Source organism: Leuresthes tenuis, unplaced genomic scaffold (assembly GCF_036924035.1).
Source record: "Leuresthes tenuis unplaced genomic scaffold, fLeuTen1.0.hap1 SCAF_16, whole genome shotgun sequence".
NCBI lineage: Eukaryota > Metazoa > Chordata > Actinopteri > Atheriniformes > Atherinopsidae > Leuresthes > Leuresthes tenuis.
The window spans coordinates 25,636,713-25,697,660 of record NW_027325370.1 but is presented as its reverse complement, the minus strand read 5'-3'; the positions used below and the strand labels follow the sequence as shown (position 1 = coordinate 25,697,660).

Sequence of the window (60,948 nt, the reverse complement as noted above, 5' to 3'; positions counted from 1 at the left end):
AATCCAGGATGAAACTTTCACAAGTGCATTGTGATAACTTAAAGTCACAAGAGGACATACACTCATTGACTTTTTAAAGTATATTACAGGACATTTTATTTAAGCTTTCAAAAATGAAAACTAGAGCATTTTTATTTATTTGGACATGACTTTTTAGGATTCCAAGAGCTTCAAAAGTGTGACTTTTTCTGTTTTTGAATGGTGAGTAAAAGTTCACCTTCAAACTACTGAAAGAAGTCTTGTAACATATGCCGGGAAGCAATCTTCAATCACAAACCTGTCAAACCAATTTAATTAGAATTCACGCTGGTGTAACCAACAGCAACATGAATCTGACTTTTTCAATTTGCGTTCAATCAAAGTAGCTCCCCAAATAGCAAAATGAGCCTTTGCATCTGCTGCCGGTTGCCAATTTAAATGTTTAATGGTGGCATCAGAGCTGCCTTTGAATACCAATCAGTTTGTCACTTTTAGAAAAAGCATGGTTTCTTGGTTGTTATTTTGCAACATTTTGCTTTTTTTATATGCCAGATGCAGCCCCTCACAAAGAAAGGAAAGTGTAGGATTTAACACGAAACTGCTGTCCTCCTGTCAGTGTTGCTTCCCTCTGTTTAAACACAACTGTGCCATGTAGTGTCATCATATGGCAAAGGTGAAGTCATTGCCCCAAGTAGAAGCCATAAGCAGTTCAAGGCACAGCAAATTACCCCACACCATGTCCTCAGCTGTTGTATGAAGGCTGGAGGAAAATATTACATACTGTTTTATGTATTTCACAAGAAAGACTGCGTACCCTAGCATATTTATTAAAACATTCACAAGGTAAAGTGCACAACAACACATTGTGTTCAACACGCTCAGAACAAGTGACCCTTGACCCTTTAAAAAGGAGAGACACTCCTTTTTATTTTCTACAGCACCACACAAACAGTGTTTCCAACTTAAAGATTTTGAGAGGCTTTAAACTTCCCAGTGTTTTTTCTTTTTGCTTTGCTTGCTGATAGAACATCAAACTAACTTATAAGGAGCCTATTAGTTAACTCCCACTGAGCTCAAACAGGCATTTCAAACCTTTATTATATAGGTAATCAAACAACACGGCAAACCTTCAACATGCATATTTAACACTGTTTTACCAGCTAGTGGTTAGTTTCTCTCTCTGCGAGACGTAACTTAAAGCTTTAAGGTGATCTTTGCTGTCAAACTTAGACACATCAAATGAAATCCAAGCGAAACTGTGGCACAAATTACTGCTCGAAAGGAAGTTTTGCATAATCAACATTTGCATGCATCTTTAAACAAAAAAAACAAAAAACAAAACAAGGTAAACAATACACCCCTGAAAGAACTTGTCACATTTGAGGAAACACGTCTGACCGCGTCGTCACTGCGGGTTGGACACGCAAAGAAGAATTCAGCTCATCAGTTTTTCCATTTCTTCAAGATTGCTCGTGTCAAGTTTAGTGATTCTCCTGTCTGTGGGAGCAAATAAAAACATATCAGGATCTGAGCTGACAGAGTCTTTACCACGATCAAACGGATAGTAAACAGACATACTGAAGTGCATCTCGATTTGGCTGATAATATCCATGCTGCGTTTGCTGTCCACCATGTTCACTGCAAATCCTCGTCTGCCAAAGCGTCCTGTGCGGCCAATCCGATGCAGGTATGTCTCATTGTCAGCATTGCCGTCCATGTCCACGGGGAGGTCGAAGTTAACCACCAGGGATACCTGCTCCACATCGATACCTGCAATTCGCAGGAGCACAAATAAACTGATGGGCTCCTCATACTCGCCAACACGTTTTCATGTTTGGTCTTCTTACCTCTGGAACACACATTTGTGGTGACCAGCACCTTCTCCTTGCCATTCCTGAAGCGTTCGATGACAGCTGCTCTCTGTTCAACTGTCATTTCTCCGCTCAGTAGTGCCACCTGGTGGCCATCTTTGATCAGGTGTGTAGCCAGCCATGAAGCCATTTTCCGAGTCTAACAAAAAAAAAAGATTCAGCTAACTGTATAGCTCTCAATTCATCCCAACATTCCCTTCAGTCAAATCCATGAGAAAAAAAATTAAATAGTCTGTTGTGGTCTAATGGTAACAAGCATTTCTATCAGTAAGTTGACCAAAGTCCATGACCTCATTCAGACCATGTCTATTTATTTTTATCTTGTTTTTTTTATTTGTATTATTTAATTAATTAATTTATTTTTTAAGCAGAGGCTGGAACAGGGGAAGGCTCGCAGATAGCTTAACTTGCAAATAGAACAATAGCTTAAAACCAACCATCCAGGTTTAATGTAGCATTGTGTTAAAATTCTATAAAAAAATAAAAATAACTGTATTTTAAGCAGATCAATCAGTGAAAAAGTGAGGACAAACTGTCATTGTATGTTCAATATAAAAGTTATTTAAGGGGTGGAGAGTGTAGAAAAAAAATCTAAAGGGAACACAAAAAAATGAATGAATAAAGGGAAAAGATAAAAGTGGAAAAGAACTGCTTCAATTAATAAAATTTAATTACAAAATTAAACGAATGCAGCTGAAACTCCGTATTTTCTTTTCCACACTTTGTACAACATCTAGTCTATAAGTTATCTTTTTTATCTTAGTTTTATTGCCATACAATTTTATTCATTGAGACATTTTCTCATACACGCACGCACTTCTGAAAATGGCAGTTTCAGTCTGAGAAATAATTCTTAATTCTTGCCATAACTTGTTTGAGACTTCCCATTTTACCTATAGTACAATGTTAAAGGAAATCATCTCAACAGAGATGGAAGGGACTAACTTCTGTAATAAGAAGCTGGGAAAATGAAGAAAAGAAAAACTTTTCTTGACATGGGGATAGTCTATCATTTAGCCGAACGCTCATTATGGAGGCAGCACTTGTTATGGAAGTCACACAGCCACGTTCACACAAACACCAAAGATTTAAGTCGTAACGCTGCCTGCGGTTTCAGGTTCACACGTGCAGCATTGAGCACAAGACGCTTAGTATGAGCAGGCACATTCTCACAACTGGAAAAACTGCACAGTGGTGACTGGGTGGAGCCCAGGAGGCAGGGCATGATGGAGAAAGAGGAATGAGGAAAGATGTGTTTTGTCTACAGCATGTCCAGCAAGGCGAATGAAGCTCCCTACACATCTTCTACTTATTTGAGTTCTTAATACCAAAGTGCCACTCTCGAACTAATGCTTGGTTCTTCCCTTCTAGGATACTATGGTAACATGACAACGAAAACATAGTTATGAAGATTATGCTGCATTTCGGCCACCAGATGGCCCTAAATAATATACACACCGTAGCTTTATGTCATTAATTGTTGAATTAACTGCTCTACCAGACATATGGTGAAAGATAATTGGAATTTTTTAAAAAGTTTGTACAAGGCAGAGTTAAATCTGTAGACTTACGTGGCAGAAAATCATGGCCTGTGCGATGGTAAGGCTGCCATACAGATTGCAGAGAGCTGTGAACTTGTCCTCCTTCTCCTTGCAGAGCACGTAGAACTGTTTGATGGTGTCCAGCGTCTCCTCTTCACGTTTCAGCCTGATGATATTGGGGTCAGGGACCACTTGCTCTGCAAACCTCCACACAGAGTCCTCAAAGGTGGCAGAGAAAAGCAGCATCTGGCAGTCTTTGGTCAGCTGTCTAAAAGCATGTGACAACAATTCATATGATCTGACATGACAAAAACCGTTATTGTTATCATCATAAACATTCACAGGTTTCTCTGAAAAGAGCCCACCTGTGGATACGAATGCTCTGGTCCCGATGGCCCTGAGTGGCGATCATCACATCAGCCTCGTCCAGCACAAACAGAGTAATCTTCTTGGGGTCAATGTGCTTGTACTTGGTGCACCAGTCGAGGACTGTGCCAGGTGTTCCAATGACAATCTGCTCTTGCAACTTGATGCCTCGCTCCACTGAACACACAGTTAGTCATGCAGTAATACAAGTGACACGACTACCTGATGACTGAAAACAACAATCTCCATCAGAGGCAGTTACAAACTCTTACTTCTGTTCCCACGAACAGCGTAGGCCAGTTTCACATCCGGACAAAATTTCCCCATCTGCTCGATTACTTTACCAATCTGCAGCGCGAGTTCGTATGTTGGTGCGATGCAAAGGCACTAAGAGATACAAGGAGGACATTTTAGGGTCTGATCTGAGGACACCAACTGGCTCAGGAGATTAAAGAACCTGCAAGGCTCTGAAGATATTCTGCTCACCTGAGTCCACTTATTGGCAGGGTCAACATGGCTGAGCATGGCCAGAGAGAAAGCAGCAGTTTTACCCGTGCCAGACTGTGACTGTGCAATCAGATTCTGAGGTCTGAGAGCAGAGGGAGTACACACATAAAGTGAAGGTTAGAGGGGATGTTACACTTGTTTCACTCACATTTCTATTTTGTATCTGTCGCTGTCAGAAGCTTTTGGGCATCAAACAGAAGAAGAGCAGTCAATTTCAGAACCTGGATGATTGGTTACTGAATTGTTCAAGGAATTTTTCCAGAACGATGTGCAACATTTCTTATTCCATAAACTGAGAATGTGCTGCTTCTCTGGGTTTTAAATAACAGTAAGCTGAATATTTACTGGTTCTAAGTCAATTGCTTTGGCATTTATTTATCTCACATTACACACTCTTACCTCTGTTGCCAGGGCAATGACAAAAAGCAATACTTTCAAGATTAGCGCATTTAATTCATGTCACACTTGGTTGTTCTCACTTTGTGAACTCAAACATGCAGATATTTTGTGTTTTTTTTGCCCACGTTTCCTTGATGAAGGCTTTTGATAGCTTAATATCCTTCAATTAGCCTGTTACACTTATCAGGTTACTCCTTTGGCTCTTCTTCAAAAGCGTGAAGGTGAACTCACGGCTGTGCCATCATCATAGGCAGAGCGTTTTCCTGGATCCTGGATGGTCTGTTGAAACCCATGTTGTACACACCTTTCAGCAGCTCAGGTTTCCTAATAAGCATGACAGAGTAATACTTTGAGAAAGGACAAACAAATTAACGTTTGCTCATCCTAATGAAGAAGCAAATCAGTCAAGGCCGCTTTCTTCCTGAACTTACAGTCTTAGCTCCTCAAAAGTCTTCACGGAGTACAAAGGGGAGGTGGGGTCCGCCTGTTGGACCTCCACCTGGTTTCTATTCCTCACTAGAGAGCGTCGGATCAGTTTGTTCAGCAGGGATTGTTCAGCCAGGTCCACTTTGTCCCCGCCTGCTGCTTTCCAGCCTCCATTTTCAGGCTTCTCAGGCACTATGTTGCCTGTAGGTTGTAACACCACGACAGAGCACGTCAGCAAACGCCATTGATACAGTTAGTTTGTTGGGATTAAACATCAAGAAATACAAATAATTAAGTTACCATTTATGTCTCCTTTCATATTCAGCCTATCATGAAGTCGACCGACTTTCTGTGATAAGTCAAACTGTCCAGAGAAAACACAGTTACTCAGGTTATTTAGTTCAAATGTCAGTTAGCGTGTCAGTCAGGCAGACAGCAACGACAAGGCTAACACATTAAGCTAGCCAGCTAACGAGTGATGAGCAAGTGCCAATAGTTGAGGTAACTTTCGGAGCTGCTGGGTCACCTTTAAAACTTACCTGAAAGGATGGAGATGTAGTCTCCTGAACGTCAGCAGCAAGCGCCCATGAGTCTTCAGACATTTTCGAGTATCAATAATAATACGTCTATCCAAGCAAACGCAACTTTTTGCAAAAGTTGCTCGGAGTGAACGAGGTGCGTGGACGTATCGCAACCACGACCTGAACCAACCGCAACCCTCTGGACCACCGGTGCTGCCTTCAGAAGTATAGGAATTATCGGATTACAAAGTTAGATCGAGAGAAAATAACAAAATCGAGAAAATAAATAGGAAAGTGTCAGAATTTTCAATGCGTGCTAATGTTAGCCATAACACTAAACTCCAATTTAAAAGGTAACTTTATAATATAAATTATATTGTATTTAATTTTAGTATTGTAAAACATTTATTTCAGTTTTAGACTTATATTTAAATATAGCCTGTTCCACAAAGCGTTGTATGTCAAATGAAGTATTGGGTTTTCCTTTGTTTAAATCAACACTGCTCTTTTTCATAGTGGGACTGTTACAGCTATGATTATAATAACAAATATTTGAAATCTTAATTTATGTATTTGTCAATTCAGATACAAAAACATTGCAATTGAGTAATCTATGAATCTATATTCATCGAGTGAATCATTATTTTAACTCATATTCACAGCAGCTAAATTGAGTGCATCACATTTGATAACATCCTTTCGGTGGTATGAAAAGCATAAAAAATTCATGAGAACTTCAGCAGTTCATAACTCGCTAATTACTTTGTGTGTCGGACGCTCACTCAATGTTGGTCAACTATTATGAATAAATAATTGAAGGATTTTCATACAAGATCTACTAAAAACGTCTTCTTTCCACTCTCTAGTGAAGATTTGGCAACTTTTCTGAGTTTTGTGAGATCATAAACTATTTAACTGCATTTAACCAGATGGACAAAACATGCTTTGCGTTGTCGTCTTTAAAGCTTATGGCATCGTACCCCGACACTTAATATGAACTTAAGCATCGACAAACAATGAAAGAAAACCCATCAGATTTCAGTGGGCTTTGCTTTTATTTGCTCATTTGGTTCTCTTGAAAGAAGGAGGAGTGCGTGTAAGAGAGGGAGGCTGAGAGACAGAATGAGAAAGAAGGAGGGAGGCAGCAAGGGCATTGTTGGCTGCAGGTTAATTCAATTTAGAGGCGGATGTTGAGTTTCAGCCAGCCTACCCACCCACACACGCGCGCGCACTCGCACTCTCGCGCACAGACAGCAGTCCACATCTTCACAACGCCACCAAAATGATTGTTCAATAGACATTAATTGTCATGGAAACCTCGCACGGAAAAACAGACGGATGGAATCAAGTGATCACAAAATACAGAATCAGCCAAACGCTAGTTTAAAGAACATTCAAAGAAGATTAAGAACATTTAGGTGTTACCAGTCTCAACACAACCAGGCAAAGAGACAGATGGCAGGTGATAAGAGGAGGACGTGCACCGCAACCTGTCCCACCCTTCTGCCGCTGGTGTTACAGAATATAACATGCTCACTGATCTCCCGCTGTTACATAGGATACCTGAATGGTTGTGTTGTCAGCGAGGGCTGGAGTGAGTGGGTGGAGGTGATGATGCTTTTGAATGAGGATGGGGAAAGGGGTGTTTGGTTTGGACCCTCTCTTAGCCTTCTCTTCCTCCCTCAAACTCCAGCATCCACGCAGGGAGGAGGGGGGAGAGGATAAAGGAAACAGTTCTTGTAACCACATGTTGCTGCACTGGATTGAATCACTGCAGCAGCCACCTTCTCTTGTCTTTGCACTGCGCGTCCAACTAACGATGAGGCTGCTGCGTGTGTAGTTCCTGCCACCTGTGGCAGCACTTCTGTTCCCCTATACGCTGCAGGGAGCGAAACAAAAAAAAAAAAGAAAAGAAAAGAAAAGCAAAAAAGCAGAGCCGAGAGAGGTCTTGGAGGAGGGGGGTATCGTTAATGACAAGTGGACTTCTGACACAGAGATATCCTCGCTGCAGTTGACACAAATAAAAGGTAAGAGGATGGTAGTGAAAGTGTGGCCATATCAGATATGAACGCCGCCTCATGACTGTCTGGCGATGCATATTTGAAACATCCCTATAATTGTTTTTAAACGAAGAAAAGGACAGGCAGAGAGATGGTGATTAAAACTGTCAGTGATGTAAATCGGGAGACAGTTCGGCCACAGGTGGCTACACAGCGTCTGCTGTCTGTTCTGACAGAGACGAGTGCAGGGGAGTATGGCAGTGATGATGGAAATTGTTCAGAGTTGATGGTTTGATGGTCTTTTGGCAAACCCTGAGGGAGGCAGAGTGATTCGTGTGACTGAGCCAGACGGGGGAGAAGCAGCTTGGGACTGCCACTTTTAATTCTAATTACTATAAATTCACAAACCGTAAAGAGAAATCTCCCTGTCACGTACCTTAATAAAGACAAACTTTTGCAGCCTTTTTAGTTGAGATAGATCCTTTCGTTTTTTTCTTATTTTTTTATTTTTATTTGTTATTTTGGAAGCCCTACGCTGAGTGTAGTTTGATGTTTTGCAGTTCAGCTGAGCCCAATATTTTTTTCCTCCTCTAAGTCTTCTCCACCTGTAAGAGGAGATTGTTTTCAGAGGGACAAATCAATATATTTCCGTTTGTTTCTCGGTTAGTGGTTGACTGGACACATGGTGGCACTGTTGAGATGGACAACAAAACAGCCTCTGGTTGCATCTATATGACCTTTTTCTCACCATGAAAAATAAAGACATGTGGCGCCTAAAATTCCACTCCGATTTTTTTTTATTTTTATAACCGCTGCTCAGATCTGTTACTGACAACTTACATATTCAATGCATGTGGAAATTTTCCCTATAGATATATATGTATCTTTTTTTTTTTTACATGTGTGATAATATTTAGCCGTTTGTGCGTGTGTGCGCGTGTGTGTGTGTGATATAAATCACCATAAAAAATAGAAATAATGGTCATCAGAAATTAAGTAGAAATCAATTGGGATCAGTCTCACCATCACAATTACACACGTTCAAGATGTTACTGGTCAGTATGGAGACAAGCAGGTAAGCAGGCAGAGCTGTCTCTATGGATATTGCTTTCGTCATAACCCTTCCCATCAAGCCTGTGCTGGAGCTCTTGGTCATGCAGAACCTTGACAGCACATTACCAAGATTGCTGGTGCAGGAGATAGCATTAACAACAAAGCACAGCCATAAAACAACAAATAATTGAGGTTATTACACATATGAATTACTTAGATAATTGGTGTTTCTGTAATCATCCCTTTTTTCCCCCTTCACAATTCCCTGAAATCCCTATGTTTTTCTCTATATGCCTACATTGTTGCTGTGTTTCTAATGACAATGCTGCTTTAAATTTGTTTTATCAGGATATCTCAAATCCTCAAAACACTGGTTTTACATCACATAAAGGAGGATTTTTAAGCCTGGAGTATGTTTAAAGTATGCTGCACTGAACTGGCGTAGATGTTTCTGCTCTATTCTTAAAAATAATCTGTAAGGCCATGCTGCGTATTTGATCTTGTTGGTGAAGAGTAATAAAAAGTACTAAAAAATATAGAAAATTGCTTATTTTTTTCTCCATTTAACCTTGTATGAAGCTCAATGTTGAATATATATGGATGAAATTTAAAAATGTATGAATAATTCTTTGCATCATATGAATAAATCAATAACATTTGGGCTAAAGTAATAAATTCTTTACAATCCTCTTACTTTCTCCCCTCCTCTGCCTTCCCCTCCAAAAAGAGGAGGGGGTCCTCTTTTTGTCGAAAATACGACAAGGACAATGTGGCAGATGTTGAAACTGAGAACATTTCTCTGTCTGTCTATCTATCTATCTATCTGTCTAGCTATATATATATATATATATATATATATATATATGCTGGTGACAACAGCATTTGTCTCTGGCATATAGTATTAATATTAATCTCCTTTTCAAACCAGAATCCTAAAGTCAGCAATATGCCTGGACTTATTAACAAGGAGAACTGGTGTGCTCTGCCGCTCAGTGTGTCTGACATCACTTCCTGTGTTAGGGGTTACACCCTGGCTCTAACGGCCTCTATGACCTATGAAAACATTGAGGATCATGCAATTGAGGGTAAGTGAGACTGCGTCAAATTGTAACCACTTACATTCGGTTTCAGCCCATGTGTTCTGAAAGTTGTTTTTAAATGAGTTTTTATCGACTGCATGTTGGTGATTGCTTGTTTGCTCTTTTGAGTTCATCCTCTGTTTGTGTATTGCCTCTCACTCTACCTTTTAGGCATCTTCATATATCCATTGGAGGAAAATTCCATCGTTGTCGGGTTTGAGGCTATGATATCCAGTCAAATTATCACACTGCAAATAAAAGACAAGGCAAAAATTGATGACTGTTATCTGGAAAGCTGCAATACGATCAATGGAGCTCCGCAGAGTGGTAGTGGTAAGGCTGATCAATGTTGTTATGTAAGCAAACGTTCAAAGGAACTCCTATATGTGTATGTTAAATGACTTTGTTGTGATGACTGCAGTCATGTAAAATGATGAATGGACTGTACTTCTAAAGCACTTTTCTTTGGGTTGGCGGGACTGCTCGGAGGGCCACGTTTCTAGTTCTACAAGGTTGCCTGCCCCTCAATTTTAACTGCCCACTATTAGACATGGGGGAGGGGGTTGCAGCTGCTTAACAGCACGTGTGCACGTGCCTGGCCCTCTCGGGTATTGGGCGGGGCCTCTGCCGGGGGGTTTGGTGGCGTTTGGGCTCGTGTCTGGGTGGTGGGGACCTGGCAGGCCGGTGAGCTGTCCCGGGAGGCCTCTGTCCTATGGTGGGGGCTCTGTCCCAGGGCTTCCTCTGCAGTCTACTGGGTGGATGCATGGTCGTACCTGCGGTGGGCTTCCTGGGTTCTGTGCTCCGTGGGGGCTGCTGGTGCCCTGAGTCTTGGGGTCCTCTCTGTCTGCTTCTGATTGCTGTGGGGGGTGGGCGGTGGGTGGGCTATCTTGTTTAGTAAATTATTCTTGTTCTTAGTCATAGTTTATTTATTCAATACGATAAGTTTTCATAGCCTTGTTTGTTCGTCCGTTTTCAAGGAGAGATTTTTTTTGTTGCAACCTTTCTTAGTCGCCTTAGTTAATCGTTAAAGTTTCATAGTGCTTCTGTTTTGTTAAGAGTGCGTCTTTTGTTAAATCCGCCTCATTAGGAGAGCGTGAGAGTTTGTTTGTTACTGTTCATAGCTTTTCTGTTTTCCTCCCAGTTTGGAGAGATTTATGTTGGTTAACTTTCATAGCTGCGCTCATCCTCCGACATAGTTACTGAGGAGAGCGCTTAGGTTTCCACAGCCCGTTATTTTGCTCTGCCTGGAGATCGCCCTGCCTTGCTGTGCTCTGTGTGATATTATAATAAGCGTCTCTTTGAATCCGAAAAGACCCTGCATCTGTGTCCTGAGTCCTCGAGGTACCTGACACATCCTGTTGTTTCGGACCATCCATATTCACGGTTGTGTTGTATGTAGCAGCTGCTGGTGTTGTTGCTGCTTTTTTTTTTTTTTCTGTTTGTCTGCTTACAGGTGCTCCTAGTGGTTCTCCGCCTGGATGCCCCACAGAGGTCGTGGGATGTATTCTGTTTGGTTTCTACAGGTGTAACAGCTGGTTGTCTTCATTTATCATTGTTTTCTCCGATTGTTTCTATTTCCCGTTTCTTTTTCTTTATTCTGCCTCTTTCCCTGTCAGGTTGGCCAGTATTACATGCAAAGTATTTTGACAAAAATAAATAAGCAGTACTTGGGAAACAAGGGGAGCTTGACATTCATAAAGCCTCATTTGGCAAAGCAAATGTGTTTGGCATAAAACGGTATTCAGATTACAATTCTGCTACTATAATGCTGCACAGCACGAGGGACACACACAAAAAAAGCGCTTTTAAACTACCTGCCACATTCACCCATTGACACATACACCCATACAGCACAAGCTAGTCTATCCAGGGCTTTTTTTTACTCTATCACACACATTCATACACTGATGGATGCGTCGATAGGCAATGTGGGGTTCAGTGTTCTGCCCAAGGGATAAGGGGTGCTAATGTATCAACCAAATCTAGAGATCCTTGCTGACTCAGTGTTGTGGGATCTTTTTGCTTCATTGTTTGTTTTTATCTTGTTCACCAAACAGTTCCTACTGATAAATCTACCACGGGCTATGTGCTGAATGCCAAATAACAGGGTTTCTGGGGCATGGGCATTTATCAGACAGAGACATAAGGCATTACATTATGGAAAACATAAAATCCAGATTTCAGAAGTTGTCTTAGTCAGATTACGCAAAAAAAGTTTCAAGGACTTGGATGATACAAGAGCCCAGTGGTTAAACTATATTTCAGTGTAATGTCTCAGCAAGAGTTAGCATAACACTATGAATGTGCAGTAACCACTTTTAATTGGAGTGCTTTATCAACTTGGTCCAGTTTAGAGCTGGACTTGCAAAGAAACTGTACAAAAAATCAGTTCCAACTTTTAGTGCCTGAACTTCAGATGAGGGAAATGTAAGTATCTGAGAAATCATTCCTCAGGGTTTATTTACTTTAATGCTTTATTTAAATGCTAACAGATTAGGTAATGAAGATGATGTATACCAATTTAAAGGGAGTTGTTACTATTAGTCTTTTAGTTTAATGCTTTGAAGGGGAACATTTATATTCTGTAATGTGGGTACCTGTGTAGATAAAGTTTTTGGCGCAACACTCCTCCTCTCCTCAGTCTTGCTGCTACATCAAATGTTCTTGATATGTTAACGTTACATTATCGCATCCATCCATTTTCTATACCTGCTTTTCTATACCTTCACGTCGGTCGGGTCGCAGGGGGGCTGGAGCCTATCCCAGCAGTCATCGAGCGAGAGGCAGGGTACACCCTGGACAGGTCGCCAGTCCATCACAGGGCCACACAGAGACAAATGAGACAAACAACCATGCACGCTCACACTTACTCTAAGGACAATTTTAGAGTCACCAGTTAACCTAAATGTATGTTTTTGGACGGTGGGAGGAAGCCAGAGTACCCAAAGAGAACCCACGGGGAGAACATGCAAACTCCACACAGAAAACCCCCCTCTCGTTGTGAGGCGACGGTGCTAACCACAACACCACCGTGCAGCCCCCTTACATTATCGGCATCTAAGTACATCCATCCATCCATCCATCCATTTCCTATACCGTCAATCCGTCAGTCGGGTAGCGGGTGGGCTGGAGCCTATCCCAGCAGTCATTGGGCGAAAGGCGGGGTACACCCTGGACAGGTCGCCAGTCCATCACAGGGCCACACAGAGACAAACGAGACAAACAACCATGCACGCTCACACTCACTCTAAGGACAATTTTAGAGTCACCAGTTAACCTAAATGTATGTTTTTGGACGGTGGAAGGAAGTCAGAGTACCCAGAGAGAACCCACGGGGAGAACATGCAAACTCCACACAGAAAAACCCCCACTCATTGTGAGGCGACGGTGCTTACCACGACACCACTGTGCAGCCCCCTTACATTATCGTTCAACAATTAATTATCTTGATTGTTGAACCTCCAGAGACCCCTGGGAACTCCTCCTTGTTCAGGGTCTGATTTCGGGCCAAACTGATATAGCTGCTTGGTTCTGTCAAAGACAGTCAGTTTCTGTTCGAAATGTTGTTGCTAACTTTTTGCTCCTAAAAGCAGCCTGGTATGAGTGGTTGTGTTTCAGTTGGGGTGAGAGAAGGGCTAAAAAGCTTAAACCAACATTTAAATAAGATCTCAGAAAATTGTATGTCCTAAAAGCCCCACACTTGACAGAAGATGTTGCTCTCAGGTTGGTTTTGACACAGAGTCATAATCACTGTGATAGTTGCTTACATTTTGAATTTTTCTTGTCTAATCTGGTATAACAGGACACATAGTGATGGATGAAGATTTTGAGAAGACAGTGTTAGTGGTTAACCTAGGGATCATCCCTCCAATGGAGACAGTCCATATCCTGGTCAGTACCTCCTCAGAGCTTACCACATTGCCCAGTGGTGGCATCAGGGTCTCATCGCCACCTGTATGCACACCTCGGGTGCAGAGGACCATCAACGAGGAGCAGGGACTATCCCCAAACTTCTCCAGAACGTAAGAAAACAAGACAGTCATAAAACAGTAAAAAGAAATGATCCTCTTGTTGTATTAAACCATTATACATCCTGTTTATATATCTGATTGATTTCTAAGTCAGACCTCACACTATAAATTTCAGATGTCTGGGTTACATACAGTATTTCTAGTACTATTGACTCTACTAACGATTCTTATGTGAATTCAGAGTGGCTTCTTTCCAAGGTAGTTGTACTTTACCACTTTTAGGCGTGACAGACACACCTGGGCCTCAAGTCCTCATGATCAAAATCCAAGCTCCCCTCAGCTGTGTTTGGCTTCCCTGCTGGAGGAGGAGGCAATCAACTCCATGGACTACGAGTTTAACTTCCAGCTGGAGATACGGGCTCCCTATCTTCTTGCAGGTAAGAGAATTTAACTTTACTACCTGTGCAAATCCACAATTATTGTAATTCTTGGTACTCTTACTTCTGTAATACAAATAGACTGCCCCAAATAGAGTCCCATGAGACATTTGTTCATGTAGGTCAAAATGACCTATAAATGCATTAGAGGAATATGTGACCTTTTGTAGTCATCAGAGGAACTGAATGTGGATAGTGAAAATGGCATCCATTAAGGTAAGGGATACGTTGTAAAAACAATCCATTTTAGCCATAACCATGATGAAAAAATTATGCCCATGCGGGCAATGGTTGTGTTGTAAAATGACTGAATTTTATTCCTAACCATGATGGTTTTTTAACCATAACTAATTAGTTTTAATTTCTAATTCTAATCAAGTAATGTCAATGCCTAAACCCAAGCTGGAAGTGACAAAAATGCTTTTGTAAAGTGGTGTCATATTACTAACTGAATGTAACTCAGATGTGAACATACTATTCAGGTTAACCCCAACAATTTATTTTCTTTGCTGCTTGTTCAGACATTATTTCACAGGAAGTCAGTATGTGTATTAAGGGCATGGACAAAAGGCCTACATGGTCACTGTGATGATAGGAGTTGTTGAATACAAAGCTAGAATGATGACATACTCTGCAGTGAGGTGAAGAAAGGTGTGTTAGCACTGAAGCATGTGTTTTTTTTCTATTTGAGAAAATAATTTTGATTAAACTTAATTCTAATATTTTTACTCACTGCCTATTTACATTTGGATTTCAGCAGTATTAGTCCAGAACACTTAACTTATTGAAATAACATTTTCACATTCATTTGAATGAGAAAATCAGTATCTGGTCTAGTCAGTCAGAAACAGAGCACTTGGTTAGCTTAGCTTAGCTTAGCATCAACTCTGGAACGAAAGTTGATACTAAGCGAGTTGAGAATTTGAGAGTTGAGTTGAGAATGTACTAGCACCTCTAAAATGAACAAATTAACACAATACATCTTGTTTGATACAAAAATGACAAATTTAATTTTTTGTGGAATTTCGTTGCCTGAATTCAATTCAATTCAATTCAATTTTATTTATATAGCGCCAGATTACAACAATTGTCATCTCAAGGCACTTAAGTAATATAGTCCAATTCAAGCCAATTGGAATTCAATTCATTGTAATCATAATCCAATTAATTAATTCATATAGAGCCAATTAAAAAAATTAATATCCTAGCTAAGGAAACCAACAGATTGCACCGAAAGTGGTCTTCAGTCCAATCTCCCGTCCTGAGCGTGCCTGAGGCAACTGTGGAAAGGAACGACTCCCTTTTAACAGGAAGAAACCTCTGGCAGAACCAGACTCAGGAAGGGTGGCCATCCGCCTCGACCAGCTGGGATTTGAGAAGACAGAAAAGAGGGAAAAGAAGGGGGAAAAACACCATAACGCCATTCAAAGGATATCTGTTGGAACAGGGAAACATACGTTAATAACCACAATAATGTCACATGTACATAAAATCAATTGTGAAATTAAACAGGGGGAAAAAAGAGAGCAAAGTGAGGAAAGGTGTGACAGATGAGGTCCCCCAGCAGTCTAAGCCTATAGCAGCTTAACTATGGGATGTTTCAGGATTATCTGAGCCATCCCTAACTATAAGCTTTATCGAAAAGGAAAGTTTTAAGCCTAATCTTAAAAGTGGAAAGGGTGTCTGCTTCCCGGACATTTACTGGCAGCTTATTCCACAAGAGAGGGGCCTGATAACTGAAGGCTCTACCTCCCATTCTACTTTTAGAAACTCTGGGAACAACAAGTAAACCTGCAGTTTGGGAGCGAAGTGCTCTGTTAGGAAAATACCATACAATTAAATCTTTAAGATATGATGGAGCTCGGTCATTAAGAACTTTATATGTGAGAAGAAGAATCTTAAATTCTATTCTGAATTTAACAGGGAGCCAATGAAGAGAAGCTAAAACTGGAGAAACATGATGTCTCCTGTTAGTTCTCATCATAACTCTGGCTGCAGCATTTTGGATCAGCTGGAGGCTTTTCAGAGAATATGTGGGACAGCCCAATAATAAGGAATTACAGTAGTCCAATCTTGAAGTAACAAATGCATGAACTAGTTTCTCTGCATCACCCTGAGACAGGATGTTCCTGATTTTAGCAATATTACGAAGGTGAAAGAAGGCAGTCCTAGAAACCAGTTTTATATGTGCGTCAAATGATAAATTCTGGTCAAAAATAACTCCAAGGTTCTTCACTGTAGAACTAGAAGCCAGGGAAATACCATCTAGAGTAACTATATAACTAGACAATTTCTCCCTGAAGCGCTCAGGTCCAAAGAGAACAACTTCAGTTTTGTCTGAATTTAAAAGCAGACAGTTCTGAGTCATCCAGGTCTTTATGTCTTTAAGACAGGCTTGTAGTCTGACCAACCTGTTGGTTTCATCTGGTTTCATAGATAAGTACAGCTGAGTATCATCAGCATAACAATGGAAATTTATGCCATGCTGTCTGATAATGTTACCTAATGGAAGCATGTATAAAGTAAAAAGAATCGGTCCAAGCACAGAACCCTGAGGAACTCCATGACATACGCCAAAATGTGAGGAAGATTCTTCATTTACAAGAACAAACTGGAATCTATCAGATAAATATGACTTAAACCAGCCTAATGCAGTTCCTTTAATCCCAATAACATGTTCAAGTCTCTGTAACAGAATGCTGTGATCGATCGTATCAAATGCAGCATTGAGATCCAACAGGACAAGCACAGAAACAAGTCCGCTATCAGAGGCTAAGAGGAGATCATTGGTAACTTTCACCAGTGCTGTTTCTGTGCTATGATGCACTCTGAATCCTGACTGAAACTCTTCAAACAGATTATTTCTATGTAAATGATCACAAAGTTGAACTGCAACTATTTTTTCAAGAACTTTAGACAAAAAAGGGAGATTGGATATAGGTCGATAATTAGCCAACACTTCTGAATCAAGAGTAGGTTTTTTAAGTCAAGGTTTAATTACAGCAACCTTAAAAGTCTGAGGTACATATCCTATCAACAAAGACCGATTGATCAAATCCAATATGGAAGTGTCAATTAAGGGGAAAACCTCCTTGAACAGTCTGGTTGGGATTGGGTCTAACATACAAGTTGATGGTTTAGAAGAGACTATTGCTGTTGTTAGCTCAGAAAGATCAACGGGACAGAAGCTGTCTAAATACAATTCAGGTTCGAAAGATACTTCTAAAGCTGCTCTACTTGATGATACATCAGTGATAATAATGGGAAGGATTCCATTAATCTTCTCTCTGATAGAAACAATTTTATTGATGAAGAATCTCATGAAATCATCACTGCTGAGAGTTAAAGGAATACATGGCTCAACAGAGCTCGGACTCTTTGTCAGCCTGGCAACAGTGCTGAAAAGAAACCTGGGATTATTCTTATTCTCTTCTATCAATAATGAATAATAAGCAGTTCTAGCTTTACGAAGTGCTTTCTTATACGTTATTAAACTATCTTTCCAGACTAATTGAGACTCTTCTAAATTAGAGGAACGCCACTGTCTCTCCAGCTTTCTTGCATTCTGCTTTAACGCACGCAGTTGTGAATTATACCAAGGAGCCAACCTCTTCTGACTGATTACCTTCCTTTTCAGAGGGGCAACATTGTCCAGTGTTGTACGCATTGAAGCTATAGTGCTGTCAACAAGAGAGTCAAGTTCTACTGGAGTAAAATGTAGGTAGCCGTCCTCTGTCATATCAGCACATGGCAGTGAAGAAAAGGATGATGAAATCAACTCTTTAAATCTGGTTACAGCATTCTCTGACAGACACCTTCTATATGTAGAATTCTTCTCAGAAACCGTGTAGTCAAGTAATGTAAATTCAAAAGTTATTAAAAAATGGTCAGATAAGACAGGGTTATGAGGGAACACTGTTAACTGTTCAGTCTCAATGCCATAAGTCAGCACAAGGTCAAGGGTATGATTAAAGCAGTGAGTAGGTCTGTGAACACTTTGAGAAAATCCAATAGAGTCTAATATAGAATTAAAGTTAATATTTAGGCTGTCATTTTCAACATCTACATGAATATTAAAGTCACCCACTACAATGACTTTATCTGTACTCAGCACTAACTGTGATTAAAAACTCTGAGAATTCAGACAGAAACTCAGAATAAGGGCCAGGTGGATGATACACAACAACAAGTAGAAGAGGTTTTTGTGATTTCCACTTTGGGTGGGAAAAACTGAAAATCAGAGATTCAAAAGAGCTAAAACTAATCTTGGGTCTAGGACTGATTAGTAACCCTGATCTGAAGATAGCTGCCACTCCTCCTCCTCTATCTGTGGTTCGAGGAACGTGAACATTTAAATAGTCAGAGGGAGTTGATTCATTTATGCTAACATTATCCTCCTGCTGCAGCCAGGTTTCTGTAAAACAAAATATATCAATATGATGATCACAAATCAAATCATTCACTAACAGAGACTTCGAAGGGAGAGATCTAATATTCAGCAAACCACATTTAATAGTTTGATGTTTTTGTTCAGTTAAAGTTTTTGTTTTAAATTTTTTTTTTTGCACAAGAGGATTTGCTCCTTTTGTGTTTTTTGATTGGGGGGGGGGGGGGGGGGGCAGCATCAGGTGGGAAGCCGCAGAGAAGTGTGTAAGACTACAACTCTGCAGTGTTTTTGGATGACTAATAAATTCGTCCATATTTCTAGAAATGAGAAGAGCTCCTTCCAAAGTGGGATGGATGCAGTCTCTCCTCATCAGACCAGGTTTTCTCCAGAAAGATTGCCAATTATCTATGTAGCCCACGTTGTTTGCTGGACACCATCTAGACAACCAGCGATTGAATGAGGACATGCGGCTAAACATGTAATCACTGGTCAGATTTGGCAGGGGACCAGAGAAAACTACAGAGTCCGACATTGTTTTGGCAAAATTACACACCGATGCAACATTAATTTTAGTGACCTCCGATTGGCGTAACCGGGTGTCATTACCGCCGACGTGAATCACTATTTTACCGTATTTACGTTTATCCTTAGCCAGCAGTTTTAAATAGGATTCTATGTCGCCCGCTCTGGCCCCTGGAATGCATTTGACTATGGTCGCTGGTGTCGCTAATGCCATGTTTCTGACTATAGAGCTGCCAATTACCAGGGTTTTCTCCTCAGCGGGTGTGTCGCTGAGTGGGGAAAATCTATTTGAAACGTGGACAGGTTGATGGTGAACCACGGGCTTGACTTTAGGACTATGACTCCTCTTCCTGACAGTCACCCAGCCACTCTTAAGTCCCGGCTGCTCGGGATCTGCTCGGGGACGACTAACAGAGCTAGCTACGCTAGGTGGCTCCTCACTGACTAAAGGGGCCTGGCTCGCTATCGGGTGGTTTTCAACAGTGCAGAGCCGAGCTTCCAATTCAGATAACCTTGCCTCCAAAACTACAAAAAGACTACATTTGTTACATGTACCATTACCACTAAAGGAGGCAGAGGAGTAACTAAACATCTGACACACGGAGCAGGTGAAAGCAGGAGATAGAGGAAGATAAGTGGTAGCCATGCTAAGCTAGAGAACCCGACACACTGCTAAAAAGTGAAAAATAAAAAATAAAGATCTGTAAGAGTGAGTGTTAGAATATAACAAGTATGGGATATAGTTAACTATGCAAGATGCGAAAATTATAGGGAGAAATAACAGATTATTAGTAGTTCAAGAGGAGCGAGAACTGTCACAGTGCACACACAAAGCAACAGGAAGTGATGCAATACGTCTTACCGCAAAGCAGTATCACGGCCTCAGGAGACAGCAGAATGCCTGTGTCCTAAAATGAATAATGGACACATTGTTGAATATTTCTGGGAAACCAACAAATACTACAAAGGAGCTATTTCTCCAAACAAGCTTTATCTCATGTGTTAATTGGTTGGTTTAATGCCCTTGTGCTAAGCTAATCTCTGGGGCTTCTGTTCGGCCTCATGTTTTTCCTGCAGAAGTGACAGGGGTATAGATTTAATTTCATGTACCTCATGCAACAAGGAAAATTATTGTCTGCCTCTAAAGTGAAACTATTTTAAATGAACAATTTGAGGACTTCAGTTGTTTGATGGTGACTCTGCATGACTGCTTGAATACATCAGTGTAAAAATTGTCTTGAAATTTAAAATCTTTTGGACATGCGAGTCTCATTTACAGTCTTGAGTAATAATTTCTGTTATTAGTGGAGTTGGAGCCACTTGTTACTTGATCTGATGTGGTTACTGCTCTGTGTAGGTGTAGAGAGCCCTTCTCATGCCATCCGAGCTGATGCAGACCCTCTAGCCCGCTCTGCCACCAACGTTGTCATCACTCTGGCTGACAAGTACACTTACGACTACCCGGTCGAAATCCTCATCTACCCCAGCGGTAGGTCTATAACTTCAAAACTCACAGTGGTGTACATCCCTGTAAAATATTTTGAAACGGTTTCTTGGCTCTTTTCATTACACAGTATTTGGCTTGTACTTTGTGCGTGTGAGTGTCTCGTAAAGAAAAAAGGCCCCTGATTATTAATATGTGACATGCCAGAAGTCAGACTCCATTGTGTGGGTATGAATTAGCAAGGTTTTCTTCTCTGGTGCTCTTTTTTTGTCCCTTACTGCCGTCTTGACCTACAGAATGTGTGGGCTGGTTTCTCGCAGAGCCCAGAATGAGCCCTGGTCGCACTGATGCGACAGGCCTTTGATCACAAGCAGACCTGTGGCCAGAGCAGGGCAAGTTAATTCAGCTTAGACTGGTGCTGCACTTTGAGTCACAACATGGATGTTCAGCTTGTGCAGAGAGATGGAGAAGACTGCGGAGACTTGCATTGCACATAATTTTATATTGGCAGCATAATTATTATTTTTTTTTTTAAATGGCCACTACTTAGAGTTTCTGATAGATTCCCTTAAGTTTTAAAGGTACTTTAATAATACACATAATGAAATATATAGATATTTGATATATGCTGCATAAAGTATGACAAGATTTGATAAGATTAAGATCAGATTTATTGTCATGTAGATACAGGAAATACACAAAATTACTCCACGTTTAACCCATCCAGGTTGGCACCTGTAGAACACAAACATGCACAGGGTCACACACTCATGGAGACAGATGACATATACACTGGAGCGGTGGGCAGCCATTCACAGCACCCAGGAAGCGTGGTACAGTGCCTTGCTCAAGGGCACCTCAGCCATGGCAAGGAGGTGGACTGCCTCCAGCTGTCAGTTCACCAATCTTTGAGTGGTGAGAGTGGGAATCGAACCACCAACTGTTATTGGACAACCCACTCTAACCACTGAGTCAGTAGATGAAAGGATGGATGTCAGAGCAAGGTACAAAAAAAAAATAAAAAATAAAAAATTTTAAAGTCAGAGGTCAATAATCGTACACATTAGTACTCTGCCAAAACCACATACAAAAATACTATGATTTGATTAAGACTTATTTCCTGTAGCAGGCTAGACAAATATTTGGGATCTTTGTTAATGAAAACAGCTCACATGTTGCGATACTGCATTTATATACGTGGTCAGCTTATAGTTCTACAGCCACTGACATTATTCACGGTGATGTCTTTGTTCTGAATAATTGTGCCACTTCAGAACCTCATCAACCACATGTGCTCATTGAGAATGGCGACATGACGCAGGAGGAGTACGATGAGTATCTTCACAGCCGGAGCGATTTCATCAAAGCTACCAAGAAGGACTCCAGCAATGAGAGAAAAGTGAGTGTCGCCAACATCAGCTCCTATGTACCTGAACTGATGAGAACAATAATATATCCATTTAATTTTTCCATGGTGAGATACAAAAGCAAAGCGCTGCAACAAAGACTATTTCTGTAAGGCTACATTGTGATATTTCATGTTGCAGTATAATGCAATCTACAACAAAGTCACAGCCTAAATTAGTTTCAAAATGACTACAGAGTGGAATTTAGTATTTTTCTGTTTGTTTCAGTTATTATTTGTGTATGACACTCATCTTGATATCTTTAGTGTTTTGAAAAGTAAAGAAAGTGTAAATTATTCTTTTACGTCTGGAAGTGGTAAAAAGTAGATTTTACATCATTAAGACAAAAGACTACATAAATCCAGAAATGAAGAAATCCATAATGAAATACAGATGTGGCAGGACCAGTATGGTGATGAATGTGGATTGGTGAGATAGGACAAAAGGGTGACTATAGATCAAAGCTGTTACCACAATCCCAAACTGGGTTTACACTTTAGGCACACAAATTCACCACAGAGGAGGCTCGAGACAAGCTCATCCAATTGACATGTTTATTCATCAATGTTAAAATAAAAGGCTCATAATTAAAAACCAAACAGATACTTTCACAGATAGACAAAGAAAGGGGGGCATAGTTTCTTCGGCTCAACTCCCAGAGTACAAAGACAGGCAGAGCAGTAATCTAAAAAGCACAACACAACATGCACAACAAAAATTAAATATATCGCAAACCAACAGAAGACCACCACCCTGGAAATACACCACCACCAGTCGGCCGTGTCCTGTGCCAAAGACAAATGAAAAGTTAAAAGAGCAAAAATAACGAATAAATGTTCAGTTACCTGAACGTACATACATCTAAATCAAAAATAATAATGGTAAAACAGAGATGCAGTCATTCCAGTCCAGGTTACGACATATTGCCAAGTCGCAGTAGGCTTGTGAACGCAACAACAGCTGTCCTGGCGCTGAGACAAGCAGCTGGGCCGCACCAGAAGAGGCCAAACGAAGTAGCACTAGCATGCAGAGTGCAAATGGAGTTAACGGGCAGCCGTCTAACGCAGGACAAGCCCGAGCCCATGATGCAGGACCACAGTCAGGCAATCAGATAAGGACTAACAGCAGCTTCACTTTGAGCCCATGATGCAGCTCCTATAACGGAGATAGTCAGGCCACTTCGAACGACGTCCGTGAAGAGTTTAAAGAGCAATTAGGAGCGGCGTTAAAGGGAGCTTTATGTGCCAACAGCCTGCCCAGTGAAGACCGGCACTTACATTGTGCATTCAGGGCCTACTGCCACATTTCACCCCCCCCAAATTGCATCGGCATCCCAACGATGATCCAACTTGTCTAACACCAAGGACTAAAAACAGCACACATGGCACTAGATGATGGAATGCAAGGTTCTACAGCACTTGATGGTGGTCTCAATGCTGGGCTCGGAAGATGGTGGAGGTTACGATGCTGTCCAGCAGTTGATAGTGCTGATTTGCGCACTGGCACCTCACTGGAAACAGACTGTCGCTGGCACAACCAAAAATAAGGTCGGCTGGTTCAAGGTCCCATTAGAGGGAAGCAACACAGGTCCTGACGTCCCGGGAACAGGGCTAGGCACTGCTGCTACAGGTACAGTGGGTGGAATCGGCTCCGGAGACCATGGCTTTAGGAAAAAAAAAAAAAAAAAAATCAATAAACTTTTTTTTTTTTTTTTTAAAAATCATCCTCCAAAGAAAAATCATGTATGATGGAGTGAGGCTCAAGAATGGCACCCTCAACAGGAGCAGGATCAGGCATATCAACACCAACCAGGGTCTTCAGCAATGAGCGATGTACCCTTCTTACCCAGGACTGCTTCTGAACTGGTGCCACCGAATATAAACCACCCTCTCTTGGAGCCTGAATGACTATGTGAGTCACTGAACTCCTCAAGTCCTGAATTTTCTGACGACCCTCTTTGCCCAAGTTTCGGATCAACACGAGCTGGCCCTCCGTAAGAGATGCAAAGGTCTTAACAGGGTGTGGAGCATCCTGTTAAAACGCTCACTGCCCATTACTAGCTGGGTGGTAAGGCGTGGTACGAGACTTTGTGATACCATACAAACTATAGAGCTGTTGGATCAAAGTACTCTCAAAATTCTGGTCTAAGTGGCCGGTACACCAAATTCTGCAAACCACTCCGTAACCAGGACCTGCGCTACAGTAGAAGCGTGCTGGTCCATAGTCGGAACAGCCAGTGTATATTTGCTAAAAACATCTGTCATCACCAAGACATTTTCTAGGCCGTACAGAGTTGGTCCTAGCAAAGTAAAGTAAATGGTCACAATCTCATTTGGCCTTGATGCAAGCAAATGGCCCATAAATCCACAAGCAAGCGGCTGGCTATCTTTAGCAATCTGGCATTGCTCACAGGTTTTACACCAATTTGCTACCTCACGTGACATCCCTGGCCAATAGCAGCGGGAACGCAGCAAGGCCAAAGTCCGTTCCACCCCTCAGTGCCCATGCTCCTGGAGAACCTGGGTGAGAACATCTTTGGCAAAAGAAGTTGGTACACTGGCCCCCCGCCGCCGGAATGAAACACATGCCGGTACATTAACCCATCCAGCTCAACTAAGCAATCCCACTGGCCGAGTAACGCAAGGGCCGCTTCCTCCGTCAAAAGGCCACTACCTCCTGAAGAACAACATCAGCCCGCTGAAGAGCATGGAGGTCACCAGTTGTGTAGTGTGAGAAGACTGTCACAGAGGACTGAATGGCTCACAGTTGGTCACTCTGCACTGCTCGCTACAAGGGCTGAGGGAGGGAAGTAGCTGGAACCAAGGAAGCCCCTTCCTGTGGAGAAGGCCAAGGCCAACGAGACAATGCATCTGCGTTTTGATGGGTTTTAGCTGGCTGGTATTTCAACTCAAAGTTAAATGACGCAAGCTGGGCTGCCCAGCGTTGCTCAACCGCTCCCAGTTTAGCAGAATCTAAATGGCTCAAAGGATTATTATCAGTATAGACAATACATCTTTGACCCAAAAGATAATCTCTGAATTTCTCTTTTATTGCCCATTTCCGAGCGACCACAGTCAATCAGATAAGGAAGGACAAACGGCTGCGTCAATTTGAGCCCACGATGCAGCTCCTATAACAGAGAGAGTTAGGCCACTTCAACCGGCATCCATAAAGAGTTTAAAGAGTTGTTAGGAGCGGCGTTCATGAACTCGTTTGCACACGGTGAATTGGCAACCCCGGAAGTTTGAACCCAGAAGGCAACATTCACACAGGTGAGGGAGGGAGCTTTATGTATTACATGGTGCATTTAGGGCCTACAGCCACACATAAATGACATTTCTCTTAATAACACAATGAACAGAAATGGAAATATTTCAGAAAATGTAATATTTCACAAAATATTAGATGAGATAACCCTAAGGCGGCTGTGGCCAGTTGTTAGAGTGGGTCATCCAGTAACCAGAAGGTTGGCGGTTTGATTCTCACTCTCGCTACTCAAAAATCAGACCATACCAAATTTTGTGTGTTTGTATGGCCCATTATATATATATATATATATATATATATATATATATTTGGGCCATGACAAGATTGGAGTTGCTCTGTTTTAAGAGGTTTAACCTTTTTCATTTTTTTTATTATATAACATAAGACAACGAAAATTCAACAAACATTACAGATGGGATGTCAACATCAGTATTATCAGTATGATAATAGGATGTGTATGAGTGTGGAGTGTAAGAGATGTGTGTTGTCAAGTGCGTCCAACTAAAAGGAAAAAGAAGAGTCAACACGGAGGCTGCCCTACCACACCACAGGACATCTGCTGGAGAGAGAAGAGGGAGAGAATGAATGAACAATGGGTTTTGTAATCTCAGGGCACCAGGCCCAGGTGCCTTCAATCAACAAACCTAAATCCCACTGGAAGGCTGCTGCCTCAACAGCAGGGGTCGCCACAATGTGCACAACAATAAATCTGATCTTAATAACAGAAATAGTGAGTAAGTTTTCAGTGGTTCAAATAAATGTTTTTGTCTGTTTTTAAAATATGTTTTTGGAATTTTTGTGAAATGTCATGTTTTTAGTTTTGTTATGTTGTCTTAAACACATTATTCTTTTAGTTGTTTTTTAGTTGAATTGTGGTTTCTATTCTAAACTGTTATTGTGCATTGTTGTTGTTTTGTGAAATGGGGTGCATTCTGAAATGTTGTTTGCTAAAATGTCTTTAAAGTGTTCTGTCGAAATGTTGCAATGTGTTTTGAGAAATGTGTTTTGCACCTCATAGTCACATATATTTAGGCAGAGAGCAGAAGTTGAGTAAAAAGGTTGAGTGATATTTAATTTCACAAAAATTACTGTACATTTGAACACATCAAGACTAAGTACAAAATGCAAAGAATAAATATGATTTTTAACATCATCATGCTTTTTAACTACTTAATTTAAGAAGATGAATTTCAATGATTACTTATTGTCAGTAGTTATCAGGAATTAATTTTGCGTGCTATTTTGAGTTAAACAATTTAGGATATACATCATTTATACTGAGCTAAATAAGGAATAAAATGACAATCACCATCTTTGAAATTGTATTTTGAAGGTAACTTAATTTAATTTAATTTAATTTAAACACAGAAAATCATTTGAAAAGCGTTCCAAAGCTAAGATATCAGCTCTACTTCTATTAGCTAACTAGTAGATCACTTGAGTCTCCTATAGCTTTACTGTAAAAGTGTATTATAAATTTTTTTTTTTTTTTAGAGATGCTTGGGATGGCCACTATCTAAACTAGTTAGTATTTTTAAAGATTAAGGACCGTAGTATGACCATAAACGTCCAGTCTAAATAGTTACATCACAATAATTTCAATCTAACTGAACTGCTATTACCCTAAATACAAAATTTGTCTAGATCAGTACTTTTGATGAATTTGTGCATCAAATATCTTAATAATTCTTTATGTTTTTACTTAGTTTGTGTGTGTGTGTGTGTGTATAAATGCATCAAAGCTTTCACTGTATACACTGTAAACACAGTATAAAACTTGAGCATGGACATTTCAGGTTAATTCAGTAACTTTTCCTACACCACTTCAAGTGTACACCAAGCATCCAGATTCAAGGAAAACACAAGAAAAAATGGACCAGACTCAGTCAATAATTCCCTATAGTCCATATATAGACCAGTGAGCAGTGCTGACCAATTAGGATCATCAGGTGGGATCCTCCTTTCATCAGTGTTTTGTCCAGTTGGGCCTGGGACAGAGAGTTAAACTGTCTGTTCTCTTGCCTGCTCTAAAAATGTTTGTTAGAATTGGCTTATATATATATTTTTTTGTTAATAATTGTATGCAGTGACAATCTGAAATGTCATCAAGATGATTAAAGGAACAGAAGAAACAGAGAGAGACAGAAAAATCAAATCTGTTTTCTTGTAAGACTTTAATGTTTGATGTTTTGGTTATATATTGGATCATTTGAACATGTTTTTAACTAAATCATGTAAGTTTAGAAAGCAAAAAATATCATTGATTGATTAAACTGCTTAAAATTTGCTTAAATCTAAAAAGTGATTGTTTTTTGTAAATAACAGAGGCTAGAAAAGCTGGAAACAATTGGTTTATTGTTGTATATTGAGTTGGAGTTAATAGTTTGTTATATCAGATATTGCATGTGGGGTGCTTTCATAAAAATATTTTAAGAATACTTAAGTAACAGTGTGTCTATGATTCTCATGCTCCTCAGTGTCTATAAAACTGGGGATTAATTCATCTTTTTTTTTTTACAGTTTGGAGAATAATAACACAAATTGACAAAAGGACAATAGATGGAAAAATGTGTTAACAGTGTCAGCACCCCTAACAGTGACATAAATTTATTGGTCCCTAGAAGAAAAAAAAAAGCAATTATTGTGTTAGTCTTTCCAAAACTGCACTATTAAAATGCATGTAAACAAGTCAGTCTGGCTGAAATCGTATGAAATCAAAGTGCTCAAAACCACACAAACACATTCAGATAATGTTGGTGGAACATACATACGTTCACATATATGTTCAATTATACTAAAACTTGCCTCTGCGCACAAGCTCCAAAGTTCCATATTTTTGTATCTTTCTGTAAAACAGTAAAACTTAAGTGTATATTAATACAGCCAAATTCCCCAAAAAGCTACTCTCATTCATACATGTTTCTTTTGTCAGACAGCTTGCTTACAAGTTTACAAGTCTCAGAAATTGTGACAGAAAAGCAGTTTGTTAAGACTGTGTCAACTTCCAGTGACTTAAAGTATTTAAAGCTTTAAGTCTTAAAGCAAGACTGTCATTCTGCTTCAATAAAATCCTGATTTTAGTACTGCAGTGTCATCTGACAAAATCACCATACAAGTAACTTAAAATGTCTGCAGTGATTTTGGCTAAAGGCCCCAGTATGGTTGCCGCGTTGGCTCGCGCGATGACGTCACGGTGTCGTGCCGGCCATATATAGTGGCGCGAGTCGATGCGCCAGTAGTTGCAACAATGCCCCTGTCAAGAGCAGGAAGAGTAGCACTGTCATCAATGATCAGCATTCTCACCTCTGCTTACATAATAGTTGATGAGCCTACAGAAGTTATAATTTCAATAGGCAAGATGATGCCCATTTCACCTGAGCATACCTTATGAGCCTGCAGAAGTTGAAATTTCAATAGGTGTGTTATCACCATTATAGTCTGATATAGTACTTAGAATATTGTTATAGGACTTTTAAGTGTATTGTGTTACCTTTTGATTGTTTGTTATGACATAGTGTGCTTCAGTGGACACACTTGGGAATTATCGTTGCCTTTCAGGATGCAATAATAATAATAGATCGGTTTGCTGTTTTACTTGCTTGTGCTGTTTCAGTGCAAATGCACTTCTCGCTGGGCCTGTTTTGAAATCGGTCCATCCGGTTTTTGTCGTTCTCCGTGCGCCAAGTTACAAATTTTAAACTTTTGATGGCGCGCGCCAGGCGTAAATACGACATTTTGACGTCACGTGCCGTCTGCAACGCGTTAACTATAAAACAAGCTTAATTAACTAATTTCTCTCCTGTTCACGTACACTGGGAAAAGGATAGCAGTCCAATTAAATGGCCAGCTTGAATGCTAAAAGAAACTCAGCTCATTTGTGCTTGTAACTGTAATGGCTTAGTTTAATTGTCTGAAACGCCTAATTTATTTTCCAGACTTCTCCAGTCAGTAGAGTCTGAGGAAAATTTTGATGTTTTTTTAAACATTACATTCGTATATAAACATACAGTTTTGGATACTCATAAATAAACTTATGAACTTGTAAAAGAACATATACCGGGCTTTCATATTTAACTATATGAAGGACTTTACTGGTCCTTCGCCAGTTAGTTCCTCTGGGGCTGTTACATCCCTACATGTGTCCATACACATCAAGCAATGATGAGTTATTAAAGTGACCAGCAGACCTAAACAAGAGAAGAAGAAGCACATAACCATAAAAATGGGTTTCTATGGTAACACTCCAAAGGCAAGGCACATTCTGCCTGGACTTTTTCTGCAGATCTAAAATAATTGTTGCGCTTTGTCACCTTTAATACTTGTCAATTTTGTGTCAGCCAAAGCCCTTGCAAAGTCGATTATTTCATGGTGACAAATCCTCCTTAATTTCATGCCTTTGCTTTGTTGTTATAGGTAGATATAATTCACAGGCGGCTTCATAAGGACATCCTCCACAACCCTGTGGTCATGTTGAACTTTTGTCCTAACCTCAAATCTGTCTGCTCTGACCTGAGGAAAGTTCATGGGGAATTTATCTTCCTCATTGACCGGAGTGGCAGCATGAGCGGAGTCAATATCAACCGTGTAAAGGTATTTTTTTTATCTCAACTTGTGCCCCATTTTTATATAGGTATTCTGCAAACATTTAAGCATGTTTTACATATAAATAACACAGCATATTTTATACCACCACCGACATAGTTTTGGAGGAAGTTGTTTTTTTTTTGTGAAAAAAAAAGAAGACATTTTTTTTAAACGTCTAGTTGACACTTAAATACATCAAAGATTCGAGAGTTAGTGCATGCATAAAGAGGGCATGAGACTGTAAAATTGCTTATTAGGCTCAAAGTCATACTGAGCTCTGTAGGGATTGCAGATGTGATCAGCTAACTGTGGGAATGGCAGGTACACAAGAATATTGATTAGATAAATTATTCACTATTCAGCAAGCATTTTTCGGTTGCTAGGTTTTAGACAGTCTTTGAGATCTTATCTGACTTCATGTGAACTTCCATCAATACTCACGGAGCTGAGTCAGGGATTTTTTTCTTTTTCTTTAAATCTTTGTACAGCTTGTATACTGATCCCGTTCAGTGATGCTGGCTGGTGTTCTTTTGAGACTGACATGCAGGCTTTTATTGGTTTTGTCATATACTACAGAGGCTGGGTTTATGGTCAGGGTGAGTGTAATAGGGATTTGATGACTATTTACCACGGATCTTTCAAGGATTTTTACTCAATACCTTAAAAAAAAAAAAAAACTAGGGCATGACTTTCCTAACACACCTGAACATATATTTATTCGAGACTGTGCATGTTCTGCAGTGTATGTTGTTCATCTAAATGTAAGCTGAAATAAGTTGTATTCTTTTAGAAGCTGACAATGTGCTGTAGAGGAGGCAGTGGTGGATGAAATAATACTGTGTTTTCTAAGAGATAATTTGCTACTCAGTTATGACAGTCATTGCTTGGGACCTAAATCTGCTGTCGGGCTTCTTCTCAGGATGCCATGGTGGTTATTCTCAAGAGCCTGGTGCCTGGCTGCCTTTTCAACGTTGTTGGGTTTGGATCCACATTTAAATCACTGTTCACAACCAGCCAGAACTATGAGGAGGTAAAGCCATTCTGAATAATGAAACAAGAATCTCATGCAGTTTATCCAGTGAATACCCACAATTTTAGATACAGTGTATGGTCACGAGAAGCACAACTCTGCACAGCCACACAGTTTAATCTGTCTGTTGGGTGTAAAAGTGGGAGTAACAGAATGCTGACTATATGTATATGAAGATAGATTTTACCCCTTTCTGACAATATACACAAGTAAAGCCAAATTTTGTGATAACCATCTTCTTTTGGTGCTGTCATTTCCAACCAGTCTGTTATCGTCGCTGAACCTTCTGCTCGGTCCTGTTGACTGAAATACACCTTGACCCATCAACGCAGTTTTCATTATCTTAATGCCAGAATACACTTCCCTTTTTACCTCATGCTTACATATGCTACAGGCTCTATTGTCAATATAAGTGTGCATGTACTTGCCTATGTACTACACCTGTTTTCCACTACAGGGCAACCCAGCAAACTCAGACCTTACATATCTTCCAGATTAGATCTGGTACTACCAATTACTTTTAGAAGCCACAGAATTAGTTAAATAATGTATATTTTTTTTGAGCAATCAAAGTGCCACAATCTCAGTATATAAACACCAGTTCTCAAAGTCTGCAACATGACTAATTGGGATGCACCACAAAGCAGGCGACACCATGAAGACCAAAGAGCTCTCTAAACTGCTCAGTTTTGTTATGTTTTTAGTTCTTGGTTTTGTCATGTTTTACTTTGGTTTCCCTTGCCCTGTCATTAAGTTCACTCACTTCATCTGTGCTTTCCCCCTCAGCTGCACTCCATCACTAACCGCCTCCCTTCAGTATTTTTTTCCAGGTTCCCCCATGCACTCTGCAAAATCCTTGCTGTCATTCATGTTTCAGGTTTGTCATTAGTTTTCTCGCTCATGTAATGTCATAGTCACAGTCAGGTTTTTTTTTGTTTGTTTTTTCTCCACAGTTTAGGTTTTTTTGTTTTCCGGCTCAGAGGATGGGTTAAATGTGGAGGACAAATTTGGTGTATTTCCCTGCATGTACATGGCAATAAAAAAACGTCTGATCTCTTAATTTCAAGGAGCTGTAAAGCTCCATAGAGGACACTGGTGTATCTGTCTATAGGACCTCTTTAAAGTGTAAACTGAAACTGTAAACTGTAAACCCAAAAGGAATGCAGGAGACTCGCCAAAAGAAGAAGGTTTTCTGGTCATAACTATATATAAATGTATAATATTCCTATTAAAATATTATATAAAATAATACTATATTACTTCATTGTCAAGGTTGGTAAAAAAAAGAAAGGAAACAAAAAGACATGAACGTGAAATGTATTGTTCTCATCAGCAGTTTAAAATAATATTCATCCACATGATTCCATGTTCTTGGCTGGATAAAATTAACTGAGCATCACTTTGAAACTTGCAGCCACAAGAAATTGTAGGAGAATTATGCCCTATTTTACAATTTTACTGATATAAAGTTGTTTCACAGAAAGTTATCTAGATCTTGTTCTAAGTAGAGAAATTTAGGATTCTGTAATTCAGCCTAGATTTTCCTAGACAAGAAAATCCCATGCTTCTGCTTGGGCTTTTTCCCTTGAAAACAATTATGTTGCAGTGAGTGGAATTTAAAATGTATAGCAGTAATAGAGAGAGTAGAAGAAAGAATATAGTTTCAAAGTAAGAGGGGTTCTTTTCTTTTTTATCTCAATTGTCTAAATTTTGGTTTGTACACTTCAGCATTTTGTTACTGCTTCACACTGTGAAGTGTTTTAGGCTGTTTTAATGATCTAATTATCATTTGTACTGCACAGTTTAATTTATTGCCGTCTGCATAAAATTAAAATTCTTTCCTCAGTTGAGTTTATATTATCTTGGGTCAGTTGCTGGGATTTTATTGCCAGCTTTGATTTACATTTAGAAGCTGTGAATGAGAAGAGGTTAGTGGAGATGATAAAATGAGAAAGTAAAAAGAAAAACATTTGTGAACAAAAATGTTTATATGCTTGCTTGAGAAGCATTTTTGATCCAACTTTGTGAACTTAGTCAGACCTGGCAATGAAAATAAAGTTGGTCTGAGCCTACAAACAAAAATGACTGAGAGGTGTCTTCCCGTATAGGATATGATGTCCAAGATATTTCCAGAGATGAAAGTAACTCCCGAAGAAGAGCTCACTCCAGTTTATTCTAATGAATGTGCAATACAGTTGTTGTTCCTTAAGGTTTCTTTCCACAAAAGGCAACTACTTCTTGTACTGAATTACAGCCACTAGCAACAGAAGCTATACTGCCACCTTCTGGCAAGACAACTCAGCCTAGTTAACTTGCTTTAATCAGTCATTGGAAATTTGTCCGATTAATTGGCTCCATTGAATGGCTCTTTCCTGAAACCAAAGAAGTGCTGCTCTCTGCAGTGGACAACACCTTCCTTTTTCCAGGAGACAGTCTGATTGGCTACAGTGTGGTTTGCGACACCACACGTTACCATGACAACCTGCAAAGCCCTATTGTAATTCAAGGCGTTGTTAGGGCCCGAGCTGCAAGGCAGCGAAGCCCTATTGTAATTCAAGGCGTTATTAGGGTCCGAGCTGCAAGGCAGCGAAGCCCTATTGTAATTCAAGGTGTTATTATTATTAGGGCCCAAGCTGCAAGGCAGCGAAGCCCTATTGTAATTCAAGGTGTTATTATTATTAGGGCCGGAGCTGCAAGGCAGCAAAGCCCTATTGTAATTCAAGGCGTTATTAGGGCCCGAGTTGCAAGTCAACGAAGCCCTATTGTAATTCAAGGCATTATTATTATTATTAGGGCCCGAGCTGCAAGGCAGCGAAGCCCTTTTGTAATAATTGCAATATAATAATAATATAATATGATAATAATATAATAATTCAAAGCGTTATTATTATTATTGTTATTATTAGGGCCCAGGCTGCAAGGCAGCGAAGCCCTATTGTAATTCAAGGCGTTATTGTTATTATTATTATCATTATTATTATTATTATTTGTAATTTGATCGCATTTTTCAGTGCTTTCCCGTGCGCAAAAACTCACCAATTTTGCCACGCGCATCAGGCCTGGTGCTGTACGCACCTCGATGTGCGCATGTGCTCGGGCCCGATCATTGCTGCTTGTAGCTTTAATTTTTCTTTTTTTTTTTCATTTGTAATATTTTCAAAAGATTACTCCAGAATAGCTTCTCTAGTGAATGGCGACCTTGTAACTTTTCATCCTCATGATCCAGGAGGCCCTGGCCCTGGCTTGTGAATATGTCAGAAAGATCAGAGCTGACATGGGGGGGACCAACATCCTGGCACCGCTCACTTGGATCGTGAGGCAGCCGATGTTTAGTGGACACCCCAGACTGCTGTTCTTGCTCACAGACGGGGCCGTCAGCAACACGGGCAAAGTTATCGATCTGGTTCGCAGTCACGCACGCTACATCAGGCAAGTATTACTGTTAACACATTTAGAGTTAGATCAATGAGTTACATTGTTAGGAATATTCCCAATACTGTATCACAACAACGTTTATTGTCAAACACGTTCTGGTCTCGGATCATTGATGGTAATGTGTTCCATACTGTACCTGCCGGCAGACATTGTAGCTGCTTGGTTTCTAAGATTTGCAGTGACCCCAGTGGCAGAAAATCTATAAAAGAAAATATACATTGTGTCAAAGTAAATGTGTCAATTAATCAACTTGGCAATGATAATACATAATTACTTCTGAGATTTGTCAGGGAGTTAAAATGCAACACCCTGCTATGGAGCTGTAATCCTCTCTAAATAAAATCCAAAAACAAGCGGCTTGTTATGTCAGTGCCATACATTATGAATCACTGGAAAGAATCTGACAGAAGCAACATTTATGCTGCAAAATAAGATGGAATGATCAAAATTCTGTTGAAGCTAAGAGAAATAAGAAACAGCTTGTTCCCCAGCTGTCATTTTAGAGGGAGTAGATTTCACAGATCTGCAGTGCTCTGGGAAATCATTCTCTTTTTTCAGCTTGCATCTAAATCTCACCCAGTGAAATCCCTGTCCGGAGTCACTCTGGAAATAATTGACCTTCCCCTTTTTAATGGATGACTGCTCCCAGATAACTGAATTTGGTGGGTCATTATCACACCATACTTACAAATCACCACAGCCAGAGACTCAGACTAGGATTAATCTCAGTTCAGAATATCCATGTTAGGGTTTTAACTACATACACCTTTTTTATTTATCTATGAAATGTGCGCATAGCCAAATAAGACATTTGTTTTCTTGCTAATGGATCTGTGTTTCTGTGCAGATGTTTCACGTTTGGCATAGGACAGAATGCTTGCAGGAGGCTGGTTGGGGGACTGGCGACAGTTTCCAAAGGAACAGCAGAGTTTCTGGCCGATGGAGAGAGAGTGCAGCCCAAGGTACTAATTTCCAGCTATGAGTATCACTCCTAACGGCAGCCTACTATTTTGAGGGCAACTGAAGAGCCATTATGCAGTGTTTTCAAAGCACAGTGTTTGCTACTGATGCCAATTAGGAAGTCTTATATCACAGACAAAATGTTCTTTCTATGGTACTCAGAGAGAAGTTGTCTTTTACATTTGCTTCATTCCACAGATGATAAAGTCGCTGAAGAAAACCATGTCTCCAGTCCTCAGTGACATTTCCATTGAATGGCTCTTTCCTGAAACCAAAGAAGTGCTGCTCTCTGCAGTGGACAACACCTTCCTTTTTCTAGGAGACAGTCTGATTGGCTATAGTGTGGTTTGCGACACCACACGTTACCATGACAACCCAAAATCTGTAAGTCACCTGCTGAAAATTAAAAATGAACTGCATGACTGTGTTTATAATAATCGTCTTAATCAAACCTTTTGAATGGTTTGAACAAAATAGCCAAAAGGCACTTCTGTCGATGTGTCACCCCACTCCAAATTTCAACAGGATAAGAGGAGGCGATACAGCATGATGCGCTCTATAGAGTCAGCCAACTCAGTGTTTTACCACTCCCAAGAAGAGGAGCCGGCAAAGACGGATGTCGACAGTCAGGGGTCCCACAGGGAAGTACCCTCTGGTGGCCTGTATGACTCCTACCATGACTCCATGATAAATAGCAGTTCTGTCATTACTGAGCCACATCTCATTGGTAAGAATGTAGAGTTTACACAACTTCATGCTTCCTGAAAGAAGGGACTACCCTTACTTTTAGAATGTTAAGCTGTGTGCTCTTGTATCTGCAGTTGGGTCTAGTTTATGCAGTAATCAGGTCAGTCATTTAGATGGATTTATACATTTTAGCTCCACTATTGGAAGGGTGTGTTAATCAGCGTACCTCTGTATTTAAAACCAAATTTTGTGTCAATTTAACAACTGACACGAAATTATAAATTGGTATTTATAGTACCCACACTGAGACCTTGAATTGAATTTGAATAACCCCACCAAAATACTCATGGACATAAGCCTACAGTCCTTATTTTCATATAGCTGCTCTGTAAAATCAGTGTTCTGTAATTCTGTGATTTCCATTCACTGAATAAGACCATGGTCTAAATAAGACCATCTGCAAACACTTTGAAATATAATATTTGGAAGAGTTTTCATGGGAAAGATAACATCTGGAGTGGTACAGGAAATAAACCAGCTGATAAATTAGTAAGAAGTATATTAATATTATTAACAATATTTGAATACATTTTTTTTATATTTACTATTACTATTTCTTTTTTAAATTTTGACAGCTGGTTTTGATGAGACATCACTGAGGAGGCGTGCCTACAGCACCAACCAGATAGCTGACTACAACCCATCAAAGAAAGCTTACACTCCCAGTGACCCCACCTCTGTGGTTCCCAAGAATCCACTGAGGAGAACCAAAGTCCAGGAACTGATAGGTCAGATGAGCCCTGAACATGAAGTGCAGTGGAAGAATGACTACCAGGTGATCCAATACTGTGAACACTGTTCACATGGTCCATTTTCTCCAGGTTTGAAACTGTATCACATGTTATTTTTTATTCTGTTTCTTATTTAGCCATAGTTCATGCTGAGTATTTAACATACATGGCACATTTGCGTACAAAATAAACCCGTCTTATGATAAAGGAAGGACAATCTAAATTCATGTTATTGAAGAGTATTCAAACTCATATGGAAAATCCTATTTGAATTCAGACTGTTTTCCCAGATTACATAGCCAATTTACCTTCATCTGGACAAGAGTATAGTCAAGAATGGGCAAATGTGACTTACACAGTAATTAAGGGCAAAATTAATGAATGACAATTAGGTTTGACTATAACTCAGGAAGCATTATAACATGACCAAACAGAATTATGTGGAGGAAATTATATCCGCTTTTCTAAATCCGGCTGAAGATCCATTGCATCCTTACTCAAGTTAGATTCGGCATATAAACTCTATTTAAATTAAAGGAGTATAGCATGAGAAATGGGAATATGACAGCCATTTAGCCTCTCAAAGATGATAAAATATCATTCTAGTAATCTCTGAATGTTTTTCTGCATGCAGTGAGCATTTACTGCTTGTTGTTTTGCTGATTAGATAAGAAACATCAAATTGGCCCTGAAAGACATTGTGATGGACATTTGTTCTAATTTTGTATTTCTAACAAAGAGAATCTGTATGTCATGCATAGCATCTCTTGAAAACAACAGAAAAATATGACCTGGTTCGAACAAACAGAATGATGACAATTCCCATAGTGCTGTTGATTGTGAATTAAAGCACATTCTACTGTATTCAGCCGCAGCTGGCCAGCCTGTCTACCACATCTTTCAGAGGACAACCTGCCAGTTGTCATAAAAACCTTCCTCACCAGGAGTTGCCTCTGCATCAGGAAGACGAATCTGGGCCTAATTCCCTGGCCCAGCAACAATACAACCCTCAGGCCAGCGTTGGTAGCATGCCGTCTACTGTTAGAAACCATTTTGGAGAAGATGGGTCCAGGTCATCCACAGACAGCCCTTCTGTTGGCAGCATTGGAGACACAGGTAAGAACACAACCTCTCCAGCTAATGATATAGTATGTAGCTAAAATCAATTGAAAAAATCAGTCAATAAAAAAGTAGGTCAATTTTGCTAGATGGCTAGATGACATTAATTAGCGTATGTCATTATGTCATATAGACATTCTTCCTTTCTTAACCCCTTCACATCTGTTTGCTTCTCTCCTACCTTCTGTGCTTATATATACTATATTTTAGTATAGCCAGTATTTAGCATTTAGTATTTTCAGTTTTTGTTGTCAGGCAGCAAAACAAGTCTGACATTGACTGATAAGTGCCCCATTAGTATGTTCAGCTGCAGTTCATTTCCAGGCATTATTGTGAGGCTGCTGTGTCCTAATAAAATCCTGATTTTAAAACCTAGTGTCATCTAAAATCATCCTCCATTTGAATTAAAGACAGTGTCCATCCAGTTTTTTTTTACCTATATTTACATGCACAGTGATAACTCTGAAAGAAAATTGATATTGGCAGTGTCTCTTGAACAGTTTCTCTAGTTGGGAGCCAGCTGCTGTGCGTGGGCTGCTCTCTGTTCCTGTTGTGCTATTGGCATTGCACCAATGCGAGATAGTGAGCCTGCCTGGTTCTTCTCACTCACTATAATGCACAGCTGTATCCACAGCAGACAGGTAGATCCTGTCTGTAGGAGCATACATACATATTATTATCACTTCTCTGTGAAGTATCTAATGTTCGTCTTAAAAGTTCCTAGATTTGTCATTCCATACTTTTTTGAATGAAAAAAAAATATCTGAAGGTGTTTCCAAGGTAGATAAATCTGACAACACTGTACAATCGCCATAAGGAGCCAATTAAATAAAATTATTGCAAGGTGGACAAGAGACAGACGAGGGCTAACAGGGGAGCAGGTGCTAACTGCTAGCTGCTGCTGGTGGACAGGGTGTAATTGGAGCCATACGACTCTTCAACTTTTGAATCTGAATATGTTAAATATTCAGATTCAAAAGTTGTAGAGTCATTGTCCATTGGCTGTAAGTTGCATTCATTAGGTTTTCCCAGTATGTCTTACTACTGTTACTAAGTACTAATGTTACTAAGTATAGGCTATAATGAGCAAAATGACCATGAGATCTCATTCAGATTCAATTATATGTTAATATCCCCTATTTAAATGAAAATCAGATCTAAATCAAAGAGGAAAATCAATGATAAGTCAAGATAAGTCATGATGACCAAGCACCATGCAGAATCTGAAAGAGAACAGGAAATTTTTTTGGGGGGGTAAAACAGAAAATGGTCTCAGAAAAGTATATGTGACAAAGTAGGTTGTATTTTAGAAAACATTTTCTTTATTCTGTTTAAGATTCAAAACCAGACATACCTTTTTCGGAATAGTTTTTAGTCAAACAGTTTTTTAATAATTGAAGTGCAGCTCAAGGAAAAGTGAGATTGCAGCGCACAGTGTGCGCACAGTGCACAGACTGATAAATGAACATTCGGGAATCATAGCTTGTTCCTGTGATATTTCAGATGGATATGGACACCAGTTATGTCAAGCAGAAACACCACTACAGACTCAAATGTCAGATCTGGGCGCCGCTAATCAGCACAAAGGTGACTGCAAGGCAGTGGTGTCAGGACTGCTGTGTGGGAAACCAATGAAGTGGGAGGTGTTCTTTGATGTCGATCCCTTTCTAAATGGCCGGGAACGTGAGGAAAAGGTTCACGAGGAGCTGTGGAATGAAACCTTCCACCACTTGGCTGGACACTCCATCATACACGACTTTGAGCGCATGGCGGATCAAGAGTGTGAAATAGAGGATGGTAAGCTCTGCTGGGAGAAATTATGGGACGTTGAGTAAACTTTCAGACTTTAAGAGCCGCTGTCCAAAGGTTTTAGATGTATCCCTGCTTCAACACACCTGATTCAGATGTAATGGATCTCTTCAAAAGATTGTTAAGTTCTGCACAAGCCTGCTAATGATGCATTGATCTGAATCAGGTGTGTTGAAGTGAAGCATCTTAAACCTGCAGGACAGAGGCCCTACTGGACCGGATGTGGACATCCCTGGCCTAAATTGATGTTTGGCTGTTAGTTAGCCCAACCCTATCAAAACACAACCCACTGGATTAAAGAAAGAAAGACGCATATTACAATTACCGGTGAGATTGTTACGTGGAACTTGCTCCTTATGTGTCATGCTAAGATAGCTTTTTCCCTCCACTTCCAGTTTTTATGTTAGGCTAAGATTTTTTAAATGAGCGTTGACAGAGAATAAATGGACACCCTTCGATCAAACTAAATTGACAGGTGACCTTTGACCTCTTATCGATCGATCAAAGTATTTTGACAGGTGACCTTTGAAATACTTCCGGTTGCTCACGTCTTGTCAGGTGGCCTTTGACATCTAAGGGAGGGGGGTTAGGGGTAGGGTTAAGGGGGGTTTACAGCTGAGGTCAGGAGGTTGTGAGAAATATTTTATTAATATTTTTAGAAATATTTTATTTTATCCTACTCATAACCCCTCTCCCTTAAGCTAGATTTATAGTCGTCCAGAACGTTGCCAGCATCTATGTGACGTCTTCCATTGACCATTCGAAGTTCTGCGTCGAGGGAACACGTTGCTCTGCAATTCTCCATGCTGGTAGGGGGGTGTGGCTGTGTGTTTGTGTGGTTTCAGGGGTTATAGCCGAATCCTTGCTTTTTTTTTCCGGTCACAGTTAACAACAGTACAATGGCAACCAAGGTGGAGCAGCTGTATTTGCAGTTGGAGCTCATCAATATTGAAGAACAAATGCTTAAATTGCAAATGCTGAAGCACAGGCGACAGAGAAGACTTTGCGGGAGTGGTCTGTGCGACCAGTCGAGGCTGAACGGGGCTGAACGAGGCTGAACAACCAGTGTTGAACAAATGCACTTTAGATAATTTCGAATGTCAACAAGCTTCTTCGACGTATACAGCCATTAAGACCGGAAAAAGTAACTGCCGGAAATTACGTTCTGAGCGGACCAATCACAGCCTTTACAGCCCGTCGAGGCAACGTGTAGTTAGAATTTTTTAGGAGATGCACGTCAGGCTACGGCGGAGGGGTAATCGTCGACAATGTCGCTACTAAGTACCGACGTCGTCGACATCACGCAGGACCATAAACTTTGACTTTGATGTCAAAGGCCACCTGACCAGATGTGAGCAACTGGAAGTATGTCAAAGGTCACCTGTCAAATTAGTTTGATCGAAGGGTGCCCATTTATTCTCTACAGTCTTGTGAACCTTATCTCAAACTTTCATTACATATACCACTCAACCATTATCCGTATTTAGTCATTTGTCCATTTGTCACTAAAACAGCTCTGACCAGTGGACTCCAATTGACTTTGACCTTGCCCACTTGAAGGTATGCTGTGGTATATGGCACCAAGTCATGTGTGGCAAATCGCATAGTTACATAGTGTGGCCTCCATGGATTGGACTTGTTTGTCCAGCGCATCCAAAGGAAACCTGTGTGGATTGAGATTTGGAGAATTTTGAGAACAAGTCAACACCTCAAAATTGTATTAGTCTAACACTTTTTTTGATACTTTTTATTTGCTATTTTCAGTTTAAGGAAAAATAATTGGCAAATATCTGCCAAGGAACAACAAAGCAAAAAAACAAACAAAAACAAAACATGCAAGGGGGCTTCTCTATTCACAATATCGTTGTATGAAATGACCAGTGGATAAAAGTAGTCCATTTCTTCCATTTCCTGGAAAAGGTAATGATCTGATCTGAGAGATAAAGTCATCTTTTCCATTGTACAAAAATCCTTCACTCTGTCCATCCATTGGTTCAGGCTTGGAGGTTCAGTTTTATACCAGCACATTGTTAGAGCTTTTTTACAAGCAATCAACAGTATTTTACAAAGATACTTTTTTAATAACCTCATTCTTATTTAGGGCACAAAAATAAAAGAACATCACATTGTTAGGAACTGTGTATCCCAGAATCTTTCCCAGAGCCTATAGATATCGGAGTGATCTGTGTTCATGTTTCTGCACTGCCTCCACCACTGTCCTTGTGATTGGGAGAATTTGCTTTTTATAAGGGGTGTAATGAAAAAACTAATCAAAATGTTCCACATCTTTGAGCTGATATTTCTATGTTTAGTTCTTTATCCCATTTTTCTTTAATATATCCTGTGTTGTTTCCATTCTGTTTCTGGAGACTGAGAGACCAGAGATTTAAGAAATAATTAGTCTAACTCTTCTTGAGATATTTTTGCTTTGTGACAGCATTCTCTTGCGAAAAGAGGCCACTGCTATCAGGGAATGCCGTTTTCATTAACAGGTGTACTTGGTGAGCAACACTGTTTGGGTTGGCGTTACATATTAAAGTATCATAAACGTGAATGTAAGGACCCAAGGCTTCCCAACACAATCTTTCCCAAAGCATTACACTGCCCCTGCTGGCTTGCCTTCTTCCCTTTGTACATCCTGGTGTCATGTCTTCCTAAGGTATAGTAAGTGATGGTAAGTGAAACACAGATGCAAAAGATATGTTTCATCAGACCAAGCTACCTTCTTTCATTGCTCTATGGTTCTTTTATTGGAGATTGAACTGACAACATACCCCTGCCATCAACCTTCATGTGCATCAATGAGCCTTGGTCACCTATGACCCTGTTGTCATTCCTGGGACCACTTTTGTTTGCAAACTACATCAGCCAGAGAACGTTCCACAAGACATGTAGTTATGAAGATGCTGTGACCCAGATGTCTAGTTATCAAAATTCTTCTGTTGTTAAAGTTGTTCAAATCCTTATACTATATATTTTTTTCTGCTTCCAACACATTCATTTTTAAGAGAGAATGTTTTCTTGCAGCCAAATTCATCTTATTCACTGCAAAGTGCCTCTGTAACAAGATATTAACAGTTTTCTTATTTATTGTGTAAGTGGTCATTATGTTATTGCTGATTGGTGCATATGTTATATATGACTTATGTATAAACATAATGTTATTAAGATTTAATTTATGTAAGTATTTCTTGCTTTTGTTAATCACAGGTTCTGGCAGGAAGTACCAGTTATATGCCATTCACACCAGCAAAGCCTGCAATATACTGAGCAAATATACAGCTTTTGTTCCCATTGACCTGGACACCAATGAATATTTGCAGACATGTGTTGAGTACATAAACTCTGGTAAGTAATATGGCTTCGATGTGAAGATGATTTTACACCTGATTGCTTAATCCTCCTTCTTTTCTGTTAAAAGAGGCCAAACAGAATGTAGTATTTTTTCGAACTGAAGTTTGGGGAATAGACTGTTTTGCTTTTTTTTGCTCTCTAAATATCTCTTGTGGAGATTAGACAATGTATGGGTTACACTTTAACAAAACCTGTCTCAACAGTTTCAATGTTAAACAAATCATTTAAGTTGAAACTGCCAATCTGCGTTTTGTATCATTACAAATTAGGTATTCAATGTATTTGGGATCAAAATGAATCTTTAAAAAAAAAAACTCAGATTGTGCAGCTAAGGTCCAAGCCAGCTCATCACTACTTGTGTTTAAATTTTATTTTGAGGTGAATGTCTGAAGAGGAGCTCTAGGTCTCGGTCAGGGAGTCGGAAAAACAGAGGTTACTCCATCGGGCTGGGTCGCTCACAGTCTGGCGGCATGTCAGAGGAAGCTGAAGATGTCCTGCTGCTCAATAGTAGGCTGTATTTTTTTAATTCTTAGCTTGCATATCACACTGAGAGTATTAACCAGGAAGAGCTTTACATCATAAAGTTGATTCATACCAGTGTGAAAAAAAGAGCTATAGAGTAAGGCCAAAGGGCTTTTTATTGAGGATTGAAACTGTACAGTGAAAGGAGCATCATTCTTTGTGGAAAAAGTGATTCATGTTTATGTGTTTATATTTATATTAAACCTGCCTTTTTTTAATGGAAAGGTTGCAATCTTATATCAGCAGCTCTCTGAGTTTGGAGATATTGAACCCTCAAAAAGCTTTATGTGCTGCATTAAAAATACAACTTTGGAAAAAGGACAATATTTTAAAATGATCTTCAGTGATGGCATAGCAACAGCATGAGCTAAGAAAAGCAAGCTGCTGGAGCATCTGCCAGTTCAGGAGGAAGGTACACAGGGAACACACATGCTGATGTGCTGCATCAGTGGTTGCACAATCCTCTCTTTTTAATACTCATCCTGGGGTTTAGAATGATCAAAACTAAAACAGGGTACAGCTGACAGTTGATTTGAAATCTGATCATTGTCAGATGGAGAAGATGGTGTCTCTCCTTGCGGCACCCCACCCTCCGCCGGCTGGGAGAGATGCAGCTTCACAGAGGGTAAGTATAACACATCAGTTGGTCAGTTATTTCTCTGCCACCACAATTTTTCTGCTCAAAGACCTTTGACTTACAGCATCTGATAGGCTATTGGCATTTTCTGGGCAATACAGATGTATTGTTCTAAAAGGGAAACATGAGATTACTGACATTTTAGTTTGTCTTCTTTTAAGTGGTGAAGGAGTTGACTTTTGTTTGTATCGACAAACTGAACAATGAGCAAATACTGAGGGCAAACGAGAGATTTCAGCTGGTAGATAAAGCTGCTGGAATATACTGAATGTCTTTTGTCATCACTGTTACATCTGAGTGGGAGTGTTGAGAACTTTCATTAGGTGACTAATAATTAGCGATGAAAAGCAAAGTGACAAGGAATGCCTTTGCGTCTTTCTTTTCCTCCTTTGTCTGACTCTACCCCTGTCTGCTTCTCTGTCTCCAAGTCTCCCAAAGGAGTCCGTCCGTGACCTCTGACCAATCGCAGAAATCTGTTGAGAGCCTTTTTTCTGCCAGGTGGGTGATGGGAGGTTGGCTGGCGGCATAAGTGTGTGGCCCAATTGCACAAGCAAGCCCAGAAAGCATTATAAATCAGCTGCCTCACAGGGCTGAGACTATTTTGATTGCCTTCATCTTTATTAATTTCTTCCAGTGGATTTTGACGTACAAAACATGCTGGTTTGAGCTCAATGAATCAGGAAATTACTGGACAAACGAAAAAAAACAACTTTTTTTTTCTCCTCTAAAAAGCAAGAGTAAGAGTTTACAGCTATGTTAGCATATATGTGAGGCTGCATTGTTCAGAAAGCGTGACAGAATTTCAGAGAACACAGAACTGAAAGCACAATAGTATTTCAGAGAACAACATTTCAGTAAAGACAATGGCAGAGCAGAAAATACAGCAACCAAACAGCAAACAGTAACAGCATTTCACACAGTATAAAAACAACATTTTGCGTTGCAGATGCATGTGTTTTCCATCTTGTTACATTTTCTTGTTGTTTCTGTTTTCTAAATTGTGTTTTCTGTTTTGCTGTTGCAATTTCTAAAACTGTGGAGTTTTTGAGGGGGAGAAATCTACTGGCACGTTTCCAACTCAGCATCACCAAAAATAATCCACCCAAAAGAAGTAAAGAAAATGCCAAAGTGCTACAATCACTTGAAACACAGAATGGTTGCAGATATTTTCAGACCTTCTCTCGAGGTTAAAAGAGTTAAAAGAGTCAGAAAACACTGAGTCAAGGAAGAAATTATAGGAGAATGAATGAAACTGGCCAATCATATTGTGAAATTTAAAAAAAGAATTGCAGTCAGCTAAGATCTAAAGTCAGGCAACTACTCTAGATAGCACATACAACCCCCTTCAGACACTTACTTGTTGATATTTATAAAGTCTCTTATTTGTAGCTTGTGTGCTAGCATACCAACATTTGTCAATTCCATGGAAACATTAATCATTAACTGTGGAAGCACATGAATATGCAGATATTTGAAGACCTGAAGAGAGTGAAACCTTGACCTTTTGTTCGTGGATGAAAAGCTAAAGCCAATATTTGAACAAAAAACTCTCAGTTCGAACATGGGATGTACGGTTTTCACAATAACAGCAGACATTTCCCAGAAAACCCTCAGATTCTAGAAAATATTGGCCGTAACGGACTAATAATCCATGTGGTGTGTAATATCAGAAATTCACAACAATAACTTATAACATTAATGAACTAATTGCTCAGATTTACTTTAGTCTTTGGTCCTTAGAATTTAGAAAATTTAGAATTTTCCAACCGAGGCCCTTCACCATGCACAGCAGCAGCTCAATAGCTCAAATGTAAAATCATGGTGGTAGTCAGCCACAACCATTTGTGTTTCTACAGGGAACTAGAAGGTTCAGATCATTATTATTATAAGACCCAGTAAGGGTTAAGGAGTTGTAGTCATCTAGCCTTTTAACCAAGCATTAGGAGCCACTCGGATAGCCTTATGACTAGAGTTGAATTTTTCACTGATTTCTAATTATTGGTGTATTTGTTTGAATTTGAAGGTCATCATTATTCTTTTAAGACTTTTTATCAAGTATTTGTTTGTTAGGGAACCAGATTAAGGCTGAAAGGAGAAGGGGTATGAGACTGATGGAGGTCTGCACACAGCCAAAGAGCTGAAGATGTTTTCCAATAGATTCAGTTCAAAACAATACTCAGCATGCTACTCACCTGCCTCCAGCTACACAGAGGTCCACAAAACTTCACTCCCAAATACATAGGAAAATAGGGCTGAGGTTGGAAAATCGTGGACTATTCCTTTATGTTATTTTCATTGCCTGTACATGTTTTCATTTGCCGTAATGACATATATCTCAAAAGAAGTGTATTGAAACAAGTAAGGGATACTACAGTAGTTTGTATGTCTCACAAAGTGACATGTCATTATTTAGGTCCATAATGGTAATTTTTATGAAAAAAAAAACAAAAAATGTTCTTGGCCAGTGGATTTTTCTCACCTAACTTTAATTTTGGCTCATTGTTTTTTTTTATTGTTTTTTTTTTCTATAAAACAAGAATCTATCATATTAATCAGAGCCAGTTTTTCCCAATCATAATGGAAGAAGTAGATCAAACCTAACAACGGTGTATGCCATACAAAGCATACACTTTGCTTCACATCTGCATTCCACCTCTCCTTTGTAAGGCTGGCCCTCAGCAGGACTCGCCTCCTGACTCGAGCTGCGAAAGGATTCATGTGTCGATCTCACAGCAAGTCTGGTGATTCAATCGGAGACAGTGAGAACGAGAACAAAGACTACATTCCTCTGGTGAGTAGCAGATCTATGCTGCACATGTGAATGCTCAGCCAACTTTCACGTTTTGTGATGGACATTTTATGTATATATTTTCTTTTTTCACTATTAGTATTATCTATAATTGACCGTAAGAACAGTGCGGCTATCTTTTTTTCAAAATCCGTGTAAAAGCAATTTACATATTCTGTTTTAATTTTTCAGTCTTACAAGAGAAATTGCCAGTAATAAAATGAGGGTTAAAGCAGTTTCAGGACTTAATATCATAGGATCATAACCTGCATTTCTGTAAACCAAGACATTGGCAGAGGCCCTAATTATACAACACATACTGTACCTGCTAGTCTGCTCGCTGCTATCCAAATTCAGCCGACAGAAAATATCTTTCAGTAATGTGTAGCTGTAGAAGGGAGTTTCATAAGAAATAGCTGTGCACAAATACTTTCTACCTCCTTAACAAGGAATACTTTTGAAGGACACCTCATAACAAGCAGATGAATGGAGCAGTAAATCATGTCTGTTATAAAAGCATAGTAGTGCAGTACAGGTGAACAGCATGCGTTCAAATCAGCATGCCAACAGAAGAGTTTTTTAATTCAAATAAGGTTTAAGGAAAGAAACATAAGAAATATTGGGTTAATACTGTCTGCAGTGAAATAAGAGTCAGAGTGAATGCAGGAATTGTAGAATTCAAAATTTTTTTTGTTTGTTTCTTCAATACCGCACCAACTTCCTCTGATTTGTACTATTACCCTCTATGCAGGTGTTGTTGCAGTTAGCTAATGGTGCGTTTCCCCTGGATACGGCTCTCTGTGAATCCATTAACATGCCAATGGAAAAGCTCAAATGGACATCCCCCTTCACCAGCCACCGCACTAGCCTGGGTCACCAGTCTCACTCCAGCAGACACCGCACTGACAGTACCGATGACGGCTGCAGATCACCGTTCGAACCAGACGTGCATCTACAAGCTGCGGAGCACACCGTAGGTGCCCACAGCCCCTCTAATCTATCCAGGAACACTTGGCCTGACACTGGTCTCTCCTCATTGGTCGGTCCATCCACTACAGCTGATGCCCCACTCTCCTCACACCCCCATCTGGATGGTGCATGGAGTTCAGGTTTAGGAGGCATAGAAATGGTATCACCTGGAGGCATTATGAAGCAGATGCAGGATCTAGAGAGCATGGTGTGGGCCACAGCCGTAGCGCTCGCCTGGCTGGAGCACAGCTCTGCCAGCTATTTCATAGAGTGGGAACTGATAGCTGCCAAAGCCAGCATGTGGCTGAGTGCACAGGACATCCCAGAGGGGAAAGATTTAGCCTCTATAAAGGCTGCTGCTAATCAGCTCTTTATCATCCTCAGACACTGGGATGAAAACCTGAAACTGAACATGCTCTGTTACAACCCCAACAGTGTCTGAGAACTGCTAGTTCAAGATGGATACAGACCACTAACCATACTCAGTCCCATATAATACTATGCTAACTGAGGCTGTTCTATTCACTGCCCAACAGTTTATCCTCTGAAGTCTGATTTTCCTGTTGCTGTTGTGAACAATGTGTATTTAATTATGTTTGTGTGAAGTTCCTCAAAACATATCACAGACTCTTCAGAGACATGTTGTGCAAGCTGGTACCTCGCTGGTGCCGTAAACAGTAGCTGAATCTTTATTAGCGGGGGATCTCTCAGAATTATGCCACAGACTTGAATTTCAAGAAAAAAAAAGTCAGTATTGAAGTCATGGCATGTTGGACGACTGACCATCAATGTATGAGAAAAGCTATTATTGTCATCATATTGATGTTATGGGTAGAATGCTGCAAAACAATGGTAAGAGAAAACTGTTCCATTGGTTGTCACATAGTGTTGCGACATTTTATTACATCTGAATTGATCGTATTGTGGAAAAAATGTTACAAAGAAGCATCTGGTTACTTACTAACTGTACTGTTACTGTCTTCATGCCTGTTTCTATTGTAGTGTTGTTATAACTTGCCTCTTTTGAGTTCAATTGTAGCACAGACATAAAAATATGCAAAAAGTTGGAGAAAATCTAAAATAGTCTGTATGTTGACATAAATTATATATGTGGTATAGGTGGAAGTCTACGAATATGTATCTCATAGAATGTAATTTGCTGTGTATTACTTTTTCTTAGCTTGTTTGAGTATACCCGTTTTATGGAGTAAGATCCAATCATGCCTTTTCTTTAATTTAAACAACATAAAAGACAAAGAACCAGCTGCAAAATCCTTAATAATGAATGACAATCTTCATGAAACTTAATAACGTACTAACTGTTATGTTACCTTCATAAAATATTAGCTATTTACTGTCAAATGTATGATTACAAGATTTAAAATATATGAATAGATCAAAATTATGTCTATATGCACAAATAATCACCCTTGAAAAGTAATGTTACAGCTCTTTATGGTTTATGGGGACTTTTAACAATATTATCTAATTGTCTAATGCATGTTACAGGTAAGGAGACAATGGGCCTCATGCAAGAACATTTTTGCATTTTTATTCTAAATTTTTCTCACTTTTTTCGTAAAAAGGTCTCGTACGAACACGCCTCGTCAGATTCAACAAATGCTCTTAACTTTGGAAAAAGTGTGTAAACGACCTGCGTAAATGATGAATGCTACCCGTGCGTATTTAAGTGGACGTGCACGAGGATAGTAAATTTGCTTACGCCACACCTGAAATAATACCATATAAGGCTACGCTTCCTCTCTTCTGTGTCAGGAGTCATGAGAACGGCATCAAGCAGTGTCAGCAGTGGAATTGCACGGATCGCGAGTGATCTAAATAGCTTCAGAAGGACACCCACTATCGCCAAACTATTCTCGGTGAGTAGATAAACGTATTTCATGTCAGAAATAAGGTCTAGGTTTAAAAATACCGGAGTTCTCCTTTAAATAACTCGCACGTACGACTTAAGAACAAATCTGTTCGTACGAACGTTTTTTGCATGAGGCCCAATGTTCAAGCTTCAGTTCATTAAAACCCTGGTTTATAGAATGCGTGCTTAATATGAATCCATCTCAGTGACAGATGCAAAGAAGTTCAAATCAGGTGTTCTCTGATGACACGAGTCTTCGTGAGTTGTTGAAGGTAGAGAGGAGGGGCTATTTGTTTGATACTGATTAGATCTTGTGGAATCCTGTTTTGGCAGTTGATGGTGAAAGGCCTCTGCTAGCTGTCATCGTCATGTCTAATTTACCTCAAGTGCCTAAACGAGGTTTAAAGTTGGTGGAATTATATATATATTTCCCCTTAAGTAATTAGAAATTCCCTTTTTTTTAAATGTCAATTAATCAAGAGACTGATTGGTGTGTTGCACCTTCAAGTGGAGCAGCCATTATTGTGGTCATAAACACTCCAGTTTGAAAGTAAGGTAAAGAAATAATGTCACACTTATGCAAAGGCTGTCGATTTTCTAATTTGGCATAAAATGTTGACATTATTGACTGTTAAGGTCATTGTTGTTCTGACATATTATCTTATGCTGGCCAGATAATGTCTATAGTTGTTAAGTTGATTTGCTTAGGTCAGCAAACAGTCAATTTCACAATAACTCAATTTAAAAAAAATTTTCTGTGCAACCATTGCAGTCCCTGGAGCGTCTCAGCCAGTTAATGTTAGCTTGCAAATGTTATCTGTTGCACCATGTTAAAGGGGCCATGTTATTTCTGGGTTTCTTTGAAGTGGGATTGTGTGAAGTATGAGCAGTCATTCAGTGGGGTTTCATAAGTGCTATCGGATCGGATTAATGGCTAAATTACAATAAGACTGACTTATTCAGTTCATGTAGACACCTTAATCTGACAAAAAAAAACAGATCAGATCGGGTTACTTGAGATCGAATTAAGACCCCGAGATAACTCGATCTAAACGTACACCAAACGTGCATGTAGACAGCAGAAGCATGTTGTGGATTGGATTGAGTGTTCTGCGCATGCTCAAGATTTTTTCCCGTGATCGTCACCCGGAAGTCAAAGGAGACGATATTACTGTTGTCGTTGACGCCGTCGGAAAGAAATAAACAATGAGATGGAGAATGCACCATAACCATGCTCATCACAAACGAAATGTAAAATTTTGTTCGCCATCTTTCTCAAATAATTTGTTGATGGTTTGGTGTTAATTTGGTGGTGGTGAACAGGTCAACCGGAAGTGGCTATATTAGTGATAGTTGAAATGGGTACAGCGCCACCTATCATACATATATGACATGCTTGGTGCCAGTGATTCGATTCATTCACCGCCATATATCCAAGGATAATTACCCTTGCTCAGATATGGAGCATAACCCAACTATAGCTATAATCAAGTTAATCTCATCATGTAGACCCACGGACACTGCAGTAGACAGCTGCCAGAGACCTCTCAGTTTTGAGAATCAGGGAAGAAATCAAATAGAAGAGTAAAAAACTCAACAGGTAGTCAAGGAAGGGTGAATTTTTCTAATCTAAAACAGCTCAAACCTCTGAAAATTTCAAGTGAAGACTATATTTAGTGCATCTTACATTTTTTTATCAGACAGTTGTTTACTTTGTCACTATTTTCTCATCTGAAGAATGTTTGATGCTCCGTCATTGCAAGCATGATGGTTGGACATCTCACTCAAAATTCTACTAGTTAAAATTCTACTAGCATAATCCCAAAATACAAACTAAAAGAACAAAAACATATAAAAGACAAAACCTGTGAAAAATCTCTTAACATCTTTGAAATCTTTACTAAAGTGATGCCCAGTGGTAAGTTATTCAGCAAGTCGGACATAATTTCTATTGGGCTCAGCTGATCAGCAGCAGGATACGGGCAGCCACCATGCTTACAATGATGAAGAGCAACATGAATGTTCTTTTGCTGAGAAAATAGTGACAAAGTAAACAACTATCTGATACTAAAGTGATTCGGTGTGTAATTAACTGTCTATGGCACTTGCTAAAACAGATTTGAAATTTTTGAGGTTTTAATTTAGATGGCAAAAATTGACCCTTCTTATGCTGGCGATACATTTGTGTCATGATCTGACCTGGTTTGGAGATGTGTTGTGAGTTTCAGGCTGGGTGAGCAGGTTTCCTTGGTTACCTGGGCGGCACCTGTGGCGCATCTACCAACATCAAGAGCCCTTCTTAAGGAACAGCAGGAGCACCAGTCTTTGCCAGATCGTTTTGCCATCTCTGTGGTAACTTGGCCAGCTCAATCCCGAGTATTTTCGCTCTAAGGTATTTATTGTTAACTTTGTCTAGTTTCCTCGTCCCAGCCCCAGCTCTGCCTTGTCCTCCCGAGTCTTACGGATTTCCTGGTTCTCTTCGCATTCTTCGTGTCTCTTGGCATCCTGGAACTGTCTCACCTCCTGCCTGCTCACCCACCGCTACTCTGGGTTACACCCTCCAGCCAGTCAGTCGCTACCTCTCCCTCCTGCCGCTGCTTCCTCAGATCAGAGTAAGGCAACCTCACCATACTGTTCGGGGCTGTCTTCTACTTGGACTTTTTCTACTCATTAACCTCTCATTACTCATTGCTCCAGCTGCCCCGGACCATTGTGATCCCTGTTTCCTCCAGCGTTTCCCAGGACCTCCTTGTGACACCTGCCTTCTCCAGTGTTTCCCCCAGGACACAATTTCAGCACCTTTTCTAGCCTCCCTTTGTGCATAATAAAATCTCTCTGAATCCGAATCTGCTGTTGAGTCCTATCTGTGTTTTGGCAGTCACCCCGTGACATTACGATCTGGCCAAACATGGACTTAGCAGATTCTGTCCACTCAGCTTTATCTAACCAGGGAGTGCTCTTGGTAGAGCATGATAAGGCACTTCGATCTTTACAGGACCAACAACAGCACTGTAACCAATGCCTGGACCAAGTTTTTGGAATGTTGGTGAAAGTGTCTGATCGCCTGTCTACTCTCTCCACAGCGTCCCCTGCTGACAGAGAACCACCTGTGTCATCTCAAGTCCCGGTGCCCCCCACACTGAGCCTCAGTTTCGGAACCTTGCCTTTCCCACTCCGGACTCCTACGCTGGTGACGTAGGGGGGTGTGAGGGTTTCCTCCTCCAGTGTACTCTTTCTATGACTCAGTCTCCTCGCTCCTTTCCCTCAGATTCAGCTAGGATCAGTTTTGTGGTTGGCCTGCTGAAAGGCAAAGCCTTAGCTTGGGTTTTGGCTTTCTTTAAGACCAATAACCTTGACACTTATCCTTTCGCCGACTTCATTACGAGACTTAGTGTCACGTTTAATCACCCGCTGTGCCATGACAGCGCCTCGAAGCGGCTGTTGAACTTGCGGCAGGGAACCCAATCGGTGGCGGACTTTCTTTCGCATCCTTGCCGCTGAGACCGGTTGGGGTTCCGATACCCTAAAGTGGATCCTCTCTAATGCTCTCAGCGACCAAATTAAGGACCAGCTAGCATTCCGGGACGAACCATCCTCTTTCGAGGAGCTAGCAGCATTTGTCATCAGGATTGACAATTGGATCCGAGAGCGTAGGAGGGAAAGGGACTCAGATTCCCATAAGCCTCTACGGGAGCACAACTCTCACGGGACTTATTCCCCATCGCGCCCGCAGGTCTCCTACCCGGTTGACTCTCGACCTGCCACCAACATCGACGTCTCAGAACCCATGCAGCTAGGTCAAACCCGCCTCACACTTCAGGAAAGGTCTAGACGTATGCGCGATAAAGAGTGCCTCTACTGCGGTTCCTCTAGTCACTTTATTTCCTCCTGTCTGGCTCGGCCAAAAAGGTTACACCCACCAGTAAAAACGAGGGTACTGGTGGGTGGAACTGATCTTCCTCGTCTCACTCTTCCTGTCACCTTACAGTTTGAAAGGGCCTCCCATGCTGCACATGCATTGATAGATTCTGGTTGTGAGAATAATCTGTTAGATCCTGGTTTGGCCCATCGCCTAGGCCTACCACTCATTCAGTTACTCACTCCCATCTCCGTTTCTGCTTTTGATGGGGTGTCTTTAGCTGCCATCACTCACAAGATGAAACCCTTAACTTTGATTGTCTCACCGCGAGATCTTTCTGTTTCACGGTAGCTAATCACCCTGTTGTTTTAGGTTTTCCTTGGCTCGCGATCCACAATCCTCACATCCGCTGGGCCAGCCAACGAATCGAGAGTTGGAGCCTACATTGCTTATCCTCGTGTCTTCGTTCCGCGCCTACCACCTCCAACCGGCTCAACAATCCGCCGGAGTTCCCCGTCGACCTATCTAAAGTACCTGTTGACTATCATGATTTAGGCTCCGTGTTTAGCAAAGACAAGGCTCTTTCCCTTCCTCCACACCGGCCCTATGACTGTGTCATCGATTTGCGTCCTGATGGTCCCTTGCCTTCCAGCCGCCTGTTCAACCTGTCTCGCCCAGAGAGGATGGCGATGGAGACATACATCCAGGAGTTGTTAGCCGCTGGTATCATACGCCCGTCTTTGTCACCAGTCGGAGCTGGATTCTTTTTTGTCGCTAAGAAGGATTAAACGCTCCGTCCCTGTATAGATTACCGTGGTCTAAATGCAATCACCGTTAAAAACAAATACCCCTTACCACTCATCTCATCTGCTTTTGAGCCCATACAGGGATCCACCATATTCACCAAACTGGACCTCCGCAACGCGTACCATCTGGTGTGCATACGTCAAGGAGATGAGTGGAAAACAGCTTTTAACACCCCGTTGGGACACTTTGAATACCTGGTGATGCCCTTCGGTCTAAGCAATGCCCCAGCAGTGTTCCAAGCTCTAGTAAATGACGTTCTGAGGGACTTCCTCCATAAGTCTGTTTTTGTTTACTTGGACGACATCCTTATTTTCTCCTGTTCCCTGGAGGACCACAATCGCCACGTTAGAGCTGTTCTCCAGAGACTGCTCGAAAATCGCCTCTATGTAAAGGCTGAGAAATGTGAGTTTCATACCCCCTCCATGTCATTCTTGGGCTATGTTTTTGAAAGTGGGCAGGTGAGAACAGATCCTCACAAGATTAAAGCAGTAGCCGAGTGGCCCGTCCCCTCTTCTCGGAAAGAGCTTCAGTGTTTCCTAGGCTTTGCTAACTTCTACCGTCGGTTCATCCGCAACTATAGTCAGGTTGCTACTCCTCTCACCCGCTTAACCTCCACAAAACTACCATTTCTGTGGTCTCCCAAAGCCGAGACAGCATTTGCCACTCTCAAGATCCACTTCACCTCTGCCCCCATCCTCATCCAGCCAGATCCCGAGCGACAGTTTGTTGTTGAAGTGAATGCATCCGACTCTGGAGTGGGGCCGGTCTTATCCCAGAGATTGGAAACCGAAGGCAAGATGCACCCATACTTTTCACGCAAACTGTCGCCAGCTGAGCGGAACTATGATGTGGGTAACAGAGAACTCCTCGCAGTCAAATTGGCTCTGGAGCAATGGAGGCACGGGCTGGACGGGGCCAAACATCCCTTCGTAGTCTGGACCGATCATAAAAATCTGATCTACATCAGAGATGCCAAGAGGCTAAACTCCAGGCAGGCACGCTGGGCACTGTTCTTTGGATGTTTCAACTTCTCCATCACTTACCGACCAGGCACTCACAATGTAAAACCTGATGCCCTCTCTCGTCTATACTCCTCCAGCTCTCCGAACACCCCCGACAATATCCTGCCGAGTACCTGCGTCTTAGGTGTGACCTGGACCATAGAGGACCAGATCCAACAGGGACTTAACAGCGACCCCGACCCCAGTACCGGGCCCCCTGATCGTCGATACGTTCCCTCTTTGGTATGGTCGGCTACCATTCACTGGGCTCATACGGCCAAATTCACCTGCCACCCAGGCGTCCAGCGTACCCTGACCTTCCTTAAAAGATACTTCTGGTGGCCATCCATGGACAACAACGTTCGAGAGTATGTCTCAGCCTGCTCCATCTGTGCTCGGAGTAAGAATAACAATCGTCCCCCTGCTGGCTTACTCCAACCATTAGCTACTCCCATGAGACCCTGATCTCACATCGCCCTAGATTTCGTGACAGGACTCCCACCATCCCAGGGTCACACAGCAGTCCTTTCCGTCATCGACCGCTTCTCCAAAGCAGCCCATTTCGTCCCGTTAAAGAAACTCCCTTCTGCATTGGAAACTGCGGACCTCCTGGTGAAGAACGTCTTCAAACTCCACGGTGTTCCCACCGAAGCGGTCTCCTTAAGCTCTGGTTATCACCCTCAGACTAATGGGAAGACTGAGCGCCTTAACCAGGAGCAGCCATCAGGTGCACCATCAGGTGCGTCACCACTGAGAATCCCTCTACGTGGAGCCAGCAGTTACCTTGGGTTGAGAACACTCATAATTGCCTTACCTCATCTGCCACCGGTCTCTCCTTTCGAGTGCTCACTTGGCTACCAGCCCCCCTTGTTCCCCGAGTTGGAAAGGGATTAAACAGTGTCATGATCTGACCTGGTTTGGAGGTGTGTTGTGAATTTCAGCAGGTTTTCTTGGTTACTTGGGCAGCATCTGGTGTCTGCCTGCTGACACACCTGTGGCGCATCTACCAACATCAAGAGCCCTTCTTAAGGAACAGCAGGAGCACCAGTCTTTGCCAGATAGTTTTGCCATCTCTGTGGTAACTTGGCCAGCTCAATCCCGAGTATTTTCGCTCTAAGGTATTTATTGTTAACCTTGTCTAGTTTCCTCGTCCCAGCCCCAGCTCTGCCTCGTCCTCCCGAGTCTTACGGATTTCCTGGTTCTCTTCGCATTCTTCGTGTCTCTCGGCATCCTGGACCTGTCTCACCTCCTGCCTGCTCACCCACCGCTACTCTGGGTTACACCCTCCAGCCAGTCAGTCGCTACCTCTCCCTCCTGCCGCTGCTTCCTCAGATCAGAGTAAGGCAACCTCACCATACTGTTTGGGACTGTCTTCCACTTGGACTTTTTCTACTCATTAACCTGTCATCACTCAGTGCTCCAGCTGCCCCGGACCATTGTGATCCCTGTTTCCTCCAGCGTTTCCCAGGACCTCCTTGTGACACCTGCCTTCTCCAGCGTTTCCCCCAGGACACAAATTCAGCACCTTTTCTAGCCTCCCTTTGTGCATAATAAAATCTCTCTGAATCCGAATCTGCTGTTGAGTCCTATCTGTGTTTTGGCAGTCACCCCGTGACAATTTGCTATTTTACCTTGTGTTCATGTTAGCAATCATCTCTGTTCTCAGCGTAACTGCTCACATACTTGGCTGTGTAGTACACGGGGTGTTGCAGGATTCCACAAGGGGGCACACCTGATCACTCAGACCAGAAACTGTCACCCGATTTGCAAGATGTAAGCAGAAGCTCTCTGATAAACAGTAAATATGGGGTGAATAGAAGAGGTGAGCATTTAGCTCAGGAGGAAGAGCAGTCACCCACCTATCGGAAGGTTGGTGGTTCGACTCTGGCTTCCCCGGGCTACATGTCGAAGCGTCCTTGGGCAAGAATGTGTGTATGAATGATTAGAAAAGCACGTAGTTATGAATCTTAAGACGTGCTGTATGAATGCGTGTGATTGGGGTGAATGCGGCATGTAGTGAAGCGCTTTGAGTGGTCAGCTAGACTAGAAAAGCGCTATACAAGTACAAGTCCATTTACCATTTTGTTGACCTTAAGACCACAACAGAAAATGCTGCAGTATAATAGATGGTATGTGGGGCCCCTAAATCAAGCACGGCATGAAAAATTGACAGTATGAAACATCAAAAGTAAGCTTACACAACCCCAACCGGTCACCTACATATTGCAGCTTACATATGTATAACATTCATTTCTGTGGACGTGCACAAATGATACACCAAACAATTGCAGGATACGCGAGGCAGCCATGATAAACATGCTTATACGTAGTTAACAGTAACTGTATTTGAAGCTTTAAGCAAGCTCTTAGCTTAGCTCCCCCACAAGAATTTCTCCCCCAGTCTCTAAAATGAGTGCAGTCAACTGCAGCTGAGACACCAACTGCTCATAAATACTTCATAAAACCCCACTTTGCCCAAAAATAGAGAACAAAAGGAGGAGTAAAAAAGCTCTTTATTGTAGTCTGCGTGAATACTGCAGGCTCTGGAGTGTCTTAGCCTATTATTAGTGTAACAAATCTGTTGTTGTCTCTTGTGCCATGTTGAGCTTTACAGCTGAATGCTAGTTAATGCTTGATGAGCACAGACTGACTGCTGTTAGCCAGAATGTACTGATGTTATTGGAATCAGAGTCCTTTCCATACTTGACTCACATGTGCTGAACATCTCGGGCCTTTGTATGTCCAGGTAATCTTTATAAACTGTAAGCTCTCAGACTTTAGTGAAGCACTGTCATTTTTCCCCCCAGAGGTGTAATGTTCCATTGCTGTTGTAGTAGTGTAAAACTTTGCAGTTTTTTTTTAATTTCTTTGATATTTTTGTCAAATTGTGTTACACTGAAATTGATAGTTGAAAAAAAAAATTGTACACATTTCAGTACAGTCTGCTTTCTGATGCATGTTTTTAAATTTTTTTTTTTTTTTAAATTGCAGAAATGGTGACTTGTTTACTTTTGGTACTTGCCTGGATTGCCATTAACAGTTGGTAAACTTTCTTTCTCTAAACCTTTAATGTCCTGCTCTACCATCTGGTAGAGCCCTTTTTTTGTCATTATACAATATGAAACTTAAAATTTGTGGTAGTAAACCTATTTGTGTAATCTCTACCACTTGGTTTAGGTATGTAATGCTAAAAGTGAGACTATATTATGCCGTTAATCACATGCTTATAATTTCAATATGTACCAAAAAAAAAAAGGACTTTTTCATAATCATTGCCCTGCAGAGATGAAAAATAATTTATAGAGAAAAAAAATCATAGCTTTCTTCTTCATAAGGACATTAAAGGGTTAACTCTGTTCATTTTTAGTCCAGTCAACCATTGTTTTGGTGATGATTTATTTTGTTTTCTTTTAATGTTGCTTTGCTCAGGTATTTCGGTTTTTTCCACTCAGGCTGATTTGCATGTGCTCTTCTGCATGAACACAGGTGTTTACATTTTACAATTTTTTGGTGACGGAATTGCCACATTGGAGACAGTAGTGCAGTATTTTCCTCTCACATGAGAAGTATGACGTAAATGTTATACAGTAATATTTTTGTGCTCTAATTTCAATTGTAAGTGCAGCTGTAATTGTAACTAATACGTTTTATTTTTTAATGTAATAAGTCAGTTGTACAGTGCATTATCTTTCAACTTGCTGTTTGTGCCTTTATAAATAATTGTTGACCATTTGGGGCTGTTGGAAGCTTCTGTAGTGTATTAATAACTGTTGATGCTATGTCCAGCTCTGCAGGTGCATGTAATAAATTCTACAACCATAATTATCCAGCTCTTCAGATTCTTGAAACAGTTTGGGAAAGTTGCTTTTACCTCTGGTCCTGTTCCAGCAATAGGCTACTAGTGGGGTTACATAGTGGGGTTATATGGCAGTGAGTGAATCAAATAACTGACACAAAGCATGTCATACCCCAGTACGATAGGTGGCGATGTACCCATTTCAACTATCGCTAATAGAGCCACTTCCGGTTGACCTCTTCACTACCAACAACAACAAAAAACTCAGGCATTGGTGAAAGATGGTGAACAAAGAGCAAGAGGAAGCTGCATCCATCTACATTTCGTTTGTGGTGATTATGGTTATTGCACAAACGCAATGCACAATGGCGCTCTTTATTGCAATGATTATGGAGGAAAGATACCACCTTCAACATGGGAAGGACCTGCAAGGGATTATGGAAGGAGTCATGAAGGAGGTCATGAGGAGGTGACCGTTCATGTACCAATAGAGACGCTGTAGAACTCATGAACCCCTGCGAGCAGGAAGAGTTCTACAGCTGGGACGGAGAAGGGTACCTTTAACTTTCAGGAACAAAGTCTTCTTTACTGTAAAAATTATGTTGACATACTTTCCAGAGGGTGCCTTAAATTCAGGGACCAGTTCTTTAACGAGAAGCGCGTGGACCCCTCACAAGCATCACAATTGCGTCAGCCTGTATGAATGTTTTTGTAATTAACTTTCTGCAGCCTAAAACGTTGGCTATACCTTCACCCATCGATTACAGGCATCAGTCTAAAACATTCTCAAATGTATCCATACAGTGGCTGGAGTGGTTAGCGTGTAGCAGAAACATAAACATCTGCCATGCACTACACAGAGGGAAAAAGAGAGAGAGGGTGCTTCAGTCTGTGTAAGGGGGTCCACTTATCACGGCCGCTCAAGAGGCTTTTGGTGTGAGCGCCCAGTTACTGGAGGGTTACTTGAGTGACTCCAGAGACGGTGTGATCGAGACCTCTTAGGTTATTAAGGCATTAGGGTGATTAAGAGGAAGAAGTAAAAGAAAATGTCACACTTCACTGATGTGAAGGAGATTGATTTTGACCCCAGACTAAAGACTCCTTTTTCATGTCTGATTGTGGGGCCCAGTGGATGTGGGAAATCTTTATTTTTGTTAAGAGTGTTTTACAGAACTGTAAACATGTGATGGATGTTGTTCCTGAGATATTGTTTGGATTTACAGTTCCTTCCAACCCTTGTATGCTGAACTGCAGAAAATTAATAAAAAGACTAAGTTTGTGGAAGGATTGCCTCATTCTTTTGAAGATGAAAATCTGTTTTGTCCTGATCGAAATCACTTGGTTATTTTGGATGATGTTATTTTTCAATCCTCGGACCATCCAGAAGTGGTGAAAATTTTCACACAGTACAGACATCATAGAAATATGAGCGTTATGATGTTGGCTCAAAATGTATTTCATCAAGGAAAGTAGAGTCGCACCATTAGTCTGAACAGTAATTATCTGGTGCTGTTTAAGAATCCCAGAGACAAATTGCAGGTGAATATACTAGCCCGTCAAATCTTCCCCTCAGAGAAGGCTCTCTTCCTGGAGAGTTTTGAAGACACCACCAGAGACCCACATGGGTACTTAATCGTTGATCTCAGTCACTCTTGCCCAGAACAATACAGATTGAGATCGGGTCTACTTCCTAGTCACTGGCCGGTTGTCTACGTCCCGAAAGCAAAGTAAGTTAGTCATCATGTCTGTGC

At 40.8% G+C, this 60,948-nt stretch overlaps 2 protein-coding genes across 2 annotated transcripts; one reads left to right on the top strand and one right to left on the bottom strand.

The window, feature by feature from the left end:
• Positions 1-1,414: 1,414 nt before the first annotated feature.
• Positions 1,415-5,691, bottom strand: ddx19a (DEAD-box helicase 19a). Its single transcript, XM_072366956.1, has 11 exons — positions 5,629-5,691; positions 5,390-5,453; positions 5,095-5,290; positions 4,895-4,987; positions 4,244-4,346; positions 4,030-4,144; positions 3,757-3,934; positions 3,422-3,659; positions 1,827-1,989; positions 1,558-1,749; positions 1,415-1,476 (listed from the first exon to the last, which is right to left on the bottom strand). The coding sequence occupies exons 1-11, from the start codon at positions 5,689-5,691 to the stop codon at positions 1,415-1,417; spliced, it is 1,467 nt and encodes a 488-aa protein (XP_072223057.1).
• Positions 5,692-7,398: 1,707 nt separating this feature from the next.
• On the top strand, positions 7,399-48,754 carry vwa5b1 (von Willebrand factor A domain containing 5B1). The gene is made up of 22 exons (XM_072367764.1): positions 7,399-7,637; positions 9,592-9,748; positions 9,914-10,075; positions 13,545-13,764; positions 13,996-14,150; positions 20,417-20,548; positions 21,778-21,902; positions 29,590-29,766; positions 30,680-30,790; positions 34,017-34,219; positions 35,073-35,187; positions 35,384-35,569; positions 35,711-35,912; positions 36,508-36,707; positions 37,533-37,779; positions 39,286-39,579; positions 42,802-42,939; positions 43,324-43,452; positions 44,021-44,092; positions 44,533-44,602; positions 46,772-46,895; positions 47,644-48,754. Exons 2-22 carry the CDS (start codon positions 9,610-9,612, stop codon positions 48,301-48,303), a joined length of 3,861 nt encoding a protein of 1,286 aa, XP_072223865.1. The 5' UTR covers positions 7,399-7,637; positions 9,592-9,609; the 3' UTR covers positions 48,304-48,754.
• Positions 48,755-60,948: the final 12,194 nt, after the last annotated feature.

Excerpts from the sequence above, each read along its gene's own strand:
- ddx19a (XM_072366956.1), bottom strand. The coding sequence starts at position 5,691 with ATGTCTGAAGACTCATGGGCGCTTGCTGCTGACGTTCAGGAGACTACA. Across the intron at positions 4,145-4,243 it reads CTGCCAATAAGTGGACTCAG|TGCCTTTGCATCGCACCAAC; the intron begins GTGAGCAGAATA and ends TGTATCTCTTAG. Across the intron at positions 1,750-1,826 it reads CACAAATGTGTGTTCCAGAG|GTATCGATGTGGAGCAGGTA; the intron begins GTAAGAAGACCA and ends TGCGAATTGCAG.
- vwa5b1 (XM_072367764.1), top strand. The coding sequence starts at position 9,610 with ATGCCTGGACTTATTAACAAGGAGAACTGGTGTGCTCTGCCGCTCAGT. Across the intron at positions 20,549-21,777 it reads AATCCTCATCTACCCCAGCG|AACCTCATCAACCACATGTG; the intron begins GTAGGTCTATAA and ends GTGCCACTTCAG. Across the intron at positions 44,603-46,771 it reads GAGAGCCTTTTTTCTGCCAG|GCTGGCCCTCAGCAGGACTC; the intron begins GTGGGTGATGGG and ends CTCCTTTGTAAG.